We start from the raw sequence: 60,673 nt of genomic DNA, 5'->3' as shown, positions 1-60,673 counted from the left end.
TGTATAAATATACAGAAGGACTACTCAGCTCAGAGACATTTGGCCTTTTAAATGTAAATTTGGATTTAGGAATATAAAACTTGGACAGAATAAATAAATAAAATAAAATTAAAGCAAGAATTCCTGTCATAATAAGTGATTCAGAACAATACACGTTCCAATAGTAATACAAATGGACGATATGTGTGATCTAAAAATCACACATAAAACCCTTATCAGAGGGTGGTACACGTTTTGTTTTAAGATGGTTTTGTAAGTGACACATAATTTCCATAAACCCACAGAAGCGGGGCACATGCGCGCTGGATGGTGATCCCTCCTCCCGGCATAGACGATCTCTGTATCTGTAGTACGTGCGGTGAAGAAAAAGCTCTTCTCCCACTGGCTGTTATGACCTAACCAGCTCCCGGACGACACTCTTGCTTTCACCGCTGACCGCTGCGTCTGAAACAGTTTGTTTAGAGCGTTTTTTGGGCACTCTTACATTCAGCATAAGGTCGTTTATGGTTGCACTGCCGCGACTTTTCACTCGTAGCTGCTGGCCTCTGAGGCTAGCTGGCTAGCAGAGCAGTGACAGAGTGGAGCCAGCTGGTCGGACCGAGGCACAGAAACGTTAGCAAACAAGCTAATTAGCCAGAAAGACTCAGCCTGGATTATTGTCTTTAATCAAAGAGATAGAGAGAGAGAGAGAGAGCAAGTCTGCTCGGTCAGTCACTGCGGCAAAATGAAGATAACTGTGGATTTCGAGGAGTGTTTGAAGGACTCCCCACGTTTCAGGTGAGTGCTGACAGCCTGGCTTTTGTCCCCCTTTAGTTATTCATTTATCACAGGGAAGAAATATCCAGCTAGCTGCTTTAAGCTAATCAGCAGTAACTAGCTAGCTGTTTGCTGCCTGCTACTTTTCTATTTTTGTCTGTAAGAAAGCTGGGGCCAGTCGGGAGGCTGCCTGATGGGGTTAGGAAACCAAACATAAACTCACTGACCAGTGTGGTGAGCGCATATGTGCATTATCAGGCTGTACCAGCGCCCTTTTTTCTGTGTATAAATTATGTAAACATGGAAATATATTAAATATGAATGCGGGAAGTAACCTTCACTGGCCATTGTTTAACATTTCAAGCATACAGAAGGACTGTTGGACAATTAACACCCTGATGCAGATCCAGTGGCTCTGTCAAATTCCCCAACTCCCCAATACATTTTATTGTGTTATATACCTCTGCACTGTATTACATATCTGGAATGATTTACTCTTGCTGGTGTTCTATTGGCAGGACAGGGAACTACTTGTCTCCCACCAGCCACAGTAGCCGGTTCATCCAAAAAATTGCAAAGCAATCTACAAAGTCAGTGTGTCACCTACCGGTATTCATTTAGTTGAGGGGAGCACCTCTCAGGACTGCAGCTAACGGTTTTCATGTCAATTAGTCTGTCAGCTATTCTCTCAATCAATCAATTAATTGTTTGAGCTATAAAATGGTAAATAATGGCCATTGTAATTTCAAAGCACAAGTTGACATGTTTGTATTGTCCAATAGGGCTGCAACCAATGGTTGTTTTTTATTATTGATTGATTTGTCCATTAATGTTTTGATTTAATGTAAAAAATGGTTTTAAAAAAGAAAATGCTCATCACATCTTTGTTTTATTTTCTCAAAAGTCCGAAATACTCAGTTTACCATGAGATATGGCAACGGAAAGCAGGAAATTCTTTTTGCACATTGTTCCACTGTTTTTGCTTCAAAAAATAAATGACATGATTAATTTATCATCAGAAATGTTACAGATTACTTTTCAGTCAATCGACTAATTGATTAATCGACCAATTATTTCAGCTCCTTTGTCCAACCAACAGTCCACCAAAACTTTTACCACCATAACATTTTTTTGTCTTTTTAAATGTGAAAAACATTCATGTTGGAGAAGTTGAAATCAATGAACTATTGGTATAATTGCTTCTACCATCAGCTGATTATAAAAATAGTTGCTAAGTGTTTAGCTTAGCTTAGAACCTCTGAGTAATGGCTGGATCCACTCCAAAGTGTAAATGAGCTCTTCAGCAGTTTTGTCAGGTGGTGGGTGTTCATGTGATGTATTCCTGGCAGCGGTGTCACTTCTGACATCATCACTCACAACCTCTTTTTTTTTTCCAGTCCGTCCAGCCCTTAAAGTTGTGTAAAATGAGATGTTTGCTCTCAACTTCCTCCTCACTCAATTTGCGTTTTCCAGAGATTTGATAAAGCGCCTCCCTCCTTCCTCCCTCAGCCCACGCTCCCTCTGCTGCTGCTGCTGTAACATCCTCTCTCACAAAAATGAGGAACAGATGTTAGAAAGTTGTTTTCAGAAGAATGGAGCATGTTTTTTTAAAAATCAGAGCATTTCCTTTAGGAGCGCATTCAGGACTTTGAATAAAGGAAAACTTTCCAGTCAGCTGTGTTACTTGAAGATGGCTGGTTCAACATTGTGGTGATAAACATCCATGTCTGTTACCAAGAAGGCCGGGGTATGAGGACATTGTTATAGAATGTATACAAGTAAATTTAGCTGAACAATATAATTGGTCTATTATGTCCAAGTATTTCTGAGAACTGTGGCAGCTGATTGGTATGCTTGTTGTTGCTGCAACTGACGTTTATTTTCATTATCATATTCATCATTGGGTCTGCTAAGTTTCTGTCTTTCCTCCTTTCCATCATCACCGTCATCATACATACACTGACTTTTGATTGATTGTGGATAACAGAGAGCGCTGGGTCATTGCAGAAACTTTGAAGTTGTCTGTGTCAGTAACAAACAAAGCAAGGAAACTACTTCAGCTGGACCGCAGACAGAGGTTGTGGTGAACAAGCATTGTTTTACTGCAACTGAAACCTTTAACCACTGACTTTCAGGCCGCAAATGAAACCATTTTCCTATAGACTTCAAAAGATATCTCTTCCAGGTTGAAAGTCGGTCATTTATGTATGGAGTGTCATTTCTGATTATTAATAAATAAAGAGTAAATGACCAACAGCCAGCTGTAAAGACTTTATTGAATTCGGGAGACTTCTAAATGTCAACACCAGCACTGTCGGCTGGATGACTCAGTCAGATAATTCATTTCTGCAACAATATTGCAGAAATGTCATAACGCCCAGCATTACTCACACAGGTGTTTTCACTTATTTTACGTAATTAGACCTCTCCTGGGGATTCTGGCACAGGTGTACAAACGGTGCTTGATTAACATTCCCCTGACCTTCCTGTAACTGAAGTTGGACCTTCATCATTCTTATTGGTTTAGAAAGCTTGTTGACCTCACATAATTTAAATTTCCCCTAGGGGATAAATAAAATAAAGTATCTATCTATCTATTGATCTATCTATCTATAACATAGTTCCACCCATCCAACCAGAATAGAAGGTCAAAGTAGTTTGAATAAATGAAAACTGTGTAAAAAGCATATGTGCAGCCACAAACATGAAATGTGCTTGTCAGATTATTGTTATTATAACAACTTTGACCTTTATTACTGAAGTCCCTTTTCCTCTCCTTTCTGTTCTTAATGTCTACCTATCTCACCCATCAACTATTTTCTGCCTTTTGTATGAATTGAAAATGAATGAGAGTCATAAATACTGCTAGCACTGTTATAGCACAAAATGTACAATTTGGAAAAGCAACCACAATACTGGTGTGTGATATTTTTGTCAGTGTTTTGCTCAGTCCTGTAGTTTTATGGACAACAAACATTATACCTGTGCACCATCTGAATATCAGTATTATGAGCACTCTCCGATCTCTGTTTAATCACTTTAGTCTGACTAGAAGCCACTTCCCATGATCCTCTGCTGCTAGGTGTCACAATTAAGCACAAAGCCCCATCTCTATCTATTATTATTATTATTAGTGACCTTTGCTCTTTGGGAGGGTCATCTGTCAATGTTTCCTGGCTTTTAAGTCTGCTGTGGGTTCATCCTGAAGGGTTGGGACTGATCTGAGCTTTTCACAGCACAGTTTTCCACTTCGACCACCATCGCTTTACTGTCATTTTTCCAACCCCCACTCATTATGTTTAGCCAGAGAGGAGGACAGAGCGGGAGAGAATGGATGAAAACATAGAATATACACCAGCATGGAGCAGCTCTCACTCGCTCAACATCTGTTTCCATTTTGGTGTTTGCTTTCAACTTTGTGCCAGAGAATATGGAGCCCCCAAATGTGGACAGGGTTGTTTTCAAGTGGTAATTTGGCACACCCCACATTTTTTATTTATTTTTTGCTCTCATCCTCATTTTAGTTGGGAAGCTGTCTTTGGTCATAAACCATGCTTTCAGCCTGGAGGAGCGATGCACTAGTGCAAAAATTATGTATTTTTGGCAGTAAACCCTACTAGCCTAGTTTTCCACTTGAGAGTAGACATTAGACTCAGCCTCGAGAGCTTTTTTGGCTTCTCTTCAACTATGAAAGTTGAAAATTCCCTTCAGAGGACTGTGGCTTTTCTCCCCACATGTATTTAAGAACAAATGTTGCTACATATTTTATATGCCTTTCTATCCTGCAAGGTCCCAATGGAGGCTAATATCTGCAGTATATTTTTCATATTAAATTAGCAATGTCATGGTTGTATTGGTAGTTTAAGAGCAATAATAAAGACCATTTGAGATTTGTTTGACCTATTTTCTGTCCAATTGCCTGAAAGTTTGAACATCTGCGGTGCTGAGATGAGATGGTATCCGGTTTTAAATAGGGCATGCAAGAAAGTGTAACATCAAGAGATTAAAAAACAAAATGTCAAGAGAAATAGAGATATATTTTTATACCTATAGTCAACATGAACTGCCCAGAATTGAGCTAATTTCTGTAATTAGCAGCAACAGTTATGTCTTAATTCTAATCTTAATCATTATTACATGATCGCTGGCCCCTGATTGGTTTTGCTGATTGTGAGCTTGGCTGAGCGCCATGATATGAAGTCATTGGTCCAACAGCCCCTGCTGTAGTTTCCCCTGAGTCACTGACAGCAGCTGTAGCGCCAGCAGATCACTGACAGTCTCTGCTAATACACAGCCAAGGGCCTGATGAGCAGTGCTCATACTGCGATACACCCCGATTAGTTTCCCGTGGGAATCCTGCAGGCTTGTTAGCATGCTGGGGTTGTTGCAGTTTGATTTAATTGCTCTGCAATCCATTTCCTTTTTAATGGTTATTAAGAAAGGAAATGCACAGCTAATGAAATGTGAGGACTAACACTGCTCTATTTGTAATGCAGTAATACTATGGGAAGCAGTATTTCAGTAAGGTTAGGGCAGCAGAGTCAATAAAATATAATAAAATAAGTACCATTATTTTATCAGAACTGTGGCAGCTCAAAGAAAATGTAGTTTATTGTTATGTTGAAGTTAGAGCTGAAACATGTCAGTTATAAGCAATTAGTTGACCGGCAGAAAATCAATCTTCAACTATTTTGATGATCTGTTAATCATTCAAGTTATTTTTCAAGCACAAAACAAAAATTCTCAGATCCGTTTCTCAAATAGGAGGAATCTCTAGCCTGTCAGTCACAATCACTCCTCAGGTTTTTCTGCAGATACTGAAAAATACTGTAGTTGTGACTCCCACCCTCTCCTCAGTATGTTTCCTTCCTACGGCTTGTTTATGATGTAAGAAGGCTGAGGATGTACACTAAATGCACAATCGGCCATAATATTCATTCATCAAAACCCCAGGCAGAATTTCCCAAAGCCTGCGTAAGTGTTTATCTTTAAGTAATGACCTCATCTTGTTGATGTTGTTGTAGCTCGTGCATCTAATGGTGGGTTTTACCACAGCGGGTCCCCCCCGCCCCCCATCACCACTGCACCGCTCTCTAACAATTACAGGATCTACGTCACAGTACTGAGGCTCACCCCATTCTTCACATTTCCATCCTCAGTAACAGATTCAAACGGTTCAGTTGTTTGTCTTGACCACCACCGTCATTTCAGTAACAGTGGAATAAACCTTTTAAATTCCTAATGTCAGGCTTTAATGGCAGGCATTAGACAATAAACATCAAAACAACCACCATCTAAATATTAAGACACTGTTGACAACAAAAGATCAGAAGGGAAGAATTAATGACAACACACAGCTGGACACTATACAAAATGTAATTAGAGAACATCAAAGGAAAGTTGTAAGAGCAAAGCGATTTAACTGTCATATGTAAATTGGATTAGTTATAGTCATTTTGAATTTAGCCTGGTTTGGGTTAAGTTGCGAGTTTGAAGCTGTATTATGCGGGAAAATGTAAATACTGGATTGGAGTCAGTTCTGGGAGATGCTCAACATTAAATGACTGTTTGGGCGCAGGGCTAAAATCACTCTCATCACTGATCTGCCAATATTTTTTTGATTATTTAATTAATAAGTTTGCCCATTAAAATTTTCTGAAGACCAAAGTGATGTTTTTGCACAGTTTTTTTGTCCAGACAACAGTCCATAACCCTAAGATATTTAGTTAACCATCACGTAAAAGAAAGACAACAGCACTATTAAGCATCATTACAACCCTGTATGGCATTCTTAATAGATAGCAGGCCAGATATTGACAATGGAAACAGATTTCCAGTCAAACCAGCCAATCCACCAAGTGTAGAACATCTGCATCAGAAAATATCTCCCAATGTGGAGGAAAGGGAAAATATGTGAAGAGCAGGTGGTGTTTGAGTGTGAGCTTATGTCTTTGAAGTGCCAAGGTCTGTGCCACAGGCCCCACAGAAGACTCCATTGTGTCGGCAGCGCGAATGACAAACGTGCTCAACCACTGCAGAGTGCGCACAGCCTGCTGGCCTTCTGCCAACACCCACACAGAGGCAGTGAGGTTATACTTTTTGTTTTGGTTTATGGTTGGTGAATCACTGCAAAAGAATAAAGTTTCTCCGTTTTTATAGAAGATATTACTCTGTAGTCACGGTTCTGACTGACAGACCTTTGACTGTTTCTGTTGTTAATGACGGGTAGATGTTGGCAGTGTTAGAATTTTAGTCACCCGCTACGAAAATACCACAATTTTATTTGGATGTTTACTCCAAGTAACTACAATAACACAAGTGCACAGATTTAAGGGGATACCCTGGCAACCGTGTAAGTGTTGGTGCCGTTTCTACCCGTCAAGCCAAAGCAAAACAAAACAAAACAACAAAGAAAGGTGGCTTAAGCTGCTGTAGTGTGCTGAACTCGTGTACAAATGGCCCTCTAAAAGTTTTCTTTCGACTCTTGTTTGAACATGAAAAGTAATTTCAAGATGCTCTCTTGGAGAAATAGTGATAGGCAATTTTTACTATTTCGTGACATTTAAAATAATATCAGCACTTTATATTATTATGATAATTATATGAAAAATAATCAAAACATTAGGTGCAGTTCTAGTTTTTTACTGAATCTTGGTGAATGCAAATTGATTTTTTTTGAGAAATGTACATTCAAATCAAATCTCTCCAAATGGACCGAAATTAATCATCTAGCAGGTTTATGAATAATGGGAATACTGTGTCACTCCGTATATCTAGAACTGATTGGATGGCTCATTAAGATATCCCGAGATCAGTAGATTTTAGAGTTGAAAATTTCAGTGGGAAGTTAGTTTGTGTAGTCTAGCTTGTGGCTGTTGACCGAGTGCTCGCTTACAGGTATAAAAAAATAAGGTATACATGGTGGGAGTGTGATGTCATGACAATTTGATACATAAATACGAATTGCAAAGACCCTCTGGGGTAGAACCACAGACCCATATAATCCAAGCATTTAGCTTTTCTTCCAGACGTTCAGTATTGTGGACCTCTGTCTGTGGACCAGTGTCCTTTGCGTGATCTTGGCCAACTTAAAGAGAACTATGACCCAAACATTCCCTCACTGATGTGGTTTACAAGGCAGGTTTTTTTTTCTGTTCTTCATGAGCTGTAGTCTGGTTCATACCACACGTCTCTCTTTATTTAGGGCTAACTTCACCCTCACACCCAAACAGCACTCAAACCAGGATGTCTTAGTTCCCTAATTTATATGGTTTCATGTAGTGAAAAAGCTAGTAATCACATGTTGCTGTTTCCTTTTACTTCTCTGCTGGAATTTACTACCAGCTCAGCTTTGTCCCAGAGGGAGAGTCCTCTCTTTGCTGTAAAGGTCAACAAATGAGGTGGATGTAATTTATCTTTGCCGCTGAATGAGTAAAACCAAACACTGTAGTCACAGCAACTGTACTTGGAGCTGCTCACATGTACTTTACTTCCTTAATAGAGTTTTCTTTGACAGGTACTCTGTTAGGAGCTGGAACTCCAAAAAGCAAGATTCAGTGACACACATATGAGATTATAGCTGAAACAATTAATTGATTAAGTCAACAAAAAAATAATCAACATGTTTAATTTAGTGCCAAAAATTAATTGGCACAGATTTTGTTAAATGTGAATATTTTCTGGTTTCATTAGTCCTTTATGATAAGAGATTAAGTATTTTTGAAAGTTGGACTGTTGGCTGGACAGAAGGAACAATTTGAAATAGGGCTGTAACTAAAAATATTTTCATTATTGATTAATCTGCCAAATATTTTCTTGATGAATCATTTAGTTTGCAAAATATCAATGTCCAAAACCCAATTTGTATATACGACAAAGAAAAGCAGCAAATCACTCAACTGAAAAGCTGAAACAAGAATATTTAATATTTTAGTTTGAAAAATAACTGAAACAATCAATTGATTATCAAAATAGTTGCCAGTTAATTAATGATTACTAGGTTAACTAATATTTGCAGCACTAAATTAAGGGGTTGATTTGTATGTTTATTACATCTTGATGCTCCCAGGATTCGTGGCTCCATTCCATGTTTCAAACCAAAGTGCAGTAATGATTCTGTTACAAAACACCTGAATTGAAGGGGGGACCAAAATGGCGTATTATGACTGCTGTTTGGTCTAATGGACAGAGGTTCAGTGCGATGAGATTGTCCAGAGATTACATCCCCTCCACATAAATCCATTTGCTTGTCTGCTTTGGCGGCAGCTGCTACTTCTTTTTAGTTTGTAGGAGCCACATATCAGATGTTTGGCAAAATACCTGCATCATCTAGGCTGTATGTTTATCCGTATCTAGTCTATCGTATCGCACCATGTTGGCTGTTCAGAGATGCAATCTCATGGACGTCATAGTCCAAGATAACATTGTATCACTATATTGAGAATCTGGAAGTGTCTAAGTGTTGTAGGAAAACAGGCTCCCTATTCACTCTGCTTTGTTTAGTGCAAGTAGAAGAAATTGGTTTTCTTAAAGTTTTGGAAACATGAGTCGGCTAAACCTCTTATTTTCTAGTTTTCAGTTGTCTGGGAGTGTTCAGATAATCTCTGTCCTCACTGTCAGAGAGCATGGAAATGATTTCTCATGGCCATCAGCACACTGATTTCTTCACTCTGAAAAATTTCAGTGACATAATAATCAAGTCTTACTCTAGTTTTCTACTCTGCTGACCAAAAATTAATTTCAATGCAACACAGTTAAGCGTTGACTACTGTTGTATCAACTGTATCTTCACAGATTATGTAGGTGCTATATTTTGTGCTAAAATCTATCCAAGCATTTTGTTGCACCCATCTTACAGCTATTGAGAAACTGACAACAAAGCTCTGTTCTCTAGCTTTCACTCTTCATTATCATCTTTTGAGAACTTTGGATTAAGAGATTTAAACGTTGTTTGTGTAAACCATGTGATTTCCTTTTATATGAGCTCCATTGTGCAATGACTAAAGGACCTTGTAGTGTAAATACTGAAGCAAGAGCACCCTTGTTTGACCTGCAGAATCCCAACAAGCTCACTTAGTAGTTGAACTTTTTAATCAAGAATGAAGATAAATAGTGAGCAGATAGGCCACATATTATGAATAGAATCAAACCGTGTATGAACAACCTTATGTGACATTGCCATGGCTGTAGTTCTGAGTAACTCAGGGGGTAGAGTGTGGGCCCAAAGTGCACAGGCTTAAGGGCTTTATTTCCACAAGTGCCACTGCTTCCAGAAACACATGCACATATGTGAGTTCAGTTAACAGCATTCACATAATAAGGGTTGCTATCCTTATTCTTTCAAATTCTAGGTGATTCATAATCTAACAACTTCCGCTGAAGTGTTTACATGTCAAAATAGATTAAAAGAAATATAAGAATTGTGACACCAGATGGGAAGTATGTATAGAACTATGAATTCTGTGTAATGTCACAACCCTGCCAAAATCCTTGGTCCCCATTTGGGAACCATCGATAAAACCAGCTTGGTACAGGCCAGTTATGGAAAGAGTGTGGCTTCAGCAGCAGTATATCAGTTGAATCACTAGGTTGAGTACTGCCGGTGTTTCTCTGTAGATCCCTCTAATTGTCTTCTGATTGCAATGTATTTTTGTCCTGTATGAGTGCCATGTTTTCATCACCTCATTTTTTCCTGTGAAAAAGCACGCGCGTGTGTGTGTTAAGTCTGTTTCTCTCATTCTCTCCCTCTTTCTTCTTCTGCTCATTATCTAGACTCAGGCAGGCTGGACATGCTCCAAGGTCAGAGCTGTGAGGCGATGGCCCAGATTTTCATTTTGCCAGGGCCCCTCCTTTTCTTATCCTCTGTCAGCACTTTCACAAGTTCACTCTGCAGACTCAAATTTCGAGAATAGAAGGAAATAGTCATGTTATTGTGGTTGCTTGAACAGCGTGAGAGTGACTGACTGACTGAAAGGATTGAGTTAGGTTTCCTAGGCTTCTACACCGTTATCTTTCCAGGGAAAGATGTCTGAATGTGCTTGACCTTTTCCTAGCCACCCCGTGTTTTATTCACTCATTTAAGCACATTCATATCTGAGAGCTGCAACCACAGCAGGTGTTCTGCTATTTGCCCCAGAGCAGCTACATTGAAGCAGGTTGGGTCAGGTGCTTTTATCAAGGACAGGGTGACAGGTGTTTTTGATTGAAAGAAAAATACCTCCAAATTACCAAATGTCATTGAAATCAAGTGGGCAAGCCTCACAGTTTTTTTTATTATCAGTTACAGTGTGTTCCTTGTTTTAAGATCCTACAGATTTGCTTACAGTATGTATTTCAAATAATAAGATGATTATTCATAGAAGAATTAGCATTCCCCATGCTTCAGTTGCTCAATCAGAGAGCTTTTCTTTAGATGGGTTTTGTGCATATATGATATCAGTGTAATTACCTTTACCCCTTATGTTTTTTTTTCTCATGATCACACCCAAATCTTCAAGGGAAGAGTAATCTAGCACATGCTGCTACATGAAGGCTTCAGCCCTTCGTCCTGGTTGCTGGTAATGTTTGTCAGCTAGTGATTTTGGTTTGTACTCACAACTCTTGTAGTCACTGTGTACCACCAAAATGCCCAGTGTATAAATATAGAAAAATACAAGAACAGAAATCCAAATGCTCTTGAAGCCAGACACTAGAGCCTTTCAGCAGAGCAGTCATCATAGAAATGGACTTTGCCTGTAGCAACTGACAAAGGTAAACAGGGCTTGAAAAATACTCTTTAGCTTTTGACCAGGGTTAATGTCTGTGTGAGAGAACCAAGCTCTTAATTGCTTTTGACCCCGTTTCTGCCCTCCTCGTCTACTTAAGGCTTTAGTTCATTCTGCTTTGTTTGGGTTGCTAACAAAATCTCATAAAAACGAACAGTACAAGGGCTCAGCTGTTCCAATGTTGCAAGCCTTCGTCTTAGACCGGGAATTTTTGAATTATAAAGTACAGAACATAAACCAAATCAATTAAGTTGATGTCAGTTCATTAAAGTTTAGGTTGGTATGTATTAGTAGAAGCTCACAAAATTAGTCAAGTTTCTTTTGCCATACAATACATCCTTCAGGCAGGTTTGACACTAAGAGGCTGGCACTTAACATATTTGGCTGAAATAGGCTCATGTTAGTTTCTGCAGGCTCAACAGTGTGGTTTTGGCATCCACATAATTCAACTTGCTGATTTATGGAGTTGATGTCCGTGCATGCTTTTGTAATTCATTAGACTTAATTGCAACACCAGGTTATTTCCTCCTTCTGGTAGTATAACCTGCAACTAACCATGGCGAGAATTAACTAACCAGCTAGCTTTGAGCTCAGGTTCAGCTGTGGAGCACTTTGGTGATGTAGTCATGGACTTGAGAAGGGCATATTCTTCGCAGCCTTCTGTTGCTTGAGATTTCAGCAAAGAGAGTGCAGTTCCTAAGCCTAGAGGACCTATAGTACCTTTTACTCAATTAAATTGCTTGTTTTCTGTTGCAGGAGGGAATTTAAAGGCTTAAAGGTTGCATTTAGGTCAGCGTTGTATCTTGCTGATGAAGCACAACTGTAAAATCTTATGTAACTAGGACAAATGCAATGAACGTGTAGATTTTACAGTAGAAGAATTTAGTCTTGCTCACGGTGGTCTTAAAGTACCTAACCCTCTTCACATCTTCACACAAAGTCCAACACCCCGCAAGCTGCCCCCATTCACAAGGAACGTGTTCATAAACACACAGAATTATTTAGGTATGTTTACCGTAGTTGGAGTAAGAGCAGAACAGAGATCAAATTTTATGACTAAGTGTTCAGTCTTGTACATTTTGTTAAAGGAATGTGAGTGACCTCAAAATATTATTTCTGTTAAAATTATAAAATAACAGTTGACTCGTCTCAATTTAAATTTCTATTTAATTGAGAGGGACGTAAGTCTTTAGTTAGAACATCTAGCTATGGTCTATAAATCTGTACAGTATACGTTATATATGCGGTAAAAGATTTCTCTACATGTTTATGTGAATTCCTCATCCCAACATCCCTTATTGTAAACACACGGCTAACTCAATCAGCCTCTTGTTTTTCCCTGACAGTGACCAGATGTTGGCAGCTGTCAGTGTGATACCATACGGAAGAACAAACAGCTGGAGGGGGTTTGGGGACTGCCATCCACTGCTACTGCAGGGTGTCTTTCTTAATCCCTTTGCTTTATGCTGACACATGACACACTATGTCACACTCACAGTGCTGCTGTAGCTTGTCAGTTTTCCCTTGAATGGAAAAAATGACATGTATGTTCAAGCTTTAGTTTAACAAGCCTAATATACTGATAATTAGTTTTACCAAAAACAAATGGGAAGGGATAGAGAGAGTAGATCTAAACCTTTCCAGTGCTCTTATTGTGTAAACTTTCCCCAGATTATTAGTGCTAAACTGTTTTAAATGTGGAACATGCATCATCTGAAAGTCTCAAATGAGCTGAATGACATAAGCACTACTTTTCTCTGCTCTTGTATCATCAGTCATTTTTTATAATGTGCAAGTCCAACAAACATTTTCTTTCCTGGCTCTGTTGTTCATTATTAATCTCCACATGGTGCCTGTTGCTGCGGTTAATGATGCTTTTCACAAATAGGACATGACCAGTGGGGCTCAACAATTAATCGAAAATTTATCGAAATCTCAGTATGGCAAAGTGCGATAACCACATCACAGGATCTGCAATTTTTTGATAACGGTAAAATGTGTCACAACATACCATTAAATATGAAGCATTGTGTTGCTACTAAGATGCCCTGGCCTGCAGATCAGTTTCTTCACAATAAAGGGAACATGTTTGTTTTTTACAGACAGCAGCAAAAATCACATCATCATTTTTATATTCAGTAAAAATGGAAGTGATAATGAAATTCAAAATGCAAAAGCTATTTTTTGCATATCGTTCACCCCTAATGATCAGTGCTAACACTGCGCTGCATCAGCTCAGACTTTATTGGCTCATGTGTCCAGTGGGAGTGTAGAACACAAGGTGTTGTGGTGGTTAAGTGCATAGGCGAGTTTTGTCTTTTCTGCTGATACGTCTTTGTACAGTGCAGAATGAAGAAATGACTCCATATAACATTATTGGTGGTGCATTTTTCTTTGTTCCCTCCTAAGTTTACAGTATTTTCATCAGCCACTTATCTACCGTTCCTAGATTGGAAAGGTAGGCTACAATAACATGTTAAACGGTCTAATTTATCACAAAGATGAGTAGAGATTAGTTTACCAAGCCTGTGCCTCTTCCTCCTCGGTCGTGGCACTGTGAAGCTCATAGGCTGTTGATCCTGTGGAGAACCGAGCTGTGCTTTGTCACATTTTAAAGGGCACAGTGCCAGACCTGACTCCAGCCCTGTGGCATTACCCAAAATGGCAGCTCTCAGTTTGGCTGCCTCTAATGGAGTGTGTGTTGCGTGGGCTTGTGTCAGTACTTCACAAGTACATATTAACATGTATTACAGTTGTAGTTTTCAGAGGCTATAATTGTACAATATGGGCATGTTGGTGAAGCTGAATTGTTATGTTTAACTTTAAGTACCTCCTGTATTTAAAAATGGTAAAGATGTTCATATAAGATGCTATACGCAGGCAAATATCTTTCTCATTATCATGGAGCGTGATCAAAAAAATCTTGTTTGACTAGAATAGCTTCTTGCAAAGTTCAGGAAAGCGATAAAAAAAATGGGTTCGTCCTTGGCCCATGCCCCGTCCCTCCACCAAATTTGATGCAAACTGGTTCAGCAATTTTTCTGTATTCCTGCTGACAAACAAACAAACCGAGATAATCAAGTAATAGTCAAGATTAATGTCAGTAATAATTGTGCTACTCTTATGATATGCAGTATATGCATGTGCTGTTTATTGCTTCCCTTGAAGGTCAGAATTGAGGAAGTGTGATATAGAAAAAGCAGATATATTTAGTTTTATTTAAAACATTCTTATCTGATTAGTCTGTATGTGGTGGACATGGGACCGCGGGCGAATGGGGAAAATGGTCATAATGTAGCATGTATGGTAAATCATATTGGCACAGAGTACATTCTTTACATAATGATTCCCCTGCAGTGTGTCTTTTATCCCTGTTTTCATGTAGCATATGAACGCCTCTCAGTGTCAGAGAGGTTGATAGTATTGAGTCATGGTTGCACTTGATTTCATTTGGGTTTTTTTCTGTCCCCACAGAGCCACCATAGAGGAAGTGGAGGGGGATGTGTGTGAGTTGGAATCCAAGCTCGACAAAGTGAGTACCACCCTTGAAAAACATTGGTTAATTGTTCATTTGTTCTACTGTGTGAACTGGCAGCTACAAAGGCTATCCTGTGAGTGGAAAGTTGCAGGTTTGTCCACGGCCTTGTCCCCGTTATATCCCCCAGCAGATTGTCTTTGAATAAGACTTGAATATAGACAGTGTGCATCTGGCTCACACTTTGATGAAATATGTGGGTGTGTCTGTGTTTAAAAATATATGAAAAAACAACCGGTACTCTGTAGTATGTAATGTAATTGGACAATTTACCTCTGTAATCCCTAAAAACCATGACTCACTACAGTGTTTCACTTGTACCAGTGATTATGAAATTGGAGCAGATCACATATCTATCCATTGCCAACACAGTGGGAAATGAATATAAACTGCCAGCCAAAAGCAGGTTTACCTGTGTCTGTTTAATTGACACTATGAGCATTCTTTTCTAGAAAGCCTGTAATCATTTTTAACAATTTGTTGATCAAAATCATAAATATAGTGACAGTTGTAATCTGTTCTGATCATGACCACATGTTATGTGTTTTTTGGTCAAAACTATAATGGATAAACAAGTTTAGACAGATTCTCCTACTCTCTTTATCACCGTTTTCTGTATCTTAGTGTGATTTGCTGAATATGAGCACTAGAGTGTGTTTTTGGCTTCTTTTTGTTATGCTTGATGCTTCCTAAGTAAAGCTAACTTTCACACGGGAACCCCTGTTTTTTATTGCCAATAAATGTTTGCCTTTTGGGGTTATTTCCTGTAGCTGGTTGATATTACATTCCCACTCGTAGTGCACTGCATCACAGATCAACTCACTCACCCTGCTTAAATCAACTAGATCAAAGTAATACACCAACCAAAGAATCTAGTGATAATCAATAATAGTAGTACCCTGCTGTGGCAAACAAAGTCCTCCTAACAATGGATCCCTGGAGTGCTGAGAGTAAGTTCACTAGCTGAGGATGAGGCCTTGAGATCTGAGTTCATACTTACAGTCTTACAGAGTCCCACCCTCTGGAGAAGAAGGATCTGCTGCAGAGAGGGTGTGTTTGTGTGATACAGTATATGTGTTGATGGGTGGAGTCCAGAGACAAGACCGGAGTTCAACTTTCTTTCTTTCTTTGAGCTTCCTACCTGCCACTTATGTTCACACAAAGCCATGTTGAATGAAAAGTAAACACACTTTTAACTGTGCCATTGTAAACTCTGCTTTTAAAAAGACTCTTTTCCTAAGATGGTGTGTAAACGTACTGGGGACTGTAACAATGGCTGTCTGGTGTGTTATGGCTGAGGATAATGTTACAGGTTAGATTGAGGTCAGATGTGATTGAACTGTGGTTCTTTTTTTTTTTTTTAATAAAAGCTTCCCTTGCCCAGTATACATGGTTACTTTTATTTTGAGTTTCTGAACCACATTTTATTGAGAAATTATCTACTAATCAAACAAACAAAATGATAGAAAATATCAACACCCTTATGTTTAAATATTAATCTATAAATAAAGTATTGGTCCTGTCAAAGCCAAAAAATTTATAAAAATTGTGTCACCGCATATTATACTAACAAGCAGATGAATGTGGTGTACCAACAGCAGAATGTGTGTGATGACAAGTGTGGCAGGAGCAAAAACAAAAATCTGTTATGCAAATGAGATCACAAAGGAGATGCAAATTATGATGGTGTGTGCGGGTGTTGTGTGTTGAAAGGGTATTCAATAAAGAGTCACCATCCATCTTGTCTTGTAAGACCTGCTCATATATAATAATTGTTTACATTACAGACAAGCACCTAAAGGGTCACTTAAAGTTACTGTTTACCTTTTAAACCTTTGCTACTAAGACATTTACATGTTTGAGATGAAACACATTTTTTGAAACATAAAAAAATCACTATTATATAAACAGTATTATTTAGATTATTACTCATCGTTTGAGTTTAATTCCCTTTCTGATTCAAATGATTGATTTACTTGAGTTTTGCTGCAAAACACCCAATGTCATATGTTTCAACAAACTTTCCTGAAGGAGAAACAAGCACTTTGTGTTTTTTTAGTTTTTATTTATTGAGTGCTGATCACTTACTTATCAGTTCAGGAGATTGCTTAAAATCAGCATGTGTAGTTGAGTTATTTAGCTGCTTCGGCTGCAGAGGCAGATTGAGGCTGTGTCATCTCCTGTGTGGGAGTGGATGGAGAACGGCCAGAGTTTGTTGTGAGTTTACGTAACCTGGAATTATCTTTGGCCCCAATGAGTCAGAAGGGAAAGAAGTGCCTGTTGTTAATTACCAAGAAACTGGCTTAGCTTGTTGTTTTTCAGTGTTATTCTTATACACTGCAGATCCTCCTCATCGACTATGAGTCCAGCAAACTTAAAATATTTTTAATAAGAATGAATATCCTGAAGAAATTAACCAGCACTGTTACAAGTTTCTCTTCATTCAAGTGTTCATCTACACTTCTGTTTATAACTGCATTCCTGCATTTCTCGCATATTCCCCCTTTAAGTATTTCCCTCTTTCTCTTTCTTTCTAGTTGGTGAAATTGTGTATTGGGATGATTGATGCTGGAAAAGCCTACAATGCAGCCAATAAGCAGTTTGTTAACGGGATCCGGGAGCTAGCCCAGCAGTCCACCAGAGATGAAGTCATCGAGGTAAATAGAAAAACATTCTGGCTTGATCTCAAACATTGAGAGTCACCAACGTTAACACTGTTGCAGTGTGGGTTTTCTTATTTTTTGTGTGTGTGATGGCAGGTCTCTTGAAATTTTATAAAGTAATGAAATATTGAATATAATTTTAAGTTATTAAACAATAGTAAAATAAAAAAACATTTTAAAAACGAGTTTGAATCGGTATAGTGTAACATCATAACTTGCTTCTTCCTTGTTCCCATTTGTGAAGAGGCCTGTACTTCCTCTCTGTTAACATGCACTACCTTGTTTTCTCTCTTGAGTAATGTGTTTTCATCCTTGATGACATTACCAGATTAAATCTAAATTTACAAAAAATGAGGCTTCCTAAAATCCTGTACTGTCCACTGGGTTTTGCCGAGGTCAGATGTTTTGTTTTCTCACATGAATTTTGCATGGCAAGGCAAGCACTTCCTCTCTGTCTTTGTGTACTTTGTTCACTGCCTCTCCCTAGGGTTAGAACTTCAGCCACTACATGTATTTGGAGAGAGTGACTTAGCCAAAAGAATTCTTTCCCAAGTGCTAGTGTGTCTGCAAAAAGACCATGGTTTGTGCATAGACATACCTGTCTGACAGAAGAGTTTGTGTCTGTGGTGTAGCATTTGGCAGAAATTTGCATTTCATCCCATTCATTATTTGTGCAGTCTTGGTACAGGCCTACTTTTTATTGTTTGCCCTTTGCAGTTATTTCTGTTTTATTGTTATATTCTTATCCGTCATGGGTTCATGAGTTTATCCTTCTTGGCTGCCCTTCTTTTCTCTCCACAGTCTAGTCTCACAAAGTTTGCTGAGAGCCTTCAGGAGATGATCAACTATCACACGGTATGTTATCACTGCCATGTGAAACCGGATGTATCATTATTCTTTTTTTCCCCTTGACAGCCGGGCGATGACAACACTCAGCTGGCCTGACAGTCTGGGACAGCTCTTTAGCTGTCAGTTTTATTTACTGCTGGGAAGGACAGAAGTAGACCACTACAAGGAGAAAATTGGTCTGTGAATGGAGGGCCACTGGTTTGAGGAAGGGAAGCAGAAAGTGTCCAAGAACCACTTTACAAAGGATTAGCTATACATTTAACCTTCAGCTGCTTTCATGGGTGAAATAGGGTTTTACTGAAAATGTGTCTGTCTGCACATCATACACTGCAATCCATAAAAAGAAAGCCCTTTGGGTCAGATGCAAAAAAAAAACCCCCCAAAAATAAAAAAGAATTTCTTTAACCACGACTTTAATGTCAACATAGCTTTGGGATTGTTTTTTTCACTTACAAAAGTTACTTCCCCCAGCATGTAAAGTCAATGGTATAGAGATAGTTTCCTGTCTCATAAAATCTATTCCCTGCCTCCAATTTTCTCAATGTTTATCTGTTGAACTAAATCATGCGTTCCCAAAGTAAACATGGTCATGGTTAAGTTTTTATGATGTGGTTGTCATCCTCGAGACAGCTGAAATACAAGAAGAAAGCATTCTAGGCTTCAGTCAGAGAAATATAGGTATTCTGTTGGCCTACAGGTTTTATTGTGTGGTTTTCCAATGCATGTCATTTCCAGCCACAAGACCTTGGACAATGAACTAACATGACACCTTATCCCTTGTTCTATCCTCTCTCGTCTCCTAACAAACTCTCCAAGGAGCCCAGTAGGGCAGATCTGATTATGTGACTGTCCTTTCCCAGAATCCCCTTGTTAGTCTCCTCAGTCAGTCTCTGGTAGGAATGACACTGACATTTCAAAATGGAGACACAACTTTCGTTTGTTTGTCCTCTCATTAAGACACCCTTAAGCACAGAGGAGGCACAGGGTGAGCTGGAGGCTCTTGCTCCACACTGAAAGTTCTTCTCTTCATCTCCCTTGTCATGTCTTGTTTTTGTTAGCTCTGCATAACATGTTCAGAGTGAGTTTCCAGCCAGCGTCACACTATCTGTGACATGTTTGTTGGAATAAACAGTTAAAGCTGGGGGTACTGCAACGGGGAGTTGAACCTTTGTGTTCTTTGTGGTTGTGTATGCGAACGTAACTCTTGCTCGACCCTGATATAATTATATATATATAAATTATATTTCAACTTTAAAAACTTGGTTGTTAACGATTAACAGTCAACCAGTGATTTAAGAGGCTTTATTCAAGCAAGATGTGCAGTAAGTAATAACATTCATGAAGCCATGGTGCCATTAAAGTGTCCCCAAATGCACCATACAAGATACCTATTAATGGCACATCTACATTAGATACAACCATACTTGTTATTAATTACACCCGTACTTTACCTGCTGTGACATGTAAAAAAGACCGGTTCTGTACATCCCTAATCATTGCTATTAATGCTTTAGTGCATCAAGAAAAAATAGTTTAGAGGCACTTTTATTTAGGTGTATCTCTTTTATTAATTGATTAGTTGATTGACAGAAGATTAATCAGCTACTATTTTGATAATCGATTAAGTTATTTTTTAAGGAAATGTAAAATATTATAGTTATAGCTTCATAAATTGGGAGATTTGTTTTACTTTATAGTAAACTGAATACCTTTTGGGGTTTGGACTTTGGAAATAAAATAAAGCAATATGATGAAAAATGTCACCTTGGACTCAATTCTCTGATGTCTCATGTCTTATAGACCAAGTTATTAATTAGAGAGAGGTTGGTTGAATTTGGGTTCTATAGACGGTCTTAGGTTGTACCTTTCAACCAGACTGTAAAGTTGCCAGGTTAAAGCGTAGTTGTTGAGGATTTATTGTACTGTATGTCCTCTTAACTATTATCCTAAAGGAGCTGCACAGTGGGCAGTCTATACTGAGTCTTTCTTCACAAAGTCCTCCCATCAGCTTCCTCGACTAGTTCCCTAAAAGCCTCCACCCGCCACAGTGCTTTCGACTGTGACTCAAGAACAGAAACTGTGGTCACGTCAGCTGACTGTCAGATAGGTTTTTGCCACTCAGCGTTCTTTCAGCACATGACCCACTCATATACAGTGCTCAATCTGTTTGCCACTGGTAGCTTCTCCCAGCCTCACTGCTCTTATTGTCTTGTCTGGCCATGAAATCGCACTGAAGCCTTATTTAGACAGAAGCATTTGTCGGGCCATTTGCTTGGGAGCTAATTTTTAAGGAAGCATGCAGGTTAATGAGAGTATGGCTCAAAACCAAGAGTAAACGAATCACGTCATTTCTTGTGTTTATGTCTTTATGAGGGGAGTTTACAAAGTCAGCTTGTTTGCGTAAATTTAGCTGCTTAATTGCAGCCTGTGATGTTAGCAAAAACCTAAACAGGGTTGTTGAATGCTGACTCGCTAGAGATTGTGTGGTCTGGAAAGTGAACACATGTATCAGTATTTTGTTGCTTTCTTAGAGAAGTGCCTTAAGATGTTTAATGCTTGAATTATTCAAATAACTGGAGAAAAGCTTTATCTCAAAACAGAGAGGGGTATTTACACTTTTCTGTCTTTCTCTGCAGATATTATTCGATCAGGCCCAGAGATCAATCAAGACCCAGCTTCAAACATTTGTCAAAGAGTGAGTATTAATTGAATAAGATGATAAAGCTGGTTATTCTTCTTAGAACCCAGAGCTTTTGAAGAATGATGAATGAAAAATTTGTGTCATCTGTGAGAACAACAGCACATGTAACATTTAGGGATTTAACTCATGCCTTTAGATCAACTTAAGATGAAGAACACTGGACACATTTGAGGTGGACATAACATAACATACCTGCACTTAAATCCATGTTAGCTGAATTATGCAACAGCTGTGGAACAGAGAAAGCCCTCTCCTGAAATTATGAATGTGAAGAAAAAGAGTAGTAGGATGTCTCATCTGATGTGAAGAGGATCTGCTCCTGGCATGTAATTATATTACATAAAGGTAATCACATAATATATAATAAAGAAAATAATATGAATATGTATGATGATATTTTCAGATCTACTGTAGACCTCATTTCACCTCCTAAAACAGCACTGAGTTCCAGACTGCTTGTATAAGTGCAGGAAGCAGCGGAGGCTTCTGGTTTATTTCATTATAAGGATTAGCAGTTTTTGCCCTTGGCACAGCATGGCTAGACACCCACATCAGCAGCATCCATACTTCCCTCACAATTATTCACTACCTTGCAGCACTCAGCTGTGACTTAATCACACTTAGGCAAAACACAGCAAAGAATTAATGTGGAACACGTTATAGCTTGAGGACTCATATTTTCTCCTCCTCCTCAAAATTAGCAGCACTGCTCAGTCACACACAGCAGCTCTGCATTCACAAAAGCAGAGTCAAGTAGTTTCATCAAATAAGTTTGTTTGTTTTAACCTTCTTGGATTTCCACCTCACCCAAGATTTGTGAAATCACCTTTGATCTTGGTTGTGTTGCTTCACATCCAGAGATAACCTAGCTTCGTTTAACATTTCACCTTTCCCCTTTACAAGATGGTGGAAAACAAAAGGAAGTGTCCTATTTGACCTTGGTCGTAATTTGTGAAAACCTATAAAGGTTTATCCCTAAACTATGTACAAATTCCATTGTACCACATTTTTGGCATTATTCTAGAGTAGTTCCACCCAACTCAGCCAACAGGATTAGCAGAAGTAGTACTGAAAGAAACTGTTACTCAACAAACTTCATTTATAAAAACCTTTATTCTCACGTCCTACTGAATAATTAAATATCTTGAATATTGTTAACTGATTTTCCTTAAACAGTCCCGATTTACATTCCCACAAATTAAAAATGTTATTGTATAATACTAATACACCTCTTTTATTCTTTGCCAGTGACCTACGTAAGTTCAAAGAAGCCAAGAAGCAATTTGATAAAGTGAGTGAGGAGAAGGAGGCAGCACTGATCAAGAATGCCCAGGCACCCCGCAACAAGCAGCATGAGGTGGAGGAGGCCACCAACATCCTCACTGCCACACGCAAGTGCTTCCGACACATCGTCCTCGACTACGTCTTACAGGTAGGGTAAGGCAAGACTCGGTAATGATTGAAAAGGCAGACATGACCTGTTGGGTTTGGACTAATGTTACCGCAAGAGCCGTGTTTGTGAGTTTGCCTGCTAGTGCTGGCAGTTTGGGACGGCAGACTTTGAATTATCACTCTCCTCATGCTTGCTCATTTTACATTTTGGATGTGTGTGTTTTTTTCTTCCCTTGTTTTTGCCCTACAGATGTCAGCTACATAATGTTATTGCTGTGGCCTAATAGGTTGTTTAAATTTTAGGGGACAGGCTGTTGCACAGAATCAGTGCCCTTGCTACAAATTTCAAGTAGCAGTTGAAAGTTACTCTTTCCTTATAGGAAAGTGGCGTCCATGCTCTTCTGCAGTACATGCAGTCATTATGGCATTCCTTTAATGTGGTGCCTCATTTTAGTCCACACCTTCCTTATAAATATAAATATATATATATATATATATTAATATATCATATATATACCTTCCACCTTATATATATATATATATATATAGCGGTAGATTGCTGACATGCAGCTTTTAATATAGAAGCTTAAAAAAACCTGAGCTACACTCCGTCATGTTCGATATTTCTCTCTGCACTCCAGCCAACATGGATTTGGATATGGAACTTAATATGCTGAGTCAGGTTAAACATGCTGATGTGGCACAGACAAGAATGAACCACAGCTGTGTTTGATTCTGTTATTTTCAAAGTGAAAAGGCCCACGCTCATCCACTTGTCATGTTCCACCTCACCACGTCAGGGTGGATTTAGCTCAAAAACACGGCAGCAGTAGCTTCAACGGGACACAGGCAGCATCTGATTTAGTTGTAAAAGTAGGTAGAAGTGGTTTTTGATTTTTGCTTGAAAAAGTAACAATGACATGATGGTACTTGGTAACATACTACATCTTTATACACTTGTGTGGATAGATTGGTGAACATACACATTAATACTTTATATAAATGGATTTATAACTAAAGCTTTTAAGAAGTTATTCATCATTTTCACATAAGAATTCATATTTTTAGGTGAGGTCATTGGAGAACGAGCAGCAGAGGAAGAAAGCAAGAGGAGGAAGTACATAAGAGAATAAATGAGAAGTTTTTTATTCACTATAAAAAAAAGCCAGTGTTTACCATTTCACCAATGTGATACTGTAACATATTTGCTTGCAAAATAGTTGCCTTTTTAGAGGTTGAACAATCTGTGCAGGGAGAAATGACTTTCAGGTGAAAAGTCAAATATGTCCATATTGCATATTTCCTTTTGCACAACATTTTCTTCCTTCTTGTACTTCAACCTTTTTTCTGTCAAAGCTGCACAGATGTCAGATGACTGTACCCTGACGTTTCGCTGTGAAAAGCGCTCATTTATCATTAAATACATCAGCTGAGCCCTTGGTCTCTCCTCTTGGCCACAGTAGTGGTTTTCTTATCTTATAAGGCAGCTGCCAACCCTGTTATTGAATCTCCCTCCAAAGAACAGACAATGCTGTTCGCTCCAAAATTAGATGGTGAAAAAAACCCAAAAGCAGGTTTCAAAATAGGCTTGGCCGTGTGCTCCAGTATCCCACTACATAATCACTGTCTCATAAAAATGAAGCCTAATTAGTTGAGTTCTTATCTTGCCTGTTTATGCTTGTAGGAAATCTATAAGCCTAGCAGCTAGCACAACTGAATTAAATGGGTCTCATTTTAAGTTTCACATTTGGATTGTGCTGTCAGCACTTTTAAAACGCAGCTAACCTCTGCAGCTGTGCTTGCAGGAAATATTTTAGCTTCTTTTTTTTTTTTTTTTGTTCTTTTTAGATTGTTTTTGTGGCATTTTTGCTTAATTATACAGTGCACAGCTTACAGTGACATGCAAGATGGTAGAGGGAGAGGAAAATATATGAGAGGGGTTTCAAGCCAGACTTGCATTCATGACATTTTAAGATTGGAGCTTCTCTCTTTTACCCTGCTGTGCCATGTAGAGCTCATAGAATGCTAATTTTTGAAATTTTGGGTGACTATTATCAAGCAAGAAAAAACAGATGCAAAATATAATGAGATGAACAAATAATTCAGCCATTTGACTTCACACTTACCCCTGACTTACAAAAAGTGCCTAAAAAAGAAACGCATATAACACTGAAAAGCAGAAGCACACTTGATAAATGGGTGTTGTTTATCTACAAAACTTAACAAACCCAAAAATTCTGGACTAATTTAAACCTAAATTTTGCCTAAATGTTGTGTCTTCACAGTCCTACAAGTATGGAATTACTTCAAATTAACAACCACCTACCAACCAAATGCTTATAAATTTTGCCTGCGGCTAGTGTGTTTGTTGACACTGTATTGCACTTTGCAAGTTAAACAGTCATCGTTTAGAGGTGCTGCTCCAGTCGAAACTACTAATTGACTGTAATCAAGGGAAGGAGGCGGCTTGTAAAAGTTGTGATGCATCAGCCACTGTGGCTAGGAGATGGAAAAGTAAGCTTCCTTTCCCTCAGTGGGAGTTACATCTGTATATAAACACAACTGTGGTTAGTGTTGCTAGGGAAAAGGGCCTTACAACCTACAGCTAAAAAAAAATATCGCTGGCCACAACAAGGACCAATAGACCAATGTTAATCCATAAAATAATCCCTAAGAAGCTGCCCTGCTTTTCATAGTAGCCATACACATCCACCACGGCCCAGTCGGTGAGTCTGCTACTGTTATTAGTTCCTGTCTGTCAGAAATGAAGTTAGCCATATCTTATCACTACTCTGCAACATTAACCTAAGATAACCTCCCAGGACAGATGAGCAGCACCATGGTAATAAGCTCTGGAGGAGAAGAAGAGTCTGTCACACACACACACACACACACACACACACACACACACACACACACACACACACAAACACACACACACACACAAACACACACAAACAGGCAGAGAGGGGGAGGCAATGACTGCAGCAGGAGATTGTAGATGATAGGTGAGAAGGGCTACAGCAGCATCTGTGGGTTAAACATGAGACGTATGGCTCCCCCTGGTGCCAGATTTAGGGAGTACTGTCCAGCACTGCCTGTGGTGATGGTCTCATTCAATTTCAGTACCACTCATTTCACGCTTGTCTGCTTTCTTTCATTTGCCTTTTTCTTAAGATGTTCTTTTTTTGTTTCATCTCTTAGTGTCTCACCTCATTCCCCCTTTTCTTCTCTTCACTTTCCCTCCATGCATTTGTCTCTCGTATGTGATATTGTCACTGGGGATTTTATTTTTTTTTGTAAATCTGTGCTTTATATTATTTTCTTATCAACATGTAGAATATGATCCAGCAGCATCAAAGGTGAAACCTCTTCCCCTCTTCTCACTGTTTGTGTTTTTGTTCATTACAGATAAATGTGCTACAATCCAAGAGAAGATCAGAAATTCTGAAATCGGTACGTGTACTTCTCTAACACATTAAACAATCTGTGCATCCTTCCTTTTGGCTCTTTGAGTAATTGCTGTCTTCTCTACAGATGCTGTCCTTCATGTATGCCCACTTGACGTTCTTTCACCAAGGATATGACCTCTTCAGTGAACTACAACCTCTTATGAAACAGCTTGGAGGACAGGTACGGGCTACAGCATAAACACATGCACACACATTTTAATGAGTGATGATGTAAAGGTTACAGTTTTCTTCATTTTCTAGTCAACACAAATCACTCATGACATAATGTGATTGTGTTATAATATTATGTTATCACATTATCTTCAAATGTGGTAAACGTGATTTAATTACATTACTGTTGTTGTATTACAGTTTGTCAAGATATAAAAAATTTTCAGCTGGGAAAGTAATTGGGATGGCTGTAAATTCATGTGTCACTTCCTTCTTTTAATTTTAATACTTCTTGTAAAAATATACACTACACTGGTCCTGGACAGGATTTACAATGTTGTCAGAACATACAGTATAAACTCATGCAACATAAGCAAACATGAAGCTATTTTTAGTGGAGCAGCAGAATAACTGTTAGCTAAGTTTACATACCAGTGCACTGTCATAGGCGAACACTTATTATTATGTAGGCGAGGACAATATTGTTTCATTATTTAAACACTTCTGTTCATCTGAAGAACTCGTGTGTGAGTGTGTACTGCTCTCTTTTCATCAACTGATGTTTCAGTTCTGTGTGTGTCTGTGTGCAACCTCTGATAAACAGAGCCTTCCCTCTGAGCCAGAGGATGGGCCGAATGTGACTTTAAGATGATTATCAGACAAGGAGCTGCTGTTACAGTGTGAGGGAATGAGGAAGAGAGCAGCCCAGAAGGCTGGAAAAGGTTTTTCCTACTGTCAGACTCACAGGTTTGACAGTCAGCTGAGCGAACACAGCAAAGAAACCCGAGAATGATACTGAAGGTTGTGGAATATAAACTAGTGGCTCTGATGCTGGAGCAGTAGAAGAGCTGAATGAGAAGGCGGCATTTCTCAAGAGTGGGTGCAAGACGAAGGAAGGAAGGAGTCCAGCCACACAGTCAGGAGTCAAGGAGGAGCTGAGTGCAGCTTGTAAACATGTTTTTCTGATGTTTGAACCAACAAAAAAATGACAAAAAGGAACTAAACAGTGCTTTTTTATTTGACAAAGAGTAAAAAAGACAATTTTGGAAGCCAGATCTGAAGACTCCAGACAGCGGTCCTCTAAATTGGATTTGAGAAAAGAGTGTGGTTTCTAACCCTCATGCTCTGAAGTTGGACCCATCTGATGTTGGTACTATCAAGAAGTTGACAGAAAGAACCAAAGAGTAGCGGGAACAGAGAAGGGGGAGGACAGACCCACTTCAAAAGCACATTTTAGGAAGGAATAAGAGGCAGAATGTAATCTTATCAAAGCAAAAAGTGATTGAAACAGAATGGAAAGGCATGGACTGTAAAGCTTGTGGCTTCAACTCAAAAGACAGAAGAAAAGAAAAGCAAGGATTGTGTGAGAAAAAAGGGAGATAAGTGAAAAAGACCCTAAAGAGGGAGGGAAAGAGAGATAGAGGGTTGGTTTCAAACTGAGAACAACTTGAGTATAACTGTGCTGTGTGGATTGTAAGCCTGTCGCACTGAATTTGGAGCAGTACAAGACTGAAAGGAAAGGAAGATTAGACGCCGAGCTGTGGGAAGCAGCGACAAGAAGATTGTGGATTATTTCTTTTCTCTTCCCCATCATGAAGCTGAAGAAGGTGGAGAGGCTGTGCAGGGAGGTGTGGAGGAGCTGTCAACAGGTCTGATAATATGATTTGATGCCTGTAACGAATGAGAAAATGATCAAGGGTGGGAATACAAACCAACAACAGTTTACTAGTATATACTCTCCAGAACCAAGTCAGGAAAAAAGGTGGCACTCCATAGTAAAAAAAAAATGTGATGATCTTTCACAGTCAATAAGCTGACAAATATTTTTTTTAGAAGAAGACAGAGCACCCGGCTGAATGTCAGTGCAGGAGAAATGCACTTATTTCCTCTTATGAAAATTCTGTACATTTTGGTTTTCATCAGTTCTATACTTTGGGGGTGGTGAGAAGAAAAGATAGAAGTGGGCGGTAGACGAACAGAGCTCGTCTCCTACCCTGTCCTGGAGTCAGAAAGATGTGCAGTATGGAGCATACGGGTGTCAAGCGGTCTTGCACAATAATCTCATCAGTGCGGTTGCTTTTGCTTGTGAACAGAAGACAGAAAATTGAAATTGCCCAGCAACCTCTAGAAACATCAATGATGAAAGGAATAGTGGTCACACAAAAACAGGAAGATATTATACTCCTCCGGAGGTTAAAACCAGACTTTTACAATACTGTGGCTGTGGTTGTTTGAGAATGAGTTACTGAGCTGGTATGTAGCTGGAGCTGATACAGAAAGTTACAGCAGGACTGATGACAAGTCAATTAAACAAAGAAATATTATCATCTGTTTTATTTACCCACAATCAGCCAAAACTAAGATTACTGAAGTTCCATTTTGAATATACTTGCATGACAACATCATGATTCATGTGAAATATGCTATTTTTTCCATCCTTGCTGTTGGAAACAGCTGGACTGCTTTTAAATATAAGATATTCTGCTGAATGCATCTTTCCATGACACAGAGCCTCAGCGTTGAACACATGTGCTGAATGAATATCTGCATTCAGAGGGATGGTTTCTTTAATATCTTTTTCATGAATCATGCAGCTTGTCATCGTAGTTACATGTCATGACAGATCTGAGTGAAAGGCTTCAGTGCGGTTCTGTGGTGTGTAGGTGACAAACAGAGACTGAATGAACCGTTTGAGACGATTGTCTCCGCTGATGAAATCAGCTGGGGCTACACATAGATAAGATGTTGAAGTTAAGTTGAGTCACTGTCACAAAATATGCGGAGAGCTACACACACAAACACAAACCTGCCTTTACAGATACAGATAGAAGCGGATAGATGACATGGACTGGACTGGACTAGTTGTTATGGTGCGACAGGGAAAAACATTTCCCATCTGATGTTATCAGACTGCCGCTTTGCCGTCCACCCATTTCCTCTGTAAATAAAACAAAGGATCCAGCTCTCTCCAGTGCTGTCCTCTCTAAATATATCAAATAGTAGCGTTTTTATGTTCATATGTATTTTGTGAAAGAAAGCTCTGTGACTTTGTTGTTAATAAACAGACTGTTATTTTGCTAAAAATACTGGCTGATGAAAGCTACAGTACAAAACATTTTACCACATCAGAGAGGAAGTCAAATCTTGGTTCCGCCTTCCTCTGTATCATTTTGTACAGTGGCTTCTCTGTTACCCATTAATATGAAATTGCCCCCTAGCTTGGAAGTTGTGGTCACTGGTGCCTGTCAAATCTGTACTGAACATGCAAAACACTCATGTTCAATATGCCTTTACTGTCACATTTCTCTTTTCTGTACTGATTTCTTTTTCTTTCATTTTTGTTGTTAAATTGTTTGTATGTGTACTCACTCAGCAGAGCCATGCGTCACGCAACTGATACTGAGTATGCCAGTTTTAAATAAATCAGGGAATTTAAGGCAAATACTGCATACACAGGGTCACAAAGAGAATGATAATGATTTTAGCTTTATGTTGCCATAGGTTGGTTCAGTGACAACTATTATTAGTTTCTTGACAAACCTGTTACCAAGCTACATTGCTTTCTTTATATTAGAAATGCAGTGAAAAGAAACCAGTGGATCATTAGTGATTTGTAGGTCGGTAGTAAAAAGAATCAATGCCTGGTGGATAAATCAGTTCTCCGAAGTTCGGCACTTAACAGGAGCTTTGCTGACTGAAACTTTGAACTCTACTCACCCTTATTCACGTGTAATTCTACAAACCCCTCCTCAATCACTGACCTATAATCTGATACTGATCCTTTTGTGTTTTGGGCTTGAGACGTGCTGATTTAGGTCACATTGCGGCAACAGACAAAAGGCACACAGTAGAATTTCACCGCTGTAAGGCAAACTGGCACATTTTCAGCATCACCCTATGACCTCCGGCACTTCATTGAAGTTCTTTTTTTTTTTTTTTTTTAAATTTGTTGCTCTCCCTATGCTCAAAAGATTCTTTGTTTTTCCTCTCTGCACGCAATGGTTACTCCCGCAGACGAGGAGAATCAATCACCCCCCCATCCAATTTCACACATGATGAAGCCTCTGTAGCACAGTCCATTTTGTTTAGAGGAGAGAGTGTGTCTTGTCTCGGTGTGGCTTGTGGAAAAGTTGTTTATTTGCTGGAATCATTTTTGCTCTCAAGATTGGAAAAGGAAATAAAGAAGCATCAGTGCACACACACATACATATACCTTTCAAATTCGGTCGAAAGAGAAACCTTTGATTTAAAAGACAGATAGATAGATAGATAGATAGATAGATAGATAGATAGATAGATAGATAGATAGATGGATAACCACTCTTGTCCACTTTTCTGTAATTGTATGGTGAGATAAATAGAAGAAAAAAAAGAATCCAACGAGTAGTACATGTTTTGTCTTGAATAAAAGCTTAAACGTATGACAATGCTGTTTCTGAATGAAATGTATGTGACCAGGTGGTTTGGTAAGCTTGACTAATCAGTCGTTCTGTCTCTTGCAGTTGGACCAGCTGGTGGTAGATGCTGCCAAAGAGAAAAGAGACATGGAACAGAAACACTCCACCATCCAGCAAAAGGTGCACAGACACACACACACTCACACAATATGGCCCCATCTTCTCTTGGTTTTAAACGCGAATGTACAAAACACCTTGAACACATAAATCACAATATAACATGATCAAGTGGGTGATTGTGAATGGAAAATACGCTCACTTTGTTGTCCTTGCTCCTGTCCGGCAACCTGAAAAACACAGAAAAATAAATACTTAACTCAGTGTGTGATCAACATGGCAAAGCTACACTGAGCCTGGGCTTCTCATGTGTGTGTGTAGTAACTTTATGGCTATTAGATCCTCTTGCTTTTGGTCACAAAGCCTTTCTTATTGCACTTATGCCTCCTCCCATTAAAAGTAAATCTACAGCACTCTGCTGGGATCTTACAGGACTTTTACCCCACAGCCAGGTGCTGTTATCCCCCTGATCACAACCTCCTGCACCGCCACCACTGCTCATCTGCTCCGAACTCCCTCTGAATGCTAAAATGCTCCATGCTCAAGTTCTCAATTTGTTAGCATGTTAAAATTCAATTATTTCCAATTGAAACAATATTGCAAATAATTTGCCCTAGGGGACATTCATATATTGAAACGACTGATTTCAGCCATTTACTTTGTTATTTAAGTGAATGGAGGTAGTACTCTGCCCTCAGGTGTAAGGTAATCCTTATGGATGATCTCAGCCACACGCCCATGCATTATTGACAGCTGGCGGAAACCCATTTCCAAACAAACAAGATTGTGTTTCAGCATGCTGCCTTCTCTGTCCAGCACCTCTGCCAACCATAATATCCCCACTGAGTCACACTTTTTAGTAAATTGTCTTCCATGTGGGCACACCAGAGGTTTTGTTAAGAAATTACAAACAGGCAATAGAAGAAATGTGTTTTTTGCCCCATACAGTTTTAATTTCACAAATATGTCCTAGGTATATATGAGCCATTTTGTCATAAGCTTCTATTAATCTTGGACACTGATCTTTTGGGAGCTTCATGAACCCTCCCTAGTATAAAAGTTAAGCAGGATTGTTATGTTACAATATGTAGTGGTGGTAAATTGCCCTTAGCTTAACATCATTAACTCCAGACAACATCTGCCAGTCCTTTACCCAGCTGTTGTCTGCTGGGCTTCTGTTAATTTGTCTGCCTTTCCAGTGATATTCGTTTCAGTCACTAACTGTGTGCAAGTAGTTCTTCTTCTGACGTCTTTCTTTTTATGTACCTTCTGTCGTTTTCTTTTTTTTTTTCCCCCATCTCCTCCCCCTATATATTTTGTGTGTCCTGTCCTCTATCTCTCTCTTCCCTCTTGCTCGGTCATTGATGGTACGTGTGCCAGCTTCCGCTTGTCCTTGAGCACCTACCCTCCACCTCCCCTCCCTCAATTTACTTTGATGCTATTTTTATGTTGTCTTGCTCCCACTGCTCTCTCTTGTCTAGCTGTTTGTACACAGACATTCCTAACCAACTGTGTCTTCTTTTCTTCTACTTCTGCCCTTTTTGTCTCCTCTCTTCTTCTATTGCTCACTTCAGGCTGCTTTGCAGGTAAGCTGTGTTACTCTTCCTTTTTTTCCCTCACTGTTGATCCTGTGACATGTCTGCATGGTTGGATAGATACTGTACTCTTTGCTTTCTGCTCAGACTCCACTTCTGCAGCTCTCATCTTTTGTAGGAAGACAAGTGAGCTGGTTCATCATAAATTAAACTGGAAATATGCAATGATAAGATGCCATTTAACAGATTTTTATTTGTCACGTGTCCTTGTGTATGCTTAAGTCAACCTCAGTTTGATTAATTGAATTAAGTCTGTCTGTTTTGATACCATTATGCCATATTGCACATGGCTTTCCACACTGAACTCATGTTGCTTGTTTTATGCTCAGTTGGGTTCAGCTGTTCACACATGCCAAAACAACTGAAATGTTTTTGGTAGTGGCCTTTATCACATTTCTTTTTAGTATCTTGCAAAGGTTTCGAGGTGAATAAAGTGAAACATGCCTATAGTTATCAGTACAAGTGCAGTGGAAAAGCAATATATGGTATATATCCTGTACTTTACAGCACAACGCTAATGTATTACTTATCCCATAATTTTCAAGTGCTGCAGGTTGCAAAGTGCACAAATGTTATTCAATGTGATATTTGGCCCGCAGTATTCCCCAAGGCAACTTTGACATCTGTGGCCTTACGGGTTCTTCAATCCATCATGCTGATTTTCCACTTGCAATAGAACCTAGAATGCTATTTTAATCAACTATATTTAGTATAAACTGATCTAATGATCTGTATCAGCCTCAGGGATTAGGGTAATGTGCACCAACATTAACATAACACACTTCTACACGTCTCTGAAGCCTCCTCTTGCCTTTGTAGTTTTGTCGGTGACGCAGGTTGTTTACTTGTGGGGCTGTCCCCATTACTTACTGGTGTTGTGAAACTCCACTGGGTAGAGAGTGTTTCTGTTATACTTCAGTCTGAGCCAGAATGTGAGTTCTGGGAGTTAGTTAGTTGTGTAAAGGAACTGATGAATTGTTGTTATTGATTGAGTGACCATATCAGCCCCGCATCATTTTATTATGTGTCATTATATGTCATTATGTGTTGTATGCCATTGGACACTAAAACCTTTACTAAAACCTCCACTTTACTTGTGCTTGCACATAAACCCTTCCACAGTCATTGTATTGATGAAACCTCCCATCCTCACGGGAGTTGAAGAGGGTCCTGAGGTTGTGTTTAGTATGCTTCCTGCCTGCCTGTGTGCATTATTCAGCAGCAGCGCTGTGACCATGGAGCATGACAGAGTCACAGTGTTGCTATGGGAGAGAGTGATGGGCTGCTGACTTAAAGATTTTTCTGTCTTATCTCATAAAGAAATAAAAGGCAAGTCATTGGAGTTGAAACAACTGTGGTTTTAAAGTGGTCTTATTGTTTTTCTGTGAGAAAAAGTCCCTTAACAGCCATACATACTAAAAGGCTGAAAATTACAGACATTCAGTGTGGTTAAATGATTGGTTACTTCAGTAACACACATACGATGGAGATAAAAGAGGGAAGGGAAAAGCTGAGTGTTAAACTGAGGTCAGTATAAATGTTTGATGCCTGAGCTCCTCTGCACAGTATACTTAATTATTCTAACCCAACAGTCACACCACAACACACACACACACACACACACACACACACACGAGCTTCACTTTAGAGCATGAGGCCTTAGGAGGAGGAGCAGCCAAACCTGTGACGAAAGTTTTGATAGACACACACGGAGCCACAGTAGAGGAGGAGGTGAGAGACAAGTCATGCTGCTTATAGTGGCAGACTGTCATTGAGATGCTACACAGGTCGACTTTGAGATAGAAAAGATTCATCAGCCTCACAGGGAAACATTCGCACACACACACAACTTGGCACACACTCCATAAAAATGAAGATTTTCAGCCGTTTCCACTATGTGTGGTATCTGGTGAGTGCAACTAAGAGGCACTGAGTAAGAATGTTTGTATGTCAATGCATGCGACAGTGTCTCTGTGCCCATTGCTATTTATAGTAATAGTCTGTGTTTATGTTTCTGCTTCTTTAGTGTGAGTACGTCTCTTCTGTGTGCTTGATTTTTTTTATTTTGGCATATCTGTGATATGTGAAATTCCTTTGTGTTAGCGTAAGGAAATACATATTTCTTTTCTGTGTGTCGTTCTCTTGCTTTGTGTGACGTTTTAGGAGGTGACTGAGCTCGACTCTTTGCCAGACTGCCGCAACTTTTGTGCTTGGAGGTCGACCTCCGTACGTAGAGTCATCGCATCGATTTCCATCTGACTTCCGTTTTGTAGCCCTACCTGTCCCTGTCTTTCATCTCCTCTCCTCTCCTTTCCATTCCTTTCCTGCTCATGCTCAGAGACTGCATTGCAGTGTTTGTGTTTATGTTTGCATCTGTATCTGTAGAGTGCATAAGTCTTGATGTGTCTTGATTATGCAGCATGCATTTTGATGCCTCATCGTTGGTGCCAGTGTCCACTACAGTGAACTCAGGTTGCTGGTTTGTTGTTAGTGAGTGGTTTGTTGCTGTGCAGTCGACTGTCCTGTTTTGGCTGTTTGGATAATAAATGAACGTATCTCTGTTGTCAGACGAAAACCTTGTGTCTCTAAAATGTTTCATAAACTAAGAACAGCAGCCTTGCTTGTAGCTTGACCGCTACCTGATTTTAAATATATGAAACGGAGTTGAAAATTATTTCCCAGGCCTAAGTGGTCACAGAAATTTTTCAAGCCATAGTTGAAACAAAAGAACCAGGGTGGTTTTCACATGACAGCATCACTTTGTCTTTCATTCTTTGGCCGTAGGGATTGTGGGTCATAAAATGTTTGCATTTGTGTTTGAACATGTGTGAGTGAACGCACACATGGATCAAAGAGGTCAGTGTTACTGTCATGATTTCCCTGGCCCTAGATGAATCTGAAGGCCGTTATTTTTCTACACGTTGCAGTACTTTTGTCCCACCTTTAGGAAAAGGTCATCTGTTGAATTCCTGAAATGGAATCTTTCCATCATCTTTCTGTTCAGAAGCTTAATACACAAACATTTTGTTCGCCTTGTGCACCCAAAATAACCTCCCCTGTCCCAGTGAATGTCATGCAGGAAAATGTTATTTGTGTGTGTGTGAGTGAGTGTGCATCCATCTGATTACACCATGGCATCATAGGAAAGAGGGGTTTAACTTGTTAAGCTTTCGCTCAGGCTACATTTACACCAGCAATGAGTGGGAACATGCATGCACAAATGGACACTGTACCGTCATCTGTCATGCACTATCAATGAATTGATCAAACTCTATTTATGTAGCCCCTTTCCTACAGATTCATGCAATTCAGAGTACTTTACAGATGACTGACATGCTGATAAGACAGAACAAGTGTGACAGTAAAAACTATTTGAAAACAATTTATCAAATGCCAAAAAGAAAGATGTAATAAATATAAAATAATAGATAGATATAAAGTATAAAATTAGACCCATTGGAGTCCTGATATTTCCACTCTATGTGCATGTTTAGCATGGCTGCTTTCCAGGAAGTAAACAGGAGACAGGAGTCACTGCCTGCGGAATGACTGAGGTCATTTCCACTCAGCACTCACAGTTATCAATGTTGATGTGTTTGACTTACTGAGTTAGCTATACTGGGGTTTGTCTGTCATAAGAATTTATTTATTTGTAGTATTTTCAGTGTTTTGGTCACAACATAAAAGTTATTGCATTTTTGCAAGTCATTTGAATCCATCAGCCATTTGCTTCCTGTTGATTTTGCCATATAATTACTAAAGTTCCTCTTAAACTTATACTTAAGAACTGACAAAAAGAAGGTCACTACGTATCAGTGATGTGAAGTGGCAGGCAGAGGAATGTTTAACTTCCACTGTATAAATGCTGTTCTAAAGGTTTGTTTTGTTTTTTCGTTTAATTCTTGAGGTGAACATTTTTGATCAGAGCACTAACTCTCATCGGCTTCATGAGGGTCAAGATGAATCAGTCCAGCCTGAGTCAGAAACATAGTTTGGATTCTTTTAGAAGATGATTCTCCAGCTCGATACAGTAACAGACTTAGATATTTAGTTGTAATTGGTTGTGGAGATGATGACACTGTAACTTGACTCCACAAGGACACACACACACACACACACGAGCATCATGGTATTCAGTGTCACTTGAAACTGAGAAAGCTGGGAGGGTGTTAGGAAAGTGTGGCAGCAGCTCAGGTAGTTAAAGATAGACTGGCTATAGGGACAGGCCCATGACAACACAGCAGATTGAGTTACAGCACAGTCAGTGAGAGAAAGGATGCATGAAAGCTCAGCTTGGCAGCTTTTACTCTTTGGAGGACAATAACTAATTCACTAATCTAGCTGAATACCTGCAGGAATATTTAATGTAGAATCTTCATTTAAAGATTGTTTGTTTTTGTCCAGGTGTAGCAGTAATGGGGAGGGAATTAGACATTTAACCATTTACTTAGTTTATTTGATTGTTTTTTTGTTTTTTTTTGGTTTGTTGTTTTGTACACAAACAAAAACAATGTTGTATATACTGTACTTGTTGCTGGCGATGTATTATCTGGTCATTCCTGGCCTTTATGTTCCCTTACATTTGGATCTTCACTTCAGAGACAGACGGGTGGACAAACTAAAACGTTTCAAACCTTGAGGCAAATCTTGAAGAAGTGGGGTGCAACTCCACATTAGAGGTCTTCCACTATTTTGTTACATACCCATTAAACCTTGACTCTCAGGCAATAAATTGGTTGGAATAGATTATTACTCTGTAAGCATAAGGCTGTTGTTTCTGTCTTTTCTGGTTCATGGTGTGAAACATTATTCTGGTCAGTGTGAGCAGTGGCTGTGCTGCTCTGCACAAGGTCATTTAGTACTTATTAGTGAAACTACTAGTCCACATTTGTCACCTCAGAGAAAATCATTAGCATCAAAAGATCTACGAGGATAATGTGGGAGAAAAAATATTTTAACACGGTGATTGTTTGTGTTCTTTTCCTTCCTTTCCATCTTTTTTTCAGGATTTCTCGCATGACGACACCAAGCTGGAGTACAATGTGGACGCAGACAACGGCATCGCCATGGAGGGTTATCTGTTTAAGAGGGCCAGCAACGCCTTCAAGACATGGAATAGGTACAGCAGACGCACTTCAATTAGCAATTTTATGAATACATTAAATTCAATTTAATGACAAAGAATAGCTGGTGTGGGCTGATAATAGATTAAAGAGGGCAAGCACTGTCATCAAAATTTAGAACTGAGATATGAAAGGTGTTTTACATTTTAATGCCTCAGCAAGTGCTTTAAGACATGTTTAGAGAAGGTTTTTTTTATTTTTATAATGACTGCAGGAATATAATTGAGTAACAAAATTTTCATTCAATTGAATTGAATTGAATTTTCATTCAATTTGTCCACTCAGGCATTACAAGAGGTAATGCCTGAGTGGACAAATTGAATGAAAATTTTAATGCATTTCATGTCACTCAATTCACCCTCTCACCTTTGTCTTTTCAAGTTGACCCATATAACTCAGGTTGTATTCATATTCATAAATTCACATAGATATTGCTGTTCCTTTCATAATTTTATTCCGAAGAAATAATTGAATTAACACACTGTTGTTTTCCAAACTGCACATATAGGTTTTTAGAATACCATAGTTTACTGTGTTTAAATACATTCTGTTCTAACATGAGCTCACACACTCTCACACCTCTTGAACCGTTTCATCTACTCATCGATTCTCTCTGGATATCAAAGTATGTCAAATTGTGTGATTTATAGGAGCGTCACTGGTAACTGCATGTGACTTTGTTTTTTTGGTCTTTAATAAACTCATGATCTCCTTTCAGACGTTGGTTCTCCATCCAAAACAATCAGCTAGTGTACCAGAAGAAATTTAAGGTATGTCAAGTGACTCCCTGAACACCAACCACGATCAAATATGCATGTGTTTGACTTCCAGCACAAATATCCCTCCATGTATTTTTAACAGGATGCCGTAGCCTCTCTTTAGAGCAGTAGCAGCCAATTCAAAACGAACGTTTGGTGTAGGACAAACCGCAGCTGTATGTGAAGATGTGTTTCTGTGTGTAACTGTTACGTAAGATGTAGCCATTGAGCCATTGTGCAGCTCAAGTCACATTCTGAGCTATTTATAAACATTTAAGTTAACGTACATTTAACATAGATGTGTAGCACTGACGAAAGGATTGTGTGTAGTATTTTATTACCAAGGAAAAATGTTATTTTTGCTACATTTTAACAGCAGTTGGACAGAAACCAGCTTGTAGCTGGGTTAGACACTCTCTGCACTGGCAAGTAGGCAAAGGAAATATTACATTTAGCTAGTTTATTCAGTAATGGCCCTTTCTCTCAGGCTGGGAACGCTACAATTTTTGCAATTTCTCTGTGCCCTCACAGCAGAGGATAAACACAGTGACCCATTATATATTTACCAAAGTTAGACAAACATGTAACAGCTGTTTGATTAGATGTGGACTGTGTCCTTGTTTTTTCAGCAGGTCTGTTTTAAATACTACAAGGGATCAATAGCAAAATTTAAAAAAGCAGCACGTTTACCATGTTATGTGGAAAATCTTTGGAAAAGTGGAAAGTCCTTCAGTGGTGTTTGTGCATTGTGTTTAACCAAAGTGGCTGTTTTGTTCCCTCAGGACAACCCTACAGTGGTGGTAGAGGACCTTAGGCTATGTACAGTCAAACACTGTGAAGACATAGAGCGTCGCTTCTGTTTCGAAGTGGTGTCGCCCACCAAGTAAGTTTGAGTCACCGAAGTATTGCTCTCTATCAGTCTAATGAGCACAGCAATATGTTAAAAAATAAGGTGGTGTGCTAGTGTATCCAACCCCTTCCACATGCACACACATAGACACACATTGGGCAGACAGCAGTGGTGTGATGTCTCTCTGTCCCAACAGGAGCTGTATGATGCAGGCAGACTCAGAGAAGCTGCGACAGGCCTGGATCAAAGCCGTCCAGAACAGCATTGCCACCGCCTTCCGCGACAAGGGAGATGATGGCGAGGTAAAAACCAGACACAGTCAGACTGATTCGATGGTTGAAATGATTCATATAGACAAATACATCACATACGAGATAAACGTCAAACCTATTCACCACAGTGCTAGTAAAATAAAAGAGTATTCCACGCAGGAGAAGCTTAGGGAAAACAAAGAAAGTTTTTTTTTTTTTTTTTTATGATTTATTTGTTCCTATGTCATATAATCTAGTATTGAAACATGCATTAATATATATTTATGTATATAACACTGACTTGCTATGCTTAAATTTCTGTTAAGTCATTTTCCCTTTAGTATCCTGTAAATGTTTGCTTCTCAAAATTATCACAAAAGGATTCCTTCCCAAAGTTTCCTTTCATCCTGTCCCTACTTAATAAATCATCACTTCCTCTTTTGGATGACTGTGTACATCTCCCATCTCTCTCATGTTAGAAGCTGGACAGGAAGTCGTCCACATCAACAGGGAGTCTGGACTCCGGTGGGGAGCCAAAGGAGAGATCACTCAAAGGAGAGAGCGCCCTGCAGAAGGTCCTGGCCATCCCGGGCAATGCCTGTTGCTGCGACTGTGGCCAGCCGGACCCCCGCTGGGCCAGCATCAATCTGGGCATCACCCTCTGTATACAGTGTTCTGGCATTCACAGGTAAAGTACTGTGTTTTATCGAGCAAATTCCTATTACATGCCTTTTCACAAACAGTTAAGGATACAAAAATTAGTAGTAGGACCTGCAATAATAAACTGATGTGGAAGATGTAGATAAATAGAATATCAGATTAAAAGCAAAATCACAAATGAAAACACAAAGTCAGCCAATTCTTAAATAAACAACTTATACATTGAAGTGTTTCTAGAGAGGAGAAACTCAGAGTAACTAATAAGCTCAAGGAACTAATGTTTATTTATTTATCACTTTGCAGGATTAGAGTTCATTTTAAGTTCATTTTGTTCGCTTTAGTTATGGAAAATGTTTTCCATCACAGTATATGTACAAAATGTTCTGGTCTTATGGGATTTTTGAAATGTAAACACACTGATGTGAACACCCAGTCTGCTTGGGATGTTGTGACAATGTTTAATTACTTAGCAGGGTAAAATATTTAATTATTATTCAGGCCCAATAAGTGTGCAGGTCAGACCTCATGTTTTCCATGTAAAGCAAAAATCACACGGGAATCAGGCTTAACTTTCTCACTACAACCTAAAAAAGTCAATCGGATTACTTTTGTAGGATTTGTATTGTGATTTCCAAACCAGGGTGGGTTGAAAAATTATTAAATTATTCATTTAACTTTAAAGGATTATACAAATAATAATCCCATAAATTAGTCAATTTTTCACAGGGTTTTTCATTATCAGTTCTGCTAAATCTGTAAATATGATGACCTCCACCTTGTGGCTAAAACCTTAACTACACTTGTATGATGAAAAGTATTGACTTTACGGCATTTAACCCTGTGGCCCACTTACAATTAAAAGTATTTGGTTTTTTTTTCATGCGCAGGAGTCTTGGCGTGCATTTCTCTAAGGTTCGGTCTCTGACTTTGGATACATGGGAACCAGAACTGCTTAAGGTCAGTCAGGAAGAGCTGATGTACATAAACAATGTACCTGAACTGTTCAGCTCAAACTGAAAGTCTTTTCTTTTATGAAGTTCTTTCTTACTAACTTTTAATATCTTTTTATTGCACAGATTTAATTTCTCTTTAACTGTTTTCTGATGCTGGACAACCACTGTCTGATCCATTTAGCATGTGTAACTTAGTTATGTGTCTACTGCCTGGCTGATTATCCAGCTGTGTTGACAAATCTTTCGCTGTTTTTTTTTTCACAGTTGATGTGTGAATTGGGAAACAAAGTGATCAACGAGATCTATGAGGCTCGGCGAGAGGAGTTAGGAGCCAGAAAACCACAGCCAGGAGACCCGAGGTACAGTCCTACAAGATATATGTTGGTATTTTCAGAACAAAAGAAAATAGATTCATATGTGTACGAATATTTTCCTCTCTTTTGATTAATTTCTCACTGGATTTGTTCTTTTGTATTAAGAACTTTTTGTGTTTCTGACATTGTGAAGGAGACTTTCCAATTTTTATAAAAGAATACAATAGAATATAGGTAATACTGTCTTAATATATATGAGTTTGATTCAATCTGGATACATTAAACTCCCAGTCTGCTGCTGGTGTACACCGTCTGTATCAAACTGTGCCTGGATGGAGTAGAGAAATGGTAGTAAAAATCTACCATCTATGCTTCTTGTTTCTACCAGACATGAGGTAGAGGCCTACATCAAAGCCAAATACGTGGACCGCCGGTTTGTACGCCGGCCGTCAGACGAGGAGCTTCGCAACAAAGTGGTCACTCTGAGCAAACAGGAGAAGAGGCTGAGCAGTAGCTCTGAGCATCTGCCCCCAAGACCGCCTCCGCCTACCCCCAAACTCCGACCTGGTTCAAATGTCTCCGGACAGACAGGTCAGCATAAAAATAAATGTAAAACACACCCTTGTGTTTTCAAACAATATACACGATCTATTTCGCAACAAAACTCATTTAGACCAGACAGCGTACTGGATTTTAGCTGGATGGGTCGCCAACTCCAACAAGCTGCAATGTTTGAAAATTAGTATTTTGAGAATCGAGTTATTAAAAATCAGTTGATGGAAGCTTGGCTATTGGGTTAGTTTTTGACTCTTGGTTTAATCATTTTCTCTAATCCTCCAAAACAAAATGGTTCTTATTTTCTGCAACCCAAATTACCTGTTTACTAAACCATTTTCAGTTTGAATGTTTGTTATAACATATAAGTAACAGAATTTTTAGTGCTTCTTAAAAAACAAAATTACACTGCATCAGGAGGGCAAAGCTTCTATTGTATGCTGTATATGATTTGTATATGGTTTGCACTGCTGTGAACAAGTGTCCACCCACCCGGCATACTGTGTGTTCTTTGTGAGCAGCATATGTCTAAGCCTTCTTTGCCTCCCATTGCTTCTTGTAGTCAGTCTCCTCTGGTGTCAGCTGAGCTGGTAGTCTAACTGTCTGTGCTTTCACCCTTCTCTCCTCTCTCTCCTCTTCCTCAATTTCTCTTTTTTCACACTCTCTCTCTTTCCTTTCCTCTTGTGGCCGTTTTGTGCTTCTGTACTAACCCCTGCTCTCACCGCCTACCCCCCCCCAAACCTCCCCCCTGACACTCAATTTACTGCCTTCACCCTCCAATATCCAAACTCCCATCATCCCTTGCGTAGCTGTTGCCAGCGGCTTGGAGGCCCGCCGCGACTCTCTCTTCTGTCCTGACGAGCTTGACTCGCTCTTCTCCTACTTTGACACCTCCTCCAAGCTCAGGAGCAGTAAGTACTAAATGCTTAGTGTTTCGCTTGCTTCTCCACCCCTTCTTTTCATTCGTGTTCACTGCTTCGGGGCTGTGGACTAACAACCTTCCTTCTACACCTCTGTTCCTCCCTCATCCAGACCCTCCTAATGGACCATCCCATCATGTTGCAGAGCGTACCGTGTTTTGTTTTTCCCGTGGGGTTTGGGGAGTGTTTCTCTCACACATGGTTTTGGTCAGTGTTTGGTATTTGCATTTGTATCTGTCTCATCGTATTTTTGGTACTAAGGGACCTGAAACATAAGGTGATGGTGAGGATCTGTCATTCAGTTCTCTTTCTGTTGATTTCAGCCGGGGTCTTGTGTGCACACTTACTGTACAAAATATAAGGACCTCCTGCTGTTTCTGGTTATTGAAAAGAAATGAGCAGATGTTATCTAGGAGATGTTGAAATTTTGTTTTAGGTACAGAAAAACAAATGCCCAAAGGCTACATGAGGAGGATGTGCGTGCGGAGGATTGTGTTGTTCCACAAAAAGTGATCCAGACTCTTTGCCTTACAGTAAAAAGTGCAGACAGTGGCATCCAAAACAGCGCTGATGGAAGCAGGGAAATGCTGGCCAACACCCCCTCCAATAACAGCCTGGCAGATGCAGGTGAGACACACAAACACAAATCAAACCCTCTGTCAGCACACTGACATCCACACCTATCTAAATCTAATAGCCATGTTTAAACGGCATCTAGCACAAGCATTAGTGGGACAAAGCGATGTTTGGAGGACAAGAGAGAAGAAGAGCACAGAGAAAAATGGGAAATTGAAGAACCACAGGTTAGAGATAGAAAGTTAGAGATGAGAAGAAAGTTATGGACCAGCTAAGTAAGTCTCTCATTTTCCCAGTTTTCCAATTTCTAGTAATTTAAAGCCAAAATCTGGAAAACCTGATAAAAGAATATAATGATGATCTCAATCCTAGAAAAGTTTGGAATTTATGCAAATAGTTTGAAAATCTATTGTGGGGAAATCCAATGCATTACACACAAGTTGTTCATCTACTTGTTAACCCACCCTATTTCACATACTGCACTGTATTTGTTGTTGTGAAATAATGTTCCTGGTGTAAAGTTGCATGTTGTGTTGTCTTAGTTGAATATAAAAAATTAAGTTCTAGAAAAAAAATCAAATTCTCGCTTTGGAAAACATAAACTTTTGTTGAAAGTTTATGTTTATGTTCACCTTCTAAAGACATATCTTGCCTCCCATTTCTCAGATGCTGCTGAGTCTCCGCCCATGCCCATGCCTGCCACGCTGCCTCCTCCGTCGCCCTGTAAGGAGATGGTTTTCTATGAGCCCAAGGAGTACAGCCCAGGTCTGCAGCTTTACTGGGCTTCATGTGCCCGCAGCCTGCCAGACATGGCAGAGGCACTGGCCCACGGAGCCGAGGTCAACTGGGTCAACACGGAGGACGACAAGAGGACGCCGCTTATCATGGCAGTGCAGGGGGTAAGTATGGCAACAGATTATCTAGTCAGTTTGGTACCATTTACTGTCAGACTCAGTCAAAGTGTTGCATGTGTAGGATGTAAAACCACATCAGTGTATTGATGAATGTATTTCAGCCAAATAATTTTCAGTGTAACATAACAAGTCTCGAAATGATAACACTGAGTAAGACTAAAGTACACACCACACAACCTCAGCATTGTCGAGCACATTATTGCTAAAAGTGCAGAGATGGATGATGTGATGAAGGCCTGTGCAAACAGTGTATATTGCTCGTGTGAACATTAAAAAAAAAAAAAAAAAATCGAAATGACATTGTATTGCTTAATGTGCTTTGTCACTTGATGATAATAATCCAGTGTGTCATATCAACGTTTAATTTCAGGGTTCACTGGTCACCTGTGAGTTTTTGCTTCAAAATGCAGCTAATGTGAATCAGCAGGACACTCAGGGTCGGGGACCCCTCCACCACGCCACCATGCTGGGACACACAGGGTTTGTTTCCACATCTTCCTGCCATCACCACTACACCTGTTACACAGAGAATCTTGATTGGGTATATTGAAGAGCGTCATATAACTCAGATTGTGTTTGATCTCTGTTTCAGGCAAGTGTGTTTGTTCTTAAAAAGAGGAGCAAATCAAAATGCTGCAGACATTGACGAGAAAACACCCCTGGCCATAGCGGTGGAGGCGGCCAACGCAGATATTGTCACGCTGTAAGTGTCATCTCTATTATCATTATTATTATTTATAATTGTCTCTATTTTATGCTGGGAGAGTTGTCTCAGCACTGTGAAACCCAGACAACAACAGCACTGACCACAGACAGTTTTTTATTTATTTTATTTTTTTTATTTTAACACTCCTAAAAGTGGAAAGTAAGCCCAATGAAATGCTGGAAAAAAAGCTTGGTTAATTATACATCAGGCATTTTAAATTAACTTTTAGTTGAGAGTGAATTTACAGTGAACTTTTCAGCGTCACTAAATAAATCCTGACAGGATAAAACAAGACCCAGATTCAGAGCAAACATGGCCAGTAATGACTAACTCACTTTACATTATTAAAACTATACACAGCTGTTCAAATACAAGAATACATTATACTTTTGGTGGTTTTATTACAAGCTGAAAGAGCCGAGATGCTTCTGTCAAAACCTCACCCAGCATGTGTCTGCAGTAACAATGGAGTGGCAGCTTTTTTGGCCACAAGATGTCACCACTCAATCAGAATAGAGGTAGAAAAAAGCCAGAGTACCTCCTGTACTTATAATGGTAATCAGAAATTGATAACAGGCTTTCATTTGCCAGCCAGAACTGAGGATGTATATTATATATAATATATGTATAATATACTGTATGTATAAGAACGGACAATATATCTGGCATGTCTGAGAAATGAGCTTCAGGAAAAGAAAAAGTAAGCGTTTGATCACTGACACTATATTTCTGTAGATCTGAGACTCCCTGTTTCTTTACTTGCTCCCTAGGTTGCGACTGGCGAAGATGAACGAGGAGATGCGAGAGGCAGAGGGGCCCTACAGCCAGTCAGGTCAATATAACACCAACAGCCCCACCGAAATGCAGTACAGGAAGTGCATGCAGGAGTTTATTAGCCTGCAGCTGGACGAAACTTAATTAAACTGTCCACTCTCGTCCAAACACAGGAGCCACATACTGTAAAACCAGGCTCCCCAGAGGAAATGTAAAGCCCACGTTTCAGAGTTGGGGTCAGTTGACTTAAAAACAGCAGAATAACAAGAGGATGGCCTAAATCCCCACACAATTCATTCTCAGTGGTTTGATTATAAAATGGAGATATCTTCTTTATTAAGAGACCTCCAGGTTAGGTGATATTTGAACCACTGACTGTAATGATTGATGAGAGTGAACTGAATCCAACTCTGTCTCAGTTGTGCTCCTGTGTCTTGCTGTAACTCTAAATGCAACCTCTACTTTAACCTCCCAGTTCCCGCCAGGTGCTGGGAGAACTGCACCTTTGTCTGGTATAGCATCAGGTGCTAGACTGTGTTAATGTGACAGGGTTAAAGCCATCGACTCTGGACATTACTGAAGAGTTTTGTTCCAAAGTGGAACATCCACTTTTTCAGTTAAGTGACTGTTACTGATGTAGAATTATTGATAGCACAAAATTAAAAGAAACAGTGTCACTTTTTACTAGATAGTCTGTACTTCCTCCCTTTTAAGTGTAAACTATGTTACTTTTGTTGATTCCCTCTGTTTTAGAGGTTTTCAATGATTTATAGTAAATAATGGGAAATGTGTTTTTTTTGGGGCTAAAATACTCTGTGTCTTTCAATTAGTATTGTGTCTCTGCTATCAATCACAGTATCTGCAAAAAACTAGCTACCCAGTAACTGCCACCAGTATCCAGTGACACTCAGACCTCAAAGTGAAGGCAGTTTTCACTATCTGGCAATAATTGTGACTTTTGAATGACATTTTTTATTATCTGAACAGTCTGGAGAGGCTTAATGTGTGTGTATAAACCGCCAAGTTTCATCTTAAAGAAGTCATTTATGCACATTCCTATTGATGCTTATGCAACTATTGTACCTTTTTCCGTGACTGTAAGGTTCCCATTTGAAGTCTTAACAATTTTCAAGGCCTGTTTACTTATTTGAAGTGTTTGTTGTCCAAACATGATGCATCTTGCTTGTGGTCAGAAAAAAGAAGTCTATTTTACAACAGTTTTCTTTTATAAAGATAATTCTAGGAACCGTATAATAAGTATACATAGTGTACATGTTGTAAATGATGTGCATACATACATTTCTTTATAGTCTGACAGAATAAGCAGAGTTGAGAGTAACTCTGGTTGCACAGAGGTGAATGCCATGAGGGACACATCCTTGCTTTTCTTGTTTTGATTGTGATGTATTTACTTCCTGTTTTGACAATATTGTGTCTTGGTTATTAGTCGGTTAAGTGTGCTTGCCCATGATAATGGGAAATCCAGAATTGTAAGACGAAGGGCCTTTTAGTGCCATTGCATTGATCGTCTCGAATGTTAGTGGATTTGTACTCAGATATAGACAAACCATCAGAGGATGGTATATCGTCAAGCAACAAGTGCAATAGTCTAGAAAAATGTCCACATGTAACCATGTATAGCTTTTTATCACCTGCTAGTACTAGCTTATATTTATCTTAATCATATGTGAGCTTTACAGAAAAGTGAAGTAGATATTCACTAAGAATGTGTCCAGAGATGAGTGTGAGGCTCAGAGTTTTATTGATAGTGAATGGAGAAAAAAAAAAAGATCCAAGCGTACCCCAGTTTCATCCCACATCTCCGCACCATGCAGCCCCAAATCATTGAAGGGCACCAAAGCACTTTGATTCAATGGTCATTTCTGCTGATTCACATTGATGGAGCAGCGCAAAACAATATGTCATGTCTTTAATTGCTGACTTGTCTGGAGATGCGCTGGCTTGTTAGAATAGGGATTGCTGACTGTGTTGTGATTGCAGACAAAGTTTTTATGTCCTTTAGAGTAGATACTGAGGGGTTTCTACCATGTTCTTAGATTGTAAGGAAAAGGGACTCATGCATTTATGTGTGTTGATGACATGAGGATGAGGATATACTCCGAATTGTCATCCATTTGTCCAAAAAATCATAAAGCATGTTAGATTGAGGGCTAGATGTGCTGCTGTAGGTAGCCTGACCGTTATTAGCCTGAATGCTGCTTTTTTAAAAAGTGGAATATCCTCTGTGGTGATTTTTCACTTTTTAAAAATGAGACAGGAATGTTTTGGACCTATGACAAGAAATTCTTCTTCTTATTTTTTTTAGCATGTGCAATAGTTGTTGATAGAGAATGATACAGAAACTTTTGCTAGCGGTCGTTGCCTGAAAGGTCAACAGCGGACACGCTTAGCAGTGATCATGAGAGGAACAGAAGAAGGCTCGTCTTTAGCAGAAGGAGCAGAGTAGAGTTTGAAGTATGTGCTTCCAGTCACTGAATGATCCTCCCGTCGTTTCGCTTTGTGAGAGGATTCGCCTTGCGCCAGCATCAGCTCCGTGTCCTCTTTGATACCTGAGGGCCTCTTCATCAGCGCCTCCAATCAGCTGATGAATGATGGGATGTTCAGGGGTGATGAATGTGAGGGAGAACTGACCTCATCAATCCTGCCTCCCCCCTTTTTTTTTATTAAAATTACAGTTCCCTCGACTCAAGTGTTTCTACTTGATTGAGTATGTAGAAGCAGTGCAGAGAAGTGGTTCTCAACCTGGGGGGTGCTCTGTGATTTTTGTGGTTGTTTAAACATTGATTTATGGAATCTGGGGGGGAAAGGTATATATATTTTTAAACATAATGATAATTCATTTGTTATTTTCATAAATATGTTTTTCTTAAATCAATATTTGTTTCCTGCTTACTTCTAAAAATTGCTTAAAAACCCAAAAAGGGAAATTTTAAACACAACAACTCAAACAGGTTGAGAACCGCTACACTCTTCTTTATTGCTCTCATCCACGTCGCTCTGTAAATTCACCCTCTCGGTTCTGTATTTTGCTTTTCTTTTCTCACTCTCCTCCCCAGAGTTTGTGCCTTTCTTCTGTTCTTCTGTTTTCTTTGGGGTGCTGAGGCCAACACAACTGTATTTTTGTACATAAACTCCTGCACTTTAAACACAATACAGTTGTTGACAAAAACTATTCTCTGTGGGCTTGTCTTTTCTTTCTGATTCAATTTCCAGTTGCTGAAAAGGCTTTCTGGCTGTTTTTCACAAACATTTGCCTTTTGCTTCCTCTGTTCTTTCCCGTCTTTTCTCTGGCTCTGTGTTGATCTGTTTCATATTTCGAGCCACGCTGACACTCTGACAGGTATGGCTGACTTTTTCTTTTTTTCATTCTTGTTCTGATGACACTGTCACTGTGCATAAACCCTTCACTCTGCAAAACACTTGATATTTTATCCTGCTCTGCACCTGCATGATGAGGCTTAGATGAATTTGGTCAAGAGAGACTAGATTTCTTGACTCTTGTAATATTCTATTGCAATTATTTGCAGCAGGGTGGTGTAGTGGGTAGCGAGATGGGCTCAGGCTGTGGTTGGAGAGCCCTTGTGCAGAACATCGAATTCTTCAGAAGGGAAACTTAAAGGGAGTTTCACTATAGGAATTGTCTGCTGACTCATAGTTTATTAGAGCATTTGCAGAAAACTTCAAAAAAATCATGCTAATGTTATTAAATGATACATTGTTATCATACACTGTTGTCTCCGTGTGTTATGCTCCTGTGCCACAGCAGGAGAGTTTGAGGTCATTTCTTACACTGTTGTAATACCGTACATGGTTACTGTTATTACTTTATTACTGTAACAAATGTTGGGAACCACAGCTCTTGGCGGCCTTCTTTCTATTTTTGTCATTGCTCATGTCTTGTGTCCTCGTCGTTCTTGCAGGAGATGAAACCTACCAGGACATTTTCCAGGACTTCACCCACATGGCCTCCAACGACCCGGACAAGCTGAACCGCTACCAGCAGTACGACCCGCAGCGACCCTGACACTCCAGAAACACCGTCCACTAGCACTGACACTGCCTGCTCAAACCGAGAGGCAAAGTAACGATGTCTGCCTCCACCTGGAAAGTCACCAGGTCATTTTTCCTCCAACATCGTTTAGAAACATCTGCATTAAAGCTGGTTAGTGCCACCACAGCTGGGACACATGCCACCATATCTAACGTGGCTGAAGCTCCCTTTCATCAGATTAATTTGACATGCAGCTATGATTACAGCCCTTGTTTAAAAGTTCAAGCACTTCACTCGGGTGAAGGGGAACTTCTGTGAATGGAAAATTCTTTTGTAACATTTTTTTTAAACTGTGCTCAGTAGGACCTATTACAATAAGTGAATGGTACAGTGTTGAAGCCTTTGAAAGGATTTACAGAGTAATAAAAAAAAAAAATCAAACAATAATTGAAATCAGTCTGAATGTAAAGCTACCAAGAAGGCCGTCAGTTATTTTGACTGAGTTTAATCTTTCACGTCACACTTTTTTTTTTTCAGTATTTAAAGAAAAAAAGAAGTGTGCTGCGTCCGTTGTAAAGAGAGGTTAGTGCATGACAGACTGTTAAATACTCCTTTTCAATTTTTAAGTGCTTCCTCTTTTCGTAGGATTCTCTTTATGAGCATAGGCATCGTTTTTGTTCTATCTTGTTTTATGAACTCTCAGCAGCGTATACATGGCAATATGCTTTTACTTATTTGCACAAATCTGTTTGTCTTAAATCGCCACTGATGTTTACCAATTTTGATGGTAAGACTTTGACGTGTTGAACAATGTACAGTGATTTATGGAAGTAAACATATTATTGATGCGTCTTTAATGTTTTTTTTTTTTTTTTTAATGCTTGAGATTTCCCTCTGAATGATTTTAATTTCCCATGTTGTCACCACCTCAGTACCTGTGGTATGTCTCAGTGTGGCAATCAGCCCTTCAGCTTCTCCATTCTGTGTATCTGAAATAGCTTCAGTCGTCTGAGGGGACTGTGAATTTGTAGATTCAGTCTCAAGTTAAGAACTGTGCATCAGTCTGGACCTATAGAATATAGGTGGACATTTTATTCCCATTTATTTTAGAATTGTCGGCAACACTTTATTTTTACAGGTTCATGATTTTGTAAGAATTTCCACTGAGTTTTCCTGGAAGAAACTGTGTGATTTGTTAATAATTAAAATGAATGTAGGATTTTCCTTGAAAGAACCGTTCCATCTAGACACAAGTAAATGTTTATTTTATACTGGAAACCTTAAGGTTCAGTCCTTGTTGATTTGGCAACACCTGTGGTTACCGTGGTAACAGAAAGTGCATTTTAATACTACAGCAACTGTTCATCTAAGAGCTCATGGTGGCTGCTCCCACTCATTTCATTACTCTCTTGCTAAAGTGAAAAATAGTCAGTTGACTAAAAAATGCTGAGAATGACTGTCTTGTTTTGTAGATGTATTTTTGATTTAAAAAACAAAAAACAAAAAACAAAAAAAAAAAACAAATGTTGGTGACAAATATACTGTGACTGCTTCACAATAAAAGCCACCCTATGTTTACCCAGTTTTTCTGGTAGCTTCCTTAGAAATTACTAAGAAATAATTAGGAAATGAAGGACCTATAATACAGTGAAAGGATACCAAAATACCATTCATAGTTGTTTTGTTTCGTTTTGTTTTTCAGAGGAAATTGCACAGTCTGGTATTTCTGTAAAGATATGTGGCCTGAGTTGTAAAGCCACTGTCATTTCATGTGTTGAGCTGTTAAAGAAACATTTTAAGACCTAATTTAGACGGTATCAGCTGCCTTCACTGAAATGTTGAACTCAGAAATTAATTCTGCAAATTTCATATAGAAGTTATGCACTGTACTGTATGATGTTATTTTCTTCGTCATACTCTTATAAAACTGTACAATCTTCACTTCTCTTTTGCATTTACAGTATATAGCAAGATAAAATATCTGTTTCAGAGGAAACCTTTGGCCAATGCAACATGGGATACAATTATTGTACATTTTGTACAGATGTTTTTGAATTCTCCAGAGAACTGAAGTATAAAGTTAGAGGTACTTGAATCATTAAATAAGCTTTTGTAAATGCTGTTCTTTGTATCCTTCGGTAATTTTAGCCCATTTTATATTGCCTGTCTGTAAACCAATATACATGTACTGTATATTCTACCTGTAATATGTAAGGACTTCAATACATACTGACTGAGGATCCAGCACTGAATGTTGATTCTTTTCTTTTGTTTGCTTGCTTTTCTCAAGATTTAATTTGAACCCATGTGCATCATCTGTCTTCCTTAAAGTAATTACAGTAATGTGTTTGTCAGAATAGACTTGGTGTCCAAGTGGACTTCCACAACCTGGTATTTGACATGACTTTGTTCAAAAGACAATATGGAACTAGACACATCTTTCTCACCTCACAAGTTTCTCATGTGGAGGAAAAAAAACATCTGGCAGTTCTCATAGAGTCAGAACATTTATGAATCTGTTTTCAAATATCCATTAAAAATCCTAAAGTTATATGATCACATCAGTCCCCAGTCTACATTTTAAGATTCTTTAAGAGTATACAAAATTATATTACAGAAGGATTAAAGAAAGAAAATTGTCAAGACACACAAATATAAAAAATAATTCAAGGCAAAAAGGCTTCAACAAATTTCTCCCCGTTTCAAAAAGACGAGAAAGTCACCCCTCCTCTCAAAGGCAGGGTACTTCCTCTTAATCGCAAATGAGTTTTTCAACAGCAAAGCTAAAGCAAAGCAGTATTTCAAGTCAGCCACTGTACACTTGGTCTATTAACATTTCTGTAGAAGTGGCCTATTATGTTTTGCTTTTTATAAACAAGAAATTTTCTCAGTAAAGGAGATGCCAGCACTCACACTTTAATAGTCTTGTATGCCCCATATTAAAATAAAATACTATTGAAGTGTGAGTGCCGGCATCTCCTTTACCTTGTTTACTCAGCTACGACCGTGCACCCGATGCAGTTTCCTACTCAGGATTTGGAGTTGTGAGTGCTACTGCTGTTTTTCTCAAGATAAATTTCTAATTTTAGGTTTCAAGGTTGCAATATGATGAAAAGAGTCTAAAAATACACAGCAGCTCTTCCATTTCTCTGTATCTTGCTCATTCAGTATAATTTCAGCTAATTTAACTGTTGGCTTTGTACATCGTAGCTAATGACGGTGTCAGTCAAATACTGAGCTTTAATGTTAGGCACAATGTCCAAGAATCAGATTTAATTTTTTTACATATTGAGTTGAAGTGTTTTTATATATTTACACACATGCTTTTATGTGGTTTGGAAGAGAAATCCTAATTGTTGCTACAGAGGCTTTTAACTGATGTATGGGGTCAGAGTGATTCTTCTTCTTGAACTGTGCGTGAGGAAAAGTGGATTTTGAGATGTTGTAATTCTTTTCCACCCCTGTTGCTACTTTGCAGACTTTTTCTGAATAACCAGAGCTGTTTGGCTTTGCAGATAATAACTGTAATATATAATGTTTTATAATATACATGTCCAGCAGAGGGAGGGCTGCTTTTAGTCTTTGATTGTTTTCAAGGATACATTCTCGACATGTGGAGCCTGAAAATGCAGCTGGGATCCTAAGAGGCAACTTTATGTAAGTGAGTTTTTAATTAATTCACTTTATTCATTTTCACTTGGGAAATAGGTTTTAAACCTCACATGAACCATAGTTTGTTTTCATGCAAAGATTAGTGATATGTTTTATGTGGTAGTATGTTATTTTTAAACACTGAATCTTGTTTTATCAATGTAATTAAACTAAACCTTCACAACTCTAATATCAACCTCAGCTGAGACTCTGTGTTTAACCCTAAACTGACATGGACATTATTAGTTTTTGATATATAAAGAGCTGTTATTCATGCCTTCCAACTTGGCCTTGTACACAAATGAAGTCATAAATACATCCCCTTGCCAACCTTCATACACATCCATGAATATATTACCCAGTCTCATTCCACCTTTAATAATTACAGCATGTTTATTTCTGCAGCTGTTTAAATGAGAGGCATGCAAGCCAGTAGTACCTACCACTTCAAATGAGTTATAGTCGTCTGTGTGTGTGTGTACAGTAGGCCAACCTGTATGTTTAGTCTGCCGCAAACTAATGTTCCTGAAAACACATCGCTTTTTCAACAATGATAGCAAGATCATAATTCACCCCAATACTCCTGCACATGCTCATGTTTAACATACAATACACCTTCTGAAATAGCAAGGGGAGTGTCAGTGTGTTTCTCGCCCTCACACTTCAAAATGTTGTGAAAATTGTGTCAAAGAAGGATGAAGCAGGATGACACGAAACAAATATGGGAGCAACTAGAAATGTGAAGTGCAGCCACCCCTGCTCTTTAGTTGATGTGAAGCTACAAACTTTATGTTACATTTATACATTTTTTTTATTTTTCATTATTCCCTAATATGAGTTTAGGACATAGCCTCTTTGGTAAACAAACAATATAATGGCAATATATTTTCTAAATTACCATTGTTATTTAGCACATGTGCAAAAAACCTGCAATAAGCTAATACTGGCTCATTTATTGGTCTAGCTATAACACAAAATATTACTGTAAACATAGTTAGACACAAGATGTTCAACTATGTTAAGTTGATGTTAACATAGTTGTATTTCGTTAAGTAGTATTTTTGTGATTTATGTTTTTATTGTTTTAAAATAAAATTCATCCTGAATGACTAGAAAAACCTGGGATTGTTCTGCTATAACACATTGTCATTTCAGTGATGTATTCTCCTCAAAACATGGTCTCCCGTTCTAATGTTTGTTTAAATTCTTAGGAGTAGTGTTGCAAGTAAATAAGTGATCTAATAAGTACTCTAAGTGAAATAAATATTAATGGACACAGAAACAAAAAAGCAATAAAACAAGATTTAATACTTTTCCTGCCCCCCAGAATTTTAAAGTAAAGATTTTAGCATTATGTATTCTTGCTACAGAGCCTTCGCAGGGCACTTATGTCATCTATATGTGCCAGTTTATATATGTGATCTGAGTTTTATACCATCTGAGGTTAAAGGTCATCCAATGCATGCCAGCCTGTCCCATCCGTCCGCCGTGCCTGGCTCATGGGCTTTGCTCTGTGTATCGGCCACCGGGCCTTTTCCAGGAAGTCTGCGGTCTGCTCGCCTGTGGAGAAATGAAGGGCCGCCGCTGGAGATGTTTCCCTCCATAAAAACGCCATGTGCACAAACGCTGAGAGGGCCAAGCCCCATTAATGCCGCTCGGACTGCCAGGGACCAAACTACAGAACATATGCATGTTAACAAGTGACCGAGTCCAGTGGTGACTGAAGTCTTATTTTCTTCAAACAAATAAAAAACACCAGTCAGATGAGATCATTTCACTGACTTCAAATGCAAATCCTAGTCTCAATTTTTTTTGGAATTCCATTAGTTTAAGGAAAATTTTAATAGTGAACACTAAACTGCATACACTGCAAGTTAAACCACAATTTATCTGACTATCTTTCGGACTATAAGGTATTTTTGCATGACTCCTGTCCAGACCTTATGGTGGAGGCTCCTTCAGTCTCCCTGATCGCTGCTGTTTGACCAAGTAAGAAATGGTGATGATGGTGATGAATCATACCAAATTGTATTGATCTATAATAATTTTAAGAAGAAGATGAACATTGAAGTAAGTTATGACCATGTTTGATTTTTCTAGAAGGTGTCGACAAAACCAGCTGTCAGCATAAAAGGTCATAAGTCATTTCAGATAAACAGAGGAGCGTGTGTGCTGTTAACAGACGACACGAGCGGGATATTGTATTAGCGAAAATCATGCAGTGCGTGCAAGATCAACACATTAGCTTAAAATAGTAAACCAACATTTGATAGATGAGGCAGGGCGTAGCAAATCAGAACCTGATCACTTCCAAGTTTGTTCCTATGAGTAACGTTTCTCAAACTCCACTTTGCAAAAGAAAAGCCGTCATTCTGGTAGAAATACTTTGGTGTTTGTGCTACACAGAACAATCATGGCCCCCGAATCCTCAGCCATAAGCCTAATGCTTGCTCTGCCCGTATTCACACTGAACACAAAGGTTCAGGTTTCATATTTTGGAGCAGCCTTGTGCTGGGAATTCAAACAGTCCTGCCTGTATTCTCTAAATGATGATGATGAATGAACAGAGGGCATGAATAGGCACAGTGTTATAAGCACACTTTCAAATCCTCCACCACACTCAAATCTGACCTGGAGGGGAAAAAGGTGGTGGGTGTTAGACAACGTGCAGTAACGTGTTGTACCATGCACCTCCTTCACCTCCCCGCAGATCTACGCTTCATTCTCCAGATCTAGTGCTTGTTTAGTTTATGTCTCCACAGCATGCCTTCCCAGAATAGGCAGACCCAGCTGCTTCCACTCTTTTTTTTTCTTGCATTTTGTGCAGATTTTTTTTTTTCTTCTGACTGAAGCCTCCCCAGAGAGCAGAGCTCCACACCGCGGTGAGCAGTCAGCCGTCAGCCTTTCCAACAGGTCTCCCCAGCTGGGGGAAAAATTAGCCTGATGTCGCTCCTCGACCACCAGGTCTGGTGTCCAGCTGTTCTGACACCCAGAGGACGGAAACCTCCTCTCAGCCAGCTGCAGGGAACTCTGGAGGAGGAGCATTCAGCCAGTACTCCTCTTATCCTACCAAACATTTGTACAATAGGAGCCTAAAGATCAGATGACCTTTGCAACTGGTTAAAGTGCTGGTAAAAATACACTCTTCTGCTTGAAAGACTACTTAACGGATACATCTGGTCTAGTAGTAATTCAAGTAATAACTCTATGCTCTTCTTATTGTTCACAAATCCCATGAAAGAAAGACCAAAACCAACAATAAATTGATACAACTTTCAAATATTGTCTGTGTATCTAAAGTCTGATATAGTTATGTTGTTCAAAAGCTATAAAAAAATACGTAGATGAGCCACACTGTATGACATGTTCTTTCAATACCACAAACATGGGCACTGTGTTACCATTACTACCCACTAGAACACCAAATGTGTGTTAATTCGCTGCTAAAAATAGTCCCGATTAAATGCACCATTTCCTCCTGTTTGAGTGACATTTGCTATAAACGAGGGAAGAAAATAATTTTGCTTCTTAAAAAAAATGTAATTATATATCTTTGACCTGTGTACAAAGATATACGACTTCATATTCAGTTTATTATCATAGAAGGCAAAGGAAAATAGCAAATATTCTCATATTCTCAGCATATTCTCATTTAAGAAGCTCAAATCAGTAATTGCTTTTTTGCTTTAAAATGACTTCATTGCAGTTGTTGCAGCTTAATTTTCTATCATTCGACTAAACAATTAATCGACTAATCTATTCAGCTCTGGTTGTAATGTACAGCTTTACATCAAAATCTGCATTTGTGATCCTCCTATTTTTAAGTTAAGGGATTTACAAACACAACATTACTATTAATGATGAGGTATTGGAGCAACAAATTCATTGAGTATGTCTCATTTTTATCTTAAATGGATTCTACCTTTTTTTCTTTTTTTTTACTCTTCAGCTTCACTGCAGTTTCATTTTCTCCAGATGGTATTTGTTGTTGCTGGGGGAAACCCATCTTTGAACCTTGTCCCCCTCAGGATAGTTTCTCCAACCCTGAATCCATGTCACCAACCAGGAGAACACCAGAAAGAATCCTGCACCTGCAGATCATCAAGCTCAGACCGCAGAGGTTATAAGAATGTAATTAATCAGTGATGTGTTGTTCAGGGATTAAATGCAGGTCTTGGACTTGCCTCTTGTCCTGCCCAGCTGCTGCTCACGGACACCAGCGACGACAGAGACCATTATATAACTCTTCAGACTGTTTTGACATCAGTCGCCCTATCTAGGCTCAGACGGGCCAAGTGAACATCAACACAGTAAACTTTAGTCTCTGGGCAGGGTTTAAGTAAACAGGCAGCCAGGAGATCCAAGAACTTATTGTACTTCCTGAAGCTGTTCATTAAAAAGGTCAGAAACAGCTTCTGGTGGCGCATCATTAACTCTCCAGTGCTACTGAAGTTACTGAATCTACTCATGGCCTTACTCATCTCCTAAAATTTGTCACAGATTTAAAAGTACACTAACCAAACATTGCACTCAGGCTTCAACTAATAGTTAGTTGCCAACTACAAACAGCTTAAAAAGTCATAGTATAGTAAGGCATAAAAAGTCATAGTATAGTAAGGCATAAAAAGTCATAGTATAGTAAGGCATAAAAAGTCATAGTATAGTAAGGCATAAAAAGTCATAGTATAGTAAGGCATAAAAAGTCATAGTATAGTAAGGCATAAAAAGTCATAGTATAGTAAGGCATAAAAAGTCATAGTATAGTAAGGCATAAAAAGTCATAGTATAGTAAGGCATAAAAAGTCATAGTATAGTAAGGCATAAAAAGTCATAGTATAGTAAGGCATAAAAAGTCATAGTATAGTAAGGCATAAAAAGTCATAGTATAGTAAGGCATAAAAAGTCATAGTATAGTAAGGCATAAAAAGTCATAGTATAGTAAGGCATAAAAAGTCATAGTATAGTAAGGCATAAAAAGTCATAGTATAGTAAGGCATAAAAAGTCATAGTATAGTAAGGCATAAAAAGTCATAGTATAGTAAGGCATAAAAAGTCATAGTATAGTAAGGCATAAAAAGTCATAGTATAGTAAGGCATAAAAAGTCATAGTATAGTAAGGCATAAAAAGTCATAGTATAGTAAGGCATAAAAAGTCATAGTATAGTAAGGCATAAAAAGTCATAGTATAGTAAGGCATAAAAAGTCATAGTATAGTAAGGCATAAAAAGTCATAGTATAGTAAGGCATAAAAAGTCATAGTATAGTAAGGCATAAAAAGTCATAGTATAGTAAGGCATAAAAAGTCATAGTATAGTAAGGCATAAAAAGTCATAGTATAGTAAGGCATAAAAAGTCATAGTATAGTAAGGCATAAAAAGTCATAGTATAGTAAGGCATAAAAAGTCATAGTATAGTAAGGCATAAAAAGTCATAGTATAGTAAGGCATAAAAAGTCATAGTATAGTAAGGCATAAAAAGTCATAGTATAGTAAGGCATAAAAAGTCATAGTATAGTAAGGCATAAAAAGTCATAGTATAGTAAGGCATAAAAAGTCATAGTATAGTAAGGCATAAAAAGTCATAGTATAGTAAGGCATAAAAAGTCATAGTATAGTAAGGCATAAAAAGTCATAGTATAGTAAGGCATAAAAAGTCATAGTATAGTAAGGCATAAAAAGTCATAGTATAGTAAGGCATAAAAAGTCATAGTATAGTAAGGCATAAAAAGTCATAGTATAGTAAGGCATAAAAAGTCATAGTATAGTAAGGCATAAAAAGTCATAGTATAGTAAGGCATAAAAAGTCATAGTATAGTAAGGCATAAAAAGTCATAGTATAGTAAGGCATAAAAAGTCATAGTATAGTAAGGCATAAAAAGTCATAGTATAGTAAGGCATAAAAAGTCATAGTATAGTAAGGCATAAAAAGTCATAGTATAGTAAGGCATAAAAAGTCATAGTATAGTAAGGCATAAAAAGTCATAGTATAGTAAGGCATAAAAAGTCATAGTATAGTAAGGCATAAAAAGTCATAGTATAGTAAGGCATAAAAAGTCATAGTATAGTAAGGCATAAAAAGTCATAGTATAGTAAGGCATAAAAAGTCATAGTATAGTAAGGCATAAAAAGTCATAGTATAGTAAGGCATAAAAAGTCATAGTATAGTAAGGCATAAAAAGTCATAGTATAGTAAGGCATAAAAAGTCATAGTATAGTAAGGCATAAAAAGTCATAGTATAGTAAGGCATAAAAAGTCATAGTATAGTAAGGCATAAAAAGTCATAGTATAGTAAGGCATAAAAAGTCATAGTATAGTAAGGCATAAAAAGTCATAGTATAGTAAGGCATAAAAAGTCATAGTATAGTAAGGCATAAAAAGTCATAGTATAGTAAGGCATAAAAAGTCATAAAAACGTCATAGTATAGTAAGGCAAAAAAAGTAATGAAAATGACATAGTATCGTAAGGCATAAAAAGTCATAAAAATGACATAGTATAGTAAGGCATAAAAATGTCATAGTATAGTAAGGCATAAAAAGTCATAAAAATGTCATAGTATAGTAAGGCATAAAAAGTCATAAAAACGTCATAGTAAAGTAAGGCATGAAAAGTCATAGTATAGTAAGGCATAAAAACATAAAAAAAACGTCAGTATAATAAGGTATAAAAAGTCATAAAAACAACATAGTATAGTAAGGCATAAAAAGTCATAGTATACTAAGGAATAGAAAGTCATGAAAACGACATAGTATAGTAAGGTATAAGAAGTCATAGTATAGTAAGGCATAAAAAGTCATAAAAACGACATAGTATAGTAAGGCAGAAAAAGTCAGAAAAAGTNAAGGGATAAAAAGTCATAAAAACGACATAGCATAGTAAGGCAGAAAAAGTCATGAAAACGACATAGTATAATAAGGCATAAAAAGTCATAAAAATGTCATAGTATAGTAGGGCATAAAAAGTCATAAAAACGTCATAGTATAGTAAGGCATAAAAAGTCATAAAAACGTCATAGTATAGTAAGGCATAAAAAGTCATAAAAACCGACATAGTATAGTAAGGCATAAAAAGTCATACTATAGTAAGGCATAAAAAGTCGTGAAAACGTCATAGTATAGTAAGGCATAAAAAGTCATAGTATATTAAGGCTTAAAAAGTCATAAAAACGTCATAGTATAGTAAGGCATAAGAAGTCATAGTATAGTAAGGCATAAAAAGTCATGAAAACGACATAGTAAAGTAAGGCATGAAAAGTCATAGTATAGTA

At 38.6% G+C, this 60,673-nt stretch overlaps 1 protein-coding gene across 1 annotated transcript; it reads left to right on the top strand.

Moving 5' to 3' along the window:
• The first annotated feature begins 370 nt into the window (after window positions 1-370).
• On the top strand, window positions 371-52,001 carry acap2 (ArfGAP with coiled-coil, ankyrin repeat and PH domains 2). Its single transcript, XM_022739212.1, has 24 exons — window positions 371-777; window positions 14,994-15,051; window positions 17,592-17,711; window positions 18,519-18,572; window positions 21,203-21,261; window positions 22,516-22,699; window positions 26,071-26,115; window positions 26,197-26,292; window positions 30,785-30,859; window positions 37,398-37,510; window positions 38,233-38,284; window positions 39,055-39,155; window positions 39,319-39,424; window positions 39,853-40,061; window positions 40,921-40,990; window positions 41,251-41,345; window positions 41,689-41,891; window positions 42,665-42,766; window positions 43,310-43,402; window positions 44,018-44,250; window positions 44,636-44,745; window positions 44,858-44,968; window positions 45,742-45,803; window positions 49,687-52,001. The coding sequence occupies exons 1-24, from the start codon at window positions 725-727 to the stop codon at window positions 49,788-49,790; spliced, it is 2,508 nt and encodes an 835-aa protein (XP_022594933.1). The 5' UTR covers window positions 371-724; the 3' UTR covers window positions 49,791-52,001.
• Window positions 52,002-60,673: the final 8,672 nt, after the last annotated feature.

The sequence above is a fragment of the Seriola dumerili genome, unplaced genomic scaffold (assembly GCF_002260705.1).
Source record: "Seriola dumerili isolate Sdu_G_001 unplaced genomic scaffold, Sdu_1.0 BDQW01000002.1, whole genome shotgun sequence".
Taxonomy (NCBI): Eukaryota; Metazoa; Chordata; class Actinopteri; order Carangiformes; family Carangidae; genus Seriola; species Seriola dumerili.
Note: the sequence above shows the minus strand (reverse complement) of the source record. Positions and strands in the feature narration are given on the sequence as shown.

Excerpts from the sequence above, each read along its gene's own strand:
- acap2 (XM_022739212.1), top strand. The coding sequence starts at position 725 with ATGAAGATAACTGTGGATTTCGAGGAGTGTTTGAAGGACTCCCCACGT. Across the intron at positions 44,746-44,857 it reads ACCATGCTGGGACACACAGG|GCAAGTGTGTTTGTTCTTAA; the intron begins GTTTGTTTCCAC and ends TCTCTGTTTCAG. Across the intron at positions 45,804-49,686 it reads GGGGCCCTACAGCCAGTCAG|GAGATGAAACCTACCAGGAC; the intron begins GTCAATATAACA and ends TCGTTCTTGCAG.